We start from the raw sequence: 66,898 nt of genomic DNA on the forward strand, positions 1-66,898 counted from the left end.
GATTTTTTCTAAAGTGAGTGAAAAATACCATCTTTCTTTAAAAGGTTGAATGCTCCATTTTTGTAGTCCATACATGCCTAAAAGACTACAGTATCCCCAAAGATGTTAAACATCAGGATTATTTACTGAGGGACTAATGAAGACTGACATTGATGACTGTCTTTTAAAGAAAGATGATGTTTTTCACCCACTTTTTTAAAAAAAAAATCTTTTTTTTTCTACCAAAACATGTTCACTGAGTCTCTTTTTTTAGCATCCAAAGACAGAGGTGACTCTAAGATACAGGTTCTTTCAATGTCTATGGGTTGAAATCAGTGAAACAACATCCCAATCTGAGGACACATTTCTAACATTAAAGACAGAAAAAAATCCATAAACTGGAGACCTTTGCAGTGGAATTCAGACGTTTCAGCTCAGATTTCTGCTGGAGTGACTCTCCTTCTGTCTGACCCATTTAGTCTGAGCTCTTTTTCAGCCTCGCTCAGACTCCCTGACCTCAGCCTTCTGGTTTGGCATCTGAACACATTGGAGACTCGAGCAGGGAGGGGGTGGGGGTTATTCTGCGGCAGGACGGGTGGGGCGACACCCGGCTCGGTAAATTTAGCCTCAGCCGGGATAAAAATAACTGTCGGCGTCCACTGGAGATATTTATAGTTCAGACAGTTGGAGCTGCAGAGAAGGAAAAACCTCCCTGAACTCAGGCGGCCTCACTCTCCACCCAGCTGCTTCTCTCACATGGAAACATGAGCACTTTTAGTTATATTAGCTTCATTTTTCACATTCATTTTAAATGCTTTGGGTTGTAGGCAATTTGACCAAATTCTGTAAGTATTTAGGGATATAAATTTGCATCAATATTGAGTGTTTTTGCCAACTTAAATTAAGTCTCATGTCTCCCAGAGTACAGCTGCAGTACAGCCCCATTTGTCTGTAAGTCATATTTAATATAAAGACTAAGATCTAATTCCACTGAGAAAAGATAATTGTCTATTGAGAGTTGTTCCTTGTATAATTTCTGACGGATAACTTTACAACGGTCGATTTGTAGTAGGATCACAATCATGTGATTGTCAGCAGACAGCTGGCATAGTGTTCACTTGTTGTCATAGTTACCGCTATCTCGCAATGATACAGAAAATTTTAACAAATCTATGGATCCAGACTATAAGCCGCATCACTGCCAAAATCTAATTAGTTGGTCCTTGTGTCATTTCTGAAGTTTCCTGAAAATTTCATCCAAATCTGTTTTTGAGTCTTGTTGCGAACGGACAAACAGACAGACAGACAGACAGACAGACAGACAGACAAACGTATGCTGAGCCTCACATAACTCCACCACGTTCCTTGTCGGAGTGAAAACACATTGTTACAGTGTCAAAAAGAATAAATATCAAATAAATCGCATTCCAAATTCCATACTTTGTCTTTTTACTTTCTGCACGTACTACAGTTGCCTTCACAGTCTGTTTCATTCAGCATTCATACAACAGGGTCATAATACTACATCATAAGATTGCGCCTTCCTCATATTTCTGTCACAGACACAAACTGAGCTGTCATCCATCAGTTCATGTTTGGCAGCTCAAGTTTGTTTATAATAAGACACGGTGACTTATGTGACATAGCTGCACAAAGTAATGTGTGTCATAACAACCAGAAGAGTGTATTGGCTGCAAACTTCAAAATGAGACAGAATGTAGCAGGACATCCTGGTGCTTTTGGCTTCCGTATTGGGACACACTAAAACTTTTTCTAGTATAATACACTGCAAAAAAAATCTGTAAAAAATAGGTCAAAATCTGGCTGCAAGGATGCTAGAAAAAATAAGTCAAAAAATACTGAATACTCTAAAGTTCAAAAACTGTAACTGTAACTGTACAATAAAAATAATGACATTTTAAAGTCAAATGTGTAAAAAAAAAATTTGTAAAAAAACAGTGGCTTGCAATAATGCCAGTGAAGAAAATATTTACCACTTTTAGTCCTTAACATGCACATTATCTCCTGAAAATGAAAATAATACAGATTTTTGTTTATGTTGTTTACAGTTTAGGCTTGTTTTTTAGTAGTTAAAATGTACATTTGTTCACATGATTTTGCTAGTTATATGTAATTTAACAAAACAGAGAAAATCTGTAAACAGTAAACTGTACAAAAGGTAAAAACTGGTAAATTCATGTCCTGTTCATTTTTTTTTACAGTGTGTACAGTAGTGCTGATACTGGAATGCACTCAGTGCCTCTGCTGTCCCACTACCATGGTAACAACTAACACAGCAGGATCTTTATAACCTGAGCGTGAAGACACACCTGCATTTCGGGAACAGATATAACTTTGTGATTGTTGACTTTCTCTCTGCAGACTGTGTGTCTGTCAGACAGAAACCAGGAAGAAACAGTAAAGCAGAGCAGAGGGAGATTTCTGATTGGCTGCTGGATCTGTTTCTGATGGCAAGGCTGTAAACCTCTGGTCTGATCTGTGTGCAGCTGGTCGTAAGTCCAAACTAAGTAAATATTACAGCTGGTGGTTGGGGAGAGGTGATCCTGGAAAACCTGCCTGTTTTCAAGTTTGCTTCAGAATCAGTGCTAGTTATGTGTACATCTATAATGCACTGCAAACAGGAGTGGCTAATATAGAATTTTACTGCTTTTAATGGGACCACTCACCTTATATAAACACAGTTTTATTTACTGAAAACATAGGTTTGGGGAAACTCCTTGCTGAGTGGAGATGTTCAGAAACAGTTTTTAGTGCTGAATGAACACAGGGCCTTTGTTTACATGAAGGGATTTTGTGTAATGGTGGCAAAAATGACAGGACTTTCTACATGTGTACACATAAATGTACAGTCCCTCTTCCCCTATAACAACAAACAGAGGAGTCAAAATCAATCGTTACAAAGGACTCCCTTCTATCTTGATGTGCCATTAGGCCGTTTTCCATCGCAAGAATGTGAGAACAATTTTCAGGCAGCGTGAACCACAATGCCTGTTCAGACCACAGGAACTTAACTGGTGGAATCTTTCAAGGTTGTTTTCAAGGGAAAACTTTCTTGACAAACTGATTTGTGGCACCCCATGCCTGCTCTAAGTTCCTGCAGCCAAACGTTGCTTCATGATGCACTGCAACAGAAATTTTTCACAAACAATAGTCCCGTTTTTCTGACATCAATTTGTCTGACAGTGCATTTTAAGTGCCTCAGAAGTAGGAAATCAGACCTCAGAGTGACCTAATTTTCTGCACATTTGAAGTACAAAGTGAGAAGCAATCAATGGCTGCCTTCAGATTTGCTTAGTTTCTTTTCTATAATCAACAAACACTCATCAACTGACATTCAGATCACGTTACTGAAGAAACAGAAGAGCGAAAAAGGCACAAAATGTCTGATGTTTTAGACATTTAGGCATTAACCTCATTCAGAGTAAAGAGGCTGTATTTCTGTACATTGTATTGTGCAGACTGCTGTTTTGAGAAATTACATGATATGCAAAAGTCAAGGTTGAGAAACCTTAACCAAATTATCAAGTAGGAAATCCAACCTCTGCTCTTTTATTTGTCCAAATTGAAGATAAGAATGTGAGTTACCAAATGCAGATAAACAGATACCAGGGCCCGGGTTTCCTGGCAAATCCAGGAGAAAAACTTGGATTCTGCAGCCATGCTAGCTCTTACAAGTACAGTGTAGGTTATTATAGATCATCCAGAAGGGAACAGAATGTTTGAACCAAATCCATCCATTCAGGAGTTGTTGAAAGATTTATGTCTGATCATTGTCACTAAATGTCATGTGTTTTTACACACTGATATCAGATCTCACTATGGAGATAAGGTTCACTCGAACTAAGAGCTAGAAGTCAAAGCTGTAAAGTCTAAAATGGAAACTTATCAGTGTGATAATAAACACACACAGGAAACATTTTACTGTAAGGGGAAAGAGAAAGTGAACTTCTGGTTTGACTGCCAGTAAATCCCCCCACAGACACACACGCCCCGCGAACACACGTGTGTACATCTATTCTTCTATACTATTCTTCTATCCTTGTGAGGACTCATTTGCATAATGGGTGCCAGGATTCCTGCAGCACCGTCCTGCAAAGACACACACACACACTGTGCACGAGTGCACACCTCTATCCTTGTTAGGAACTTCATTTGCATTCCCAGGATTTTACCCTGAAGTCTTGAACATTTCGTAGAAGGTCTGTACCCAAGTGACAAAATGTGTAAAACTCACACTGGTCCTCAAAGACATAGCTGTGTAAATGTGCACAAACACACGCACACAGACAGGATACTTCCTGTGTGTGTGTATGCATGTGTGCAGTTAATGGTTAGTGTTCATGTTGCTGCCGGCCAGGAGGTGCTGAGAACACAGAGATCACAGAATGATGAACCCATAAATGTTCGGCAGGTCACAAACATCACGTGATCATTACCTTTATTTAAAACTACGCAAGACGGCACGTGTGTGTCCCAGTCTGTCTGTTTGTGTCCCGACTGCTGCATCAGACCAGGTCAGAGTCAGGACCTGCTCCGGTACTGAGGTCAGAAGTCGAAGTTCAGTCAGCACTGATCAGCATCTGCAGCTTCCTGCTGCGTCAGACAGCACGTCTCTGTGATGACATCACATGGCAGCAGCCAATGGGACTGCGGGAGGTGAAGGTCAGTGTAGAGTGAAAAACATGTACCTGTTTTCTGAGTGCATGTTTTTAAATGTCCTGCAGCTCATTTTGAATCAATGAATGAAAGAAAGAACAAGGTTTAATAAAGGAAGAAGACACGTGCAAGTTGGAGATACAAAATGATCAAAATGAGATAAGAGCAACACAACATAGGACCAAAAAAGACAATAAAGAGATAAAAAACAACCACAGACAAAGAGACAAAATTACAACAAAAACACACACAAAACAACCATTAAGGAACAAAAAGCAACCACAAAGTGACACAAAATACAAATGAAGGTTATTAAAAAGAATAAAGCTAACCAATGCATAGAGAAAGCATGTGGAGTTACATTCCTGACATTCCTGAAAGAGAGAAACACTCCGTCAGAGCTGTTACTGGCTTGTGACTTTGTGTCTCATCTTCAACTCCTCGGTATGATGACAACACATCAGAAAGGCTGAAATACTTCACAAGAATGATTAAATACTAAGCATCTCTTCATGCCTTCTGTTAGAAGCTGCTCTTGAATGCACCACAGCTGACAGGTTTTCTCTACAGAGGACAAAATAAAAATCTGTGTTCACAATCCAAAACACAACAAACATGCCATCCATTTACAAACAACTGCTGATAAGATATGTGACAGTGTAGCTTTGTGCCGTCATCCTGAGGTCTGTTTCATGTGGAAGAAGAAAAACAAAAGGAGTGAAATCATTGATTCATAATCACAGGCAGAGCTCCAGCGTGCTTCATCAGTCAAACAGCTGTTCATAGAGCTGACTGAAGCTAGAAACAGACACACAACCACAGCAGGACTGGACCTACTGCTGGGGATGTGGGGAATGTGCAGAGATACAAATTCATATGGAGAATGCTCTATAGGCTGATCGCAATGTTTTTGAGCTAGTATTACATCAGTAGAATGAACCACAATTTTATCATGTAGGTTTAATTTCCCAATAATGAGAATAGTCAGTAATCAGAGACATATGGCAGGGTTTTGGAGGGGACATGCTTTTCCATAGAGTCAATTTAAAGACAAAAAAAATACAAAAAGGGGAGATTTCTTTAGCTGAAGCAAAGCAATTCACGTACATCCCAGCAACTAATGCATTGACAGGTCACTGTACAGGACTATAGGATATAGGATCAGGGACCTAAGGGGTCACTGGGTTGTCTTCTATGGCTTTGCATGAAGTGAGAGGTACCACTTCTTGTTAGAAAGTCAGTCACGGGTTTGTAAATTGATTCAGAAAGTTCACAAAGAGGCACAAAAGGATCATGAGACACAAAGTGACCACAAGGACGCACAAAATTACCACAAACTGACTACAAAGTCCTACAAAATGACCACAAATGTATTACAAAGAGACACAAAACAACCACAAAAACCCACAAAATCACCACAAGGAGACACAAAATGACCACTAAGAGGCACAGAGCAACCACAAAATTAACACAAAAGGAATTGTATATCTTGTGTCTCCATCAGTGTCCCTGCTGTAGCAGGATTAGGGCCTTTTACATGTGTGTGTTTAGGGGCCTGTTGTCATAATCTGTCCACAGTTGTGTGGGACTTTGACTCATGATTTCCGTGTTTTTTAACTAGACTGAAGTGACAGATTTCCATCCATTTGTCTATTTGCTATCCCAAATTCATCCTGCAGAGGGTTGTCGGGAGCTGGAGACTACCGCAGCTGACTTTGGGTGAAAGACAGGCTATAACTTGGACAGGTTGTAGCTCCATCACAATTGAAAAACACTGAGAGTCAGACTGTAGCCTAATCATGCATGTTCACAACCACAACTACAGCCAAGTAAAATCTCCAGGTAATCTGACATTCCACAAAAAAAAAAAAAAAAAAAAAAAAAAACTTCACGGTAAGCAGACAGGTGCCAGGTTTAAGGGGCCTCATCATGCTTGTGTTGACTTCAGTGACCTGACCTCAGGGTCAGAAATCTGAAAATTGTATCTTTTTTCTCTTTTTCTGCAACTTTGCTCTGCTGTCAGTGTTTTGATGCTGCAGCGGTCTCTGCCTCTCAAAGACTCGTCATTCTGCTGTGCCTCTTCTCCTCCTCTGTGTCCACCTCCTCTATGTTCTCCTCCTCTGTATCCACCTCCTCTATGTTCTCCTCCTCTGTATCCACCTCCTCTATGTTCTCCTCCTCTGTGTCCACCTCCTCTATGTTCTCCTCCTCTGTGTCCACCTCCTCTATGTTCTCCTCCTCTATGTTCTCCTCCTTTGTGTTCTCCTCCTCTATGGATCCTCCTCTGTGTTCACCTCCTCGGTGGTTCTTCATCTGTGGTGCCTCCTCTCTGTGACTCATATCTCTGAAAAAGCCTTACATGGTCAGTGATGCAGCAGCAGGATCTCCCTACGTAACACGTCGACGTGCCGCTCAGCTCGTCTCATTATCAAATAAAGACAACGACTCCAGGCTCTCAGCGGCTGCCTCGGCCTGCTCCGCAGTCCAATCGGCGGGCTCCATCTGTTTCCACGACGACGTGACGCAGGGAGAGCAGGGAGCCTCCTCGCTGTTTGTGGATGCTGCCACTGAACAGAAATAGCTGTTGGAGTGACACACTGAGCTGCATTTAAGGCCTCTAAAAATATTCTTGAGATTCAGTGATCTGATGTAAACACTCAGGGGGTCATCGCCTTCAACGAGGAGAGAGCTTGTATCGTGTCATCAAACGCTACACAGAGAGGACGTGGACAAAGATGAGTGTACAGGGAATCAGAGTGTTTGTCAGCTTCCACCACAATGACTCATGTAACTCATACGAGTGTTTTCAGATCTGCCATTTCTGTGGTGAGGCTTTGGTCAGGAGGCAATAGAATCATTTGGAGTGACAGACACTCGACTCTAGACTCCATTTAGAGTAATGGGTTCAGGTCTATGCTGATAGTACAAGACCAGAGTCAAGATACAATCTAGGGTTGTTTCTGCTTTTAGTCTTGTCATTAATTCCCATCTATACATCCAAACCAACTGATAAAGGCTCAGTAACCTCCCAAGTCAAGACAAACAAGTTTCAAATCAAGTCCTGAGTCAAGACCGACAAGTCTCAAATCAAGTTCCCAAGTCAAGGCCAAACCAAGTCCTGAATCTAAACCCACAAGTCTCAAATCAAGTACCAAGCCAAGACCACCACTTCCAGAGTCATGCAATCTCCTATACAAGACCTATAATAATACAAGTGGCCTTGCCTTTTTGTCATGTAAAAGCCATAATTATCTATTCTTAAATATATCAAATGTAAATATGCCAAGTAAGGTCATCAGATAATTGCAGTAATAGTGCAGCAGTAGGTCTCAAAATGCTGATACTGCAATAAACTGAAGCAAAGTTCTGAACTGGAAGTCCTTCATTCCGACCCTCCAGAAAGGAACGCGTGGTTTCTGTGAGGTCTTTACACTCCCTGTTTCGCCTTTCTGCACACATACACAAATCATTGTGGGTGTGTAAAGTGATTAACTCAGCCTGGTACATTCCTTCCTTCACATCAGAGACACCATGTCTCTTCAGATTAAAGTCACATGACCTCTGCTCTGCTGTCACTGATGTGTCTGTGTCGCTAATGTCAGATACAGTTTGTGCATGTAGTTCAGGTGTAGCCAGGGTGTGAACCGCTAGCCCGTAACAGGACATCCACATCCTCACACTCATTACTGATGTTTATTTGTGTAACCGTGACAACCGTCTTTTACAAACTTTAGCCGGATGGCACGCACCTCCAATGCAAACAAGGTCGACGACTCACAGATAAATGTATTACTTTTCAGTGCATGCATCTGCTGTGTTAACGAATGCTTTTGTGCGTACAAATTCTTCCAAACAAAACAAATCCAAAGTTCCTGCTAAAAATGTTTACAAATGCAACATTTTACCAGGTCACATCTGCAGAAGGGTGGAACTTATCCTTCATGAGTTGAGGTTGGTTGCATACTGTTTTTCCATCATTTATGATCTTCTAATTGTAGTCTCTTCTAATTTATTAATTATATGTTTTGTTTAGTGTCTGTTTTACTGTTAATTACTGTAATTATCACTAAGTTGTTTTCTCGTTATTTTATAGGTATGTAGGTAAAACTCTTGTAACCACTACCTTTAGGATTCCTTTGTTAGCAAAAACGTAAAACATATTTCGGTCACAAATTAGCCACAAGTAAACATCATTTCTAAGAGACACACTTGCTGCAAAAAAATCTGTAAAGAAAGAGAGCAAAAGCTTAGCAATAAAGAGCAAAGGGTTCATATCAAACTTATGAAAGTAAAATTAACACTAAACCTGTGAAGTGAGGAAACCACCACAAATAACTCCAAACCAGAAATCTGACAAACTCAAAGTGTGAAAGACGTCTCATCACAAAGTCTCCATGATAGTGAGAGAGGTGAAAAATACGTCTCTGTGTGGGAAAAATGTCAGTATAAATGTGTGTGATTTCACTTTTGGCTTCACTATTTCCATTTGACAGCTCTAGTTATTTCTAAATGATATTAAACAATTATTTAGCATTTCATTTGTCAAATCAAAATTTGTTCTAAAATTTTATGTGATGTTGAAACAAAAATTTGGGTGTATTTGATAACTATAAGCTAACTGAAAATGAAACTAACTGTAAACTAACCTACAAGACCTTACTAAGTGTAAACTAGCAGGACTGAGAAGCTAACTTTAAGGTTGCAAGACAGAAAAGCTAACTATATGCTAACAGAACCTTGAAACTAACTATAAGCAAATATGTCCAAATTAAATGCAATATAACAAGACAGAGAAGCTACCAATAAGTCAAAAGGACTGAGAAGCTAACTCTGAGCTAACAGAGACCAAGAAAGTAAGGCTGTGTTTGGAATTGCCTATTATATGTACATGCTGATTAGCTACTTGGAAGCTAAATACAAGTCAACAGGATCTAGAAGCTAACAGGAAGATTACTTGAGGCTAGCAGGATCTCAAAGCTCCCTATGTGCTTACTGAATTTCAAAGCTAACTATAAGCTGACAGGATCTAGAATCTATCTGTAAGCTAACATGAAGCTAACTATGAGCTGACAGGATCTAGAATCTATCTGTAAGCTAACATGAAGCTAACTATGAACTGACAGGATATAGAATCTATCTGTAAGCTAACATGACGCTAACTATGAGCTGACAGGATCTGGAATCTATCTGTAAGCTAACATGAAGCTAACTATGAACTGACAGGATCTGGAAGCTAACTGTAGGCTTTGAATGCAAGATCTTTATTTGTATATTTTTGCATTGCTGCATCAATACTTTATTTGATGATTTGAATATTTCTAAATTTCTCTGGTCAGTGTTGTTATGATCTTTGCCTCCAGCAGGAACATGATCATTTCAGCTGATTGGCTGTATCATGTCTGTAACAGCTGCTGTTTGCTGTACTGTCAGAGGCCCATCCGACCCGCAAGGGCCCCATCAAGCAAAAGGGCCAGCTGCCAATACAAACAGTAGTGTGGCGTCAGAGGAGCGGCTGAGTCCTCGTCACCTCCCGAGGTGGAGGGTTACAACAGGATGTGACATCAGGATGTGACATCACTGGCAGAGCTGGCTGCAGACTGAGCTTCAGTTCACAGCCCAGCAGGTTTCACACAAACACACAGCTGGAAGAACTCAATGTTCTCTGGGTTTACAGGAATATTTTACTCCCACAACTCTCACAGAAGAACTTCAAGAGGTCAGAATAACCTTCAAAGGTCGGGAACTCGAGAAAAGCTCAGAAGGAACCAGTAATGTGCTGTTCTGTGCCTTCTTAATTCTTTATAACGGTGCCTGAAATCCTGCCATAAAAATACTGAACATGTTGTTCCATGTTAGCCAGCTAGTTAGAACTAGCCCAAACTTAAAAACTAAATATATAACAGGACCTAACTCTAAACTAATGGGACCGAATAGCTAAATGCAGGCTGACAGAGATGCACACTGTAACCCAACAGGACCAAGCAATGGTAGTTTTGACACCAGATTTTGATTCAGTTTTAGTCACCAGACTTTTCTTTATTATTACTTTTACTCACAAAACCTAAAAACATTTTAGTCTAAACTTTCCTCTGTGACATTTAGGTAAAAGTTTTGCATTTTTAATTTTTAGGTCATCCAGAACTTTGAAGCACCTGTTGCCTCCATCTTTGTTTAGTGGTACCATGATTACAAGTGTTTTTCTGGTCTGTGGTTCAGTGTCCATGTCCCCCTTCTCTGCAGTGATACGACAGACGATCTCTCCTCAATTAATCCAGTTACAATCATTTCCAAGGACTGAACTGATCTCTTTGTCCATCCTGCTCATCCACCATTAGCATTAGCTGCTATTACCAAGAAAGGGATTAAATCACTTGTTGAGCAAAGTCCTGTTTTCTGTTGATTTTCTGTCTGGGTTAACATGGAAAACACGAGCACAGTGATATTACTTTGGATGGAGCACCATCATTAATCCTAAAGTAACTCATTCCATAATTTGTCTCAATTTCTTTGTGGCTGCTTCTCAATGTAACCTGCAAATAAGTTTAGTTCGTAAATCTCTTTACTTTAAAGAACTGCCTAATAACATTACTGCCTGTCATCTTAGATTACTGAATGTAAAAAGCTTCTTAATTACCAGCCTATCAGTAAGTCAAAATGATAAATCTGCTGAACAGGAGAAATTTTGGTCCATGGAGGAAACTTTGATTAGGAGTTAAAGTGATTCAACAGTACACTTTGCATTAAAACAACGATTAGTTGTTTTGTTGTTGTTGTGAATGTTATTGTTTTGCTTTCATTTTTTGACAATCAACACAATCTAAAATATAACTATAAAGTAATGAGGCCAATGACAGTTATACAATTTTATTTAGCAGACACTCTTATCCAAAGCGATGTACACCTGAGAGTAGATACATCACAAGCAATTAGTTAACTGTAAAGGCTGGAATATACTTTCCGCACGAACGAGCCGCGCGGAAATCAGCCGCACGGAAATCCGTGCGAGAGAACGTGTGTGCATTTATACTCCGTGCGCGTCTGCTTCCAAACTGCAGGGGGCAGTGTAGCTCAAACACACATCTACCTGGTCTATTCTGGTACTAAACTAGGGAAGAAGAAGTTTGCCATTGTTTACACCACTTACAACACGGCATTTTACCGAATAAAAGCATTTCAGCAGTTAGTTTTATTTCACACCATGAATAGCTCATAACCCGGTTACCACGGTGATCTCTGTGTGATGAATCGTATAAGTTCACGTATTTCTAGACTTCAGCTACGAATAGGTCCTGGCCCTCCGCCATGTTTTTCCGTGCGGCTCCGTCCGCGTTGGTTAGAAAAATGTGGAGGTGCGCAGAGCGGAAATTTTCCGCACGGAAAGGCCGCTGGAGGGGGCGTGGGTGCGAAAATGACGTAATTTTTCCGCACGGAGCCGCACGGACCTCGTGGACGCGGTAAGCATAAAACAAGCTTAAGCCAATTAAACTGGGAAACCAGCAACTAGTTGACAATACCTTAAAGATTACAATAAGCAAAGAGGTCAAAGAAATTAACTCCAGACCAACAGCACCTAAATACTAGCTATAAGCTACAGGACGAAGGCTAACTTTAACAATACTTAGTATATAAAACTATAGAGTAACAAGATCGGGAAGAAAACTATATGCTAGCAGGTCTGAGAAGCTAACTCAAAGCTAACATTACCTAAAAGCTAACTACAAGCCAACAGGCTCTCCAAGCTAACTACAAGATAACAGGACTGAGAAAATAACTAAGCTAACTCAACCCACTAAGCTAACTCAACCCAGACAAAAAAAAAATGCTAAGGAGACCAATAAAGTACCTACAAGCTACCAAGTCAGAGAAGCAAACTATAAACTTAAGAGAACTAAGAAGGTAACTATTAGCTTGTGGGTTTGAAAAGGGAACTTCTCACCGACAGAAACTAAAGGCTAACTATAAGCCGGTAGGACCTAAAGGTTGATGGGTTTGAGAAGCAAAACCTAAATAAGCATGTCCTAAAACCTAACTGGAAGCTAACGCAAGAAACTACCTTTAAGCTAACAAAGTCAATGAAGTAACAATAAGCTAAATGGCTAGTTGTCATCACATTGAACTAAAGCAATATGATTGTAGAGCACAAGAACTGTAAAGATCCAGTTTTCATTACGGCTGGGCTAAAAAGCATGAACTTGCTCTTAGATTTGCTTGGAGTAAATCAAAACTGATGAAAAAAAGTACTGAATAGCAAGAAAGCTATTTAACTGGATCCATTACCTCCTTCAGTACTGGTAAAGGTAGATGTAGTAGTTTTGTTATGTTCCCCTGTGATCTAAAGTTGTGTTGTTATGTAATAAAATAAATTGTTTTGAAAATATAGATTGCATAATGATGTTTTTTCTCAGATTCTATGGGTATGAAGGTAGAATCTGTAACCTACAGTGTTATAACAAAGCACAGGAAGTAGCAAAGATTCAAAATCAAGTTCAGTTTCAGTTAAGCTGCAAATCCTTCCCGAGCAAGGCAGCTACACTGCTGCAGGTTGAACTCCCACACACAATCAGACACTGTCCAGGCATCGCCATGGTAACCGAGATGGTGTGAAGATGTCCACCAACGCACTCCTCCGAGCTTTCATCCATTTTTATCCTGCAGAGTTGCAGTCAAGACTAAAACTGAAATAACAATTCATTACATGTCCAAAAGTATGTGGACAGCCGGATATTCTCTCGATATGATGATCATTAATATGCTGGTATCTCGACATTGTTTGAGCAGAATTTTGCATTTTAACCTGATTTAAATGCATAATGACCACATAGTTTGTTTTAAACTGTAAAACTGTTCCAAAAGAATTGAAGAAATACAGCAGATTTTTATACATGTAAGTATGAAAATGTTGATTTTAAAGAATTGCACTGAAGACAAGGAGAAACATTCCCACCCAGCTGGAAGGTTTTCATAATAAAAAAATCTCTTCAACATACTTGTCAAATTATATAATTGGAAATAATGTAGTTGTAAACAGACATAAGGACATTTAAAATATTAATGCTTCATGCCTCCTATAAGGACGTGCTTGATATTATCATGGCTTTGCTTTACTGTAGTTTCTTTCATTTTCTGTTCATTGGAGAGGTTACAGCTGTTAAATTACACTTTACTAATTACACTGATTTGTTTACAGTGAAATTACAGAAACCAGTCACTAGAGCAATAGACAACTCATTGATTAGATAATTGCAATAATTAACTTGCAAACATTTTAATAATTGAACAACTTCCTGCAATAGTTTGTTTAGTTGGTTTCTTGAATGTGAAGAATTTTACTATAAATGAGAGTCAGTAAAACATTTTTGGTGTTTTGCACTGTTGGTTGGTCAAAATCAAGATTTTGAAAATGTTACATGGGTTCATTTTTTTCATTTTATAGACTAAGAATCATGAAAATAATACCAATAATAAGACATGTAAGTACCAGAGGTGCATATATTCTGACCTTTAGTGCCAAAACAAAACACTGCATTCTATATTTCTCATAATGCACCTGGATGACTCTTTCATTAGAGGCTTCCTGTGTAGTAAATAGCCTCAACTTTCAAACTGTACGTTGGACATTTGTGATGCGTTAACTGGGTGATCAGAACTTTTAACTTCCCAGGCAGAACATGTCAACTGAAACGCAGCCTGTAGTGTACAGTAGTGAAAGCTGTAGTAATGTATTATTTGCTAGCACTTGTGTCTTATTTGTGATTCAATAAATCAGTCATTCTCACAACTGTGTGTGGACGAGTTGCTATGGTGTTTGCATAAAATAAAAACGTATTGCATTTTTATCAAACGGTAATGTTAATTGTGGCTAACATGAAAAAGGCTCTGTCTTGGTTTTCCAGATCCACCGAAACATGGTCATCTTGGTGTGACGTCATTTCCAGCTACCACTTCTGAGGTAAACTCAATGAAATGGATAGCCATTTTAACATTAAACAGAATTTAAAACATGTCTAGTCACAGTGTAGCTATGACTGGTCAGAATGGTGGTGTTGATATCTGTAATGTTCATTCTGGATGGTCAAACTCAGGTACTAATTGTTGCATAGTGTTATTCATGACTAAGAACACTAAACTGAATATGTATAAAATCACTGGCAAAGTCCTGCAGGAACTCTTTGAAAACCACTTAATTTGATGTCCACACTTCAGCACAACCAGAATAACCTCCTGATGTGCCTCAGGGCAAAAATTAGCTGTCATTACCCCACTGCACATGTGAGTTTTGTTTTTCTCCAGGCACCTTAAATGCCCCTCGTGCTCTACAGCCAATATAATCAGTGGATTAACCACTTTGTTAACCAATTTGTGGCAACATTGGCAACATTTTTCATGTCAAGTCTTAATGCCTCCCCCACACCCATCCCAGATGAAATACTCAGAAATCAATCAGTTCTTGTCAATAATTTATTCATCAAACAGAATTCATCAACATTGGATTCACTTTTCACTCATATATTAATCTGCTCAGTTAAATAAACACGAGTCACTTCAGTGTGCAACATGAAATCATAAGTTCATGCGTGAGTGAGCAGGTCAGCAGAACATCTGCAACACCTGCAGCTCAGGTAGTCCAGAGCTTCACGTACAGCTCTACAAGTTCATTCATTCATCAGTTCAGTCACGTGACATCCAGCTGCTGTCACCCAGGTCGTGACATTTCAGTAAAAAAAATCTCTGCAGCTCCACGACCTCCTGCCCAGTCCGGTCCAACTTTCAGTGCCGGTACCGACATCATAAGTGCATCCCGAGGCCAAACCATCCAGGCAGCAGGAAGGCTCCCGGTTCGGTTCGGTCCGGTCACGTTCCGTCACTCAAACGCCGTTAGATTCCTCGTCTGTTCGAGGGTTGGCTGTTTGGACTGTTTCCACTCCACTTCTCACCGCTCCGCAGCGGTCTGATTCGGTTCGGTTCGGTTCTGCTCGACTCAGCGGTCCTGCAGCTCCAGGCAAGGAACCCACTGGTTCCTGCAGCGGCTCTCTTCACAGAAGCTGCCCACGTCCTGCAGGGCCTGACACTGGAGCGGCTGCACAGGAGGGTTCTGCAAAGACACAACAGAGACGCGCGGTTAGACACCCGGAAACATCCATTTATTTATTTATTGTGTAACATCAAGTTTGGATTTACATCTAATGATCAAGTTGCACGTTCACTTCCTCTCAAATATACATTGAGAAGCAGTTCAATCCCGTATAAATCAATGCAACAGAAGGGGGGGTTTGGACTTACAGTGACCAGGATGCAGTGCAGGTCCCGGGGCTCGTTGCCGTTGTTGTCCTTGGTGTCCTCCTCCAGTAGCTGAGCCAGCCGCCTCATGCCGGACACCCGCAGGATGTTGATGTCGTTGTCGCAGCAGAAAGCCTGCAGCAGCGTGAAGTGGATCTGCAGCGCGATGTCATCCTCGTCCTCCTCATCGGTGGCGAGGACGCACAGAACCACGCTGTCCGGATCTCTGCAGGCGGAACAGGAGGAGGACAGAGATGGTTAGTGTCACCGCATTACTCCCACATTTAAAGATAAAACTGGTGGTGTGTTCGATCTCTTCTGTGCGGAATAAAAACTCCTACTTACACATTCATGAGTTTGGCGGACTCGTAGACTCCCACAGTGAGGCAGTCCTGCCGCTGAGCCGCGACCAGCAACTCCTCCAGAGCCTGACTCACCGTCTCCATCCTGCAAAGACACGAGGCGGTTAGAAACGTGACCGAAACTGGCATACTGAGCGCACAAAGACACACATAACTGCGGCTTAAAGCGCTAAAATCTACACATGACAACTAAACATGAGAATGGAATCTGAAAATTATGATTCGGGACTATAAACTGCACTAAAACCTAGTCTAACATGTGATCGTGCAACCTCGTGTCAGTGCGCAATTACGCACCAGCTAAGCGCAGCACAAACTTACTTTTTCTCGGTGCTGTTGGATCCAACAACCTCCTCAAGAGTCATGTTGAACTCAGTAAAATAATCCACAAGATCCAGGATAAGAACAAATATCCGCAGCGCAGAGAGGCGGCTGTTCTATTAAAATCCCGTAATAAAGTCCCAACAAGAGGTAATCCAGATCTGCACAAAGATCCTTCCAGAGTCCGGTAACAGCGAAACTCAAAGATAAGTCCGTGATCTCAGTCCGTGAGTAAGAAGTGAGCTGTCTGCCTCCGAGAGTCGAAGCTCTCCGGTTATATCCCCGCTGTCTGCAGTGGGCGTTAACACACCGGTGTCTCGCTCACTGATTGGTCCTCAGCTCCCCCGGACTCTGCGCCCATTGGCTAAGCGCGCAGCATACTCCGGTGAACCCACGTGGGAAGTTTCGGAGAATCCCCCGCTCTGTCCCTCCTTCTTCCTCTTCCTCCTCCCCTCTCCCAGTCTGTTTACCGGGAGGTTTTTCTTTCGGAGTGGAGGAATTTCCAGATCTTCTCCCTCCATATTCCCAGGAACTGCTCCTGCAGAATCCACCCGAATCACAGCCGAACGAGACAGTTTCACCCTGACACCGTCTCCACACCGTATCTGTGCACAAACACAAGAATACAGCCGCACATTGATAAATTGGCTATTTTTTAAACGGAGTCTGGTTGTTGCAGAGACAGAAATGAAGCTGGAGCAGGTGACCGGCCCCGTGTCTGAGCACGCGCCTACAGATTGCATTGTGTAACGGCTGCAGGTTGTGCAAGGGGAGACTTAAAATAAAAAAAAAAAAGACGCTGATGAACAGCAGAGCCTCAGTTCAGTGTCTCTGTTAATTCATAGGTGGAGGTTTGTGTTTTTCTTGCAGACAGTTTGAGGACCGCTGCAGGACACTTTCTGTTCTGGAAGCTTCAAATCCTGCACTGCCGCTTCTGGACGCCTCCATCTGCGCTAAAAATACCCTGACTGAAAAACTGAGAGCTGTTTACCTGCTGCAGCCTGGAACAGAAATGCATGAGAAAAACTACCAAAATAACAATTATAATCATAATATACATTTATGGATGCAACGTTGCTGCTCCGGTCACATGCACGCTTCATATGTCTGCTTGTACCCACACAGTCTCTCTGCTAGAACCGCACATGTCTGATCATGTTCTGGAGGCCTGTTCTGGCTGCGTGCAGGGTGAAACCAGGTCTGGGACGCTCCCCAGCGGCCTCATGGTGACCCTGCAGCAGTGAAACACAGCAGCAACTCTGGGACTCTCTGTAAAACCGGTTCCCTAAACTGGGCCACATGCAAAACGAGGGGGAGTCCTGCTGCTTGGGAATATTTCAGGGGTTTTAGTAAGCAAAACGGGAGATTTGGGGGATTGTAAAGGCTACAAAGCCATTAAGGGGGTTTCCAGGGAGTTTCAGGGTCTCTGATGGACCTTTGTTGCAGAAATGAGACTGAAAATAATCCACAAATAAACTGCAGGTTCAGTCTGTGCAGACTTTACTTTGAATTGCACTGATTTATTTCTGAGAAGAAACATTAAGCACATCCACGCTGCCTTAAATCTATCTTAAATCAACCCACCTAAACACTGGACTTAATAAATAAAACCCCCTTATTGTGTGGAGGAAGCGACACTGTCCTTAACACAACATGACAAAGAGCTCAAGCAGAAGTTTAAAGTTCCTGAAATGCATGCAAATAAAGCATAAGGGGCTTTTAATGTGCAACATTTCATTCAGTTTAGGTGTAAAATTAAAGATTTATGGCAAATTAATGTACAAAAAAAACATACATTTATGGAGTTTTTCAGCAGCAGAATATTTTTAAAATTACTTTCAGTATTTGAAATAAGAAAATATAAAGTTAAAATGACAGTTTTTAAGGTAAAAGAAAATGAGGACTCATTCTTAAAGTGAAACTGCTGATAGCTGGTGTTATCAGTAAAGTGTTGGTAAGTAATCAGGATTCACTGATTCACTTAAATTTAGAGCAGATATAGGAATACTAAGAACATCACAGTTTAACAAGCAGGTTTCATAATCAAATCATACAAATTTGCACATAAAGGGTTTTTTAATTTAAAAAAAAAAAACAAACATTTTTTTGGAGCTGCAGCTGCAAATACAATATTCTTAAAATGTTCCTTAGTATCTTAAATAGTTTTTAGGCTCAAACAGCAATAACACACTTTTTAAAAATATTTTGAATTTATTTATTTAACTTTTTTCCAGTTGGCATTAACTGGCTTCAAGAATACTTTACAAGAAAATAATAGTTTCTGCAGGATTAAAGATTTTGTGGTGTCGCTGCGCCACCTGCTGGTTTCATCTGAAGATTAATCTGTAATATTCCCTATTTACTTTGTGATTGTTTTCTAGTGTCTTTTCATATATTCCCTATGTTGGAGTTTGATTTTTGAAATACTTAAAAAAAATCTAATATGTTTGGCTATTTTTCAGTTTCTTGCTCCATTCTATTTAATGTATTTTTGTGTTTTTTATTTTAGTCATGTTATTGTTGTTTTCTTTCGTTAGTTTTTAAATTGCAGTGTTTTATTACATTTTATTTGCCTTCCCTTAACGGGAAAAAATATGACTGATTAATAATTATAGGATTAAAATCAGCCTGACGAGGTTTGCTTGCAGTCAATCACAGAAAAAAACAACTGGACACTAGAACTTTGATGATGAAATCAATCAATCAATCAATCAATCAATCAATCAATCAATCAATCAACCAATCAATCAATCAATCAATCAATCAATCAATCAATCAATCAATCAATCAATCAATCAATCAATCAATCAATCAATCAATCAATCAATCTGTGATTACAGATCAAAACCTTCATCAGGGCTGTTATGTTAGACTAAAATGTATACTATTTAAAGTCATACAGAATAAGTGTTTTTAGATGACATAGTTCAGGTTTCAGTACTTAAAATGTAAAATTAAAAATGCAGCACCACAAAAATGAACATTAAGTATAGAATTATATTCTTAAAAGGAACAATCCATGTGGGAAATGACGTTTGGTGAGTCAAAAATGTTATACTTCAAGGTGTTTTAAGATTGAAATGTAGATTTAATTGACTTTAAATGTGTGCCACTGAAGTTTTAAATTCAAGAATTAGATTAATCTAGTGTTAAGGTGAATTTAAAATTAGGGCCGTGTTTGTCCAATGCACTCTTTTTTTTTTTTTAAACTTATTTTAAATTTAAAAAAATAAAATGTTCTTTTTTGAATTTTTAGACAAAAAACTAATACTAAAAGATTTTAAAACCAGTAAATATCTTTGCAGCATTTTAGAAATATTTCTGCTGGATCTTAAAATCTTAAAATTAAAAAGTATTTTGTATTATACTTTATGAACTGACATTTAGCTGAAGTGTAAAAATGAAACCAATCACATAAATGATTGAGGGAGCTATACAGTATTAGACGTCAATACAATTCAAAGTGGCTTTAAAAGTTTTATTTTAAATGTATGAAGGTATCTAAAGTTTTTATTTGTTTTATGACATTTTTTAAGTTTTAAGTAAAAGTTTATGGCAAATTTTAGATTTTTTTTTTTTTTTTAAAAAGATGATATTTTAAAGTATAGATTATTCAGCTGAGGTTCAGAATCCACAAACTGACTAATGTCACCTTTAATTTGGAGTGTGAACTCTCCTGCTGTTCTTCAGTCTGCAGGTTTTCCTGCAGCTCTCAGCCTCCATTCAGCTCATTTACGTGTGATTTCCATCCGACACGTCCTTTAGATCACTAATTTATCCTCCTCAGTCTGGGGATCATTTAGAGAATGCACTAAATGGTCTCTCTGAATACACAGTTCTCCGCAGAGCTCATGTGTGTCTGTTGATCCTCCTCTTCATGTGCTGAACGTCACATTTGTTGTTTGAACTTCAGCAGTTTGAAACAACAAACAGTAAAAGATCATTAAAGCAAACTTTCACTTACAGAAAATTCAGACAAACTTACAGACTTCTGCTGCTTGTTTCTTGCTTTTCACCTCCAGTGGGTCACCGGGAGGGGAAAAATAGTTGCTGGGCTGCTTAAAGTGTAACTTTAGAGCTAAAAGACATACATAGTTTCACTTCATACTTAGAAGATGTCCTAAAACATTTTAGCTTAATGACGTTCAAAACTTTAACTTTATACTGAAAAGACACCTTGAAATGTAACATTATACTGAAATCATTCAAACATCCTAAAATTAAACTTAATATCCATAAGATGTCAAAATCGCTCAAAAAAACCTAAAGTTTAACGTTACACCTAAAGGCCAATCTGAAATTTGAGTTGTACTGAAAAGACGGCAAAAACTTTATTTCATATTTCAATTTAAAGACGTCCTATTCTTCATTTAATATCTAAATGATGTCAAACTTTTTACCTAAACACATCAAAGAATTTAATCACATACATAAATGAAGACTAAAAATCTAACTCTGTACCTAAAAGACATCCAAAAATGTAACTTTATTCCTACCAGATGTTCTAGAATCTATCTGAAAGGTGTAAAAAAAAACTTTTATTTGATATTTTAAAGACATCCATTGATCCTCATACTTCAAAGACGTGCTAAAATTGTACTTTGTACTCGTAACATGCCCTACAAATTACCTTCATAAAGACGATCTAAACTTTAACTTTATACATAATGTTCTTTAAAAAAAAAAAAAAAAACTCACGCTCAAAAGATGCTCTAAAATGTAACTTCAAGACGTTCTTAATTTTAACTTGTAGTAATCGTTAACTTTTTGGGCCTTGTTTTGAAAAATCACACCGGAAGCTCCGTTCAGATCAGTGTAACTTGACACAGGTGCTGTCGCGGTTCAATCTTCAAGCTTCGACAAATGTTTGCTCGTGTGACCGATGACAGCCATGACTGAGCGGGCAGAAAACGGTTTTCCCGACAGAGCCTCGGAGTCGGTCAGTGTTAACCGATAATTATCGGTACTCATGAAGAAAACGGACGCGGCGGTACCGACTAATACCTGAAAGTCGGCCGCTATCGTTCGCTGAATCACGCTAGTTAGTGGGTTGGTTAATTGTTCACCGACATAACGGTCAACAAACGCCGTTGGAGCGTCCGAATCAGCTAGCTTAGTGGGATTGGGCTAACTGCTAATTTGACGTTTAGCTTCGTTGCTAACGCCACTAACGGTCTGTAAATCCGCTCTTCGCAGGAGGATTTTGTCACGGCGGCTGTGAAAGACGAGGCCGCTTTGGTCGAAGTGTTTGACACCGTGCTGGAAATACCACAGGTTATTTTCTGTTTTTACATATTTACCGTGTACTGAAATACCACCAGAAGAAATACGAAGTTAGCCCGCCTTTCACGGAACCTTGGACGTTTTTTCGTTCATTAAGTGAATTGTCAACCAACTTGCATTCAAAAGTATTTTCAATTTGTGTATTAGAAAAATACCAAATGCTGCAACTGCAGGACAGTTTCGTTCATTTTGATATGTTCTAGTTTTGCAGCAAATATTACATCTTTTTAAACTGTCCCCAATAATTTTCCTGTTACATTTCTGACCTTTGGCAACAGCAAGACTTAGATTGTCTCCGTTTTCAGACAGCAGTTCCTCAAACTCCTACACAAGTTCTGACAGTTTTACATCAGCTCACTTAAGTTGAAAAACAGAAGACCGTAAACGCAGGAACATTTGTTAAAAGTTAGTATATTATAGTTTGGCTGAAAATGAATAATCTCTGAAAAATGTTTCTAGAAATACACTACCAGTCAAAAGTTTGGTAACACCGTCTCATTCAGTGGTTTTTATTTAATCATTTTATACGTTGTAGATTAACACTAAAGACATCAAAACGATAAAAGAATATATATTGAATTATGTTGTCAACAAAAAAGTGTTGATCTTCAGTATTAACCTACAATGTAGAAAATAATACAAATGAATAAAAAGCATTGAATGAGAAGGTGTGTCCAAACTTGACTGATAGTGTGTTTTCTGGTATATTACTAGAAAACCTTCTGCAAAGCAACAGTTAAGCGAGAACAGGTCTTCAATCTCTATTTAAAGCTATAATAAATTTAAATCTTTTTAACTATAGTCACTCATACATGTGAAGTGACCAAAGACTCTTTACACCTCTTTGATTTGGTAGGTAGACAAGAAATTACAGTATAAGGTAAGAAATATTTGCTCTGACAGCTGCGTTTTATTGTAAAGCCACTTTATGCATTACAAATGAAAGAGGAGAGACCTGTACATGGTGGATTTAATAAAGCTGATTTGAAGATCTTTTGGAGCAATTCTTCATAATGCTGTAAAAATGTGGACTTGGCAGGGTTTTGAATAGACTCTGGCAGGACTTCCTTTCACCATCAAGTAACCAAATGATTCTGTTTATCTGAATAAGGATGTTTGTATGCAGGATGTCAAGCTCAAAGAAGGTGAAGCCACAGAGGAGAGAGATGTCAGAGAGAAGTTGCAGAATGGAAATGGACAGTCGGCCTGTCCACCTGCAGTTGACTCCTCCAGTACTGAGCCAGAGGTAAGGACAGCACAGACAGGGCAGGTGTGCATGAGCAGTGTAACTCTCTTCATGACCTCAGACGCAGGTAGTTCTTTTGAAACGGGCCTTTATTCTTCACAACTTTTGGAGTGACTCCATTTTACACGCACGCCAGGCTAACACCAAGCTCACGCGGGGAGAACGGGCAGTGTGCATGAACAGTAGGAGTATATCAAGAACAGAATTTACGATAGCGATAACTGTTCAGACGTGAAAGAAAACATACACAAATACACGATACCTCGATGCCCTGCCTGTCATGAAAGGGTTTCCTACTGAAAATCCTTTGAAGTCCATGAAAAGTCTCTCAAACATGTCCAAGTTGGCTCAGGAAGCAAACCTTTTCTCCCGTCTATGCTGTCTCAAATCCGTAGCGGAACCAAAACATGCAACCTTTGTTCCTACACGCAAACTTCACCCTTTTACTGTTTTTAACTTATTGTACAATTCCATAAATTATTTTTTAAAAACTTATTTAAGTTGTTAAATTATAACCAATGAAATACAATTTACTGCACTAAATTATAACCATATGAAGTTATTTATTAGCTGAACTCAGACCTTAAATAAGAACATTTACCAGCAGTGCTGGTAAGAAAACTTCATGCAGATCTGTTCTGGTGTCATGCAGATTGAGTTTGGCTTTGCTGCCCCCTGCAGGCAGACAGCAGGGATTACAGCAGCAGGGAAGCTAAAAGAAAACGGGTATTTAACTGTGACCATCAACAGTTTATTTGGCATTTTCTGCTCCTGTCACAATTTTACTCACTATGGGTTAATTTTTTGCTGCAGAGTAAAAATAATTAAAGCCCTGCTCCTCTATACATGCAGCAAGAGAACAGAATGTGCCCTATGCAGTCTGACACAGTAATAACACTTTAAATCACAAAGTAGATGAAAAGGTAGAATATCTCTGATTATTTATTAAACAAAATTAAAAATACCCTGAAATCAGCATGCCTATCATTTTTCCAAGTACTCACAGGTGTTGCCGATACTGGACAACAAATGGTGACTCCATATGGTAGAGATATTTAACTGTTTACATTTTACAACTTCAATAAATGCAATGTTTTCCACAATGCTCTGCACATCAACTCTAAGAGATATTTCACAATGCTAAATGTATCGTCCAGCAACTGGCCAACAACCTTTTCCTCAGCACTCTGGTTATGAGCCATGCTGCATTTAGTGATCCAATGTGTTTTCTCTTGTCGTCACCTCTCTTTGTGTAAACATAGCCTGCAGTTAAACTGAAAAGTCTTGATTTTTTTTTATTATTATTTTTTTTTTGTCACGTGGCTGTTGGTCCCAGCTGAATCAGTCATGGCCTCTGAGTGGTCCTGAGGTGCCCAGAGTTTTTAATTTGTATTTTTTACAGGCTCTAGTGCAAATGCTTAATTTGAGAAGAATTTTTAAGAGACACATTGAAGTGATTTTGCTGAAATATCATGTCACATAGATTTTGATTATTTTCCTGGTGTAACGTCACAGCACACATGATTAATTTAAGGACTTTGGAAATGTGAAAATCAAACTATTTGATCATTGTTGTTTTCTGAGTTTCTGACTGATAAATAGTGTAGTTTTGATGTTTTTTGGTTTTTGTAAAAATATCAGGCAGTGAGTTTTAGAGTTCAGAGTGTAAAACGTCAGACCACAACCTATAAAACAGCAAGCTTGTAATGTATTTATTTTGTTACTGTAGGCTGGTTACTTTACTCTTTACATCACTGTCACCAAAGCTAAACAATAAATAACATCTGCAGATGTGATCCTTTGCCTTTCTTTCTGCTTTCTGTCCCATTTAGCTGTTAGTAGAATTCCTGCCACCTGACCAGTGATCTCAGCAGTAAATGAATCATCAGGTCTTATCAGGCTAATTCTCTTTCTCTCAGTGGGCGGTGGGAGCTGAGTGTCGGGTGGTGTGGTCAGAGGACGGGCAGGTGTATCCGGCAGTGGTGGTGTCTGTAGATGGTGAACGCCGCAGAGTTCGTTTCATTGGCTACGGCAATGAGGAGGTCATGGAACTGAGCGCACTCAAGAGTTGTGATGCTGAACCGCAAACACCGAGCTCACAGGTTCATCATTCATCACCAATAGAAAATTATATTGAATTCAGAGTAGTTGGTTTTTTTTTGGGTATAAACAATTTTTAACAAAGTTCCTGTAAGTTCATGGAGCGCTTTTATGCTGCTTGACTTTGTCGAAATAGTAATTTCATTAATAAGTAACTGAAAGCATATTTTCTAGCCACTTTTTTTTATAATTGAGAGTTTCTTTAAGCAATAATGTCAAAATGTGATTTTGAATATTTGCTGGATTTTTTTTTTATGGCACTTTGTTGAATTTCTTAGGGCCAGAATAATTGTAATGGCACATTTTTTCAGTATTGTCAAACATTTTTGAGGCACCACAATTGATCGATTACATAAAAATAAAAAAAATCAACATTGTGGAAGCAAGTAGCATTTACAGGGTTTCTGCAGGGCATTAAAAAGCATTAATAGTCATTAAACTGATTTTGTAAAAATTAAGGCCTTAAATGCCATTAAAAATCATTAAATTGGATTCTCAGTGGCATTAAAAATTCTTTCTGCAGTTTTCAAGAAAAAATACTTGATTGTAATATGTAATTATAGACTGCGATTCGTCAGATATGTGCATGCCGAAGCATTGCGATAATTGTTCCGGCCAGTCGGGTACAATTGCCAAAAACTGCATGTTTGGAAAGTGGCCGGCAGGCTGGACTGGGTGGAGGATAGCGGTGAAATGGGGAAATGCATATTCCAGCAAAAATGACTAGAAAACGTGGAATTCAGAGAATGACTATAGCCCGTGGGTGGTCAGGGGTGGTTTCCGGATTCAGAAATAGTGAAATGTAGGGACAGTTTTCATATAAAAATCATCTTTTACAAGAAAAAACAAACCTGTGTAATTTGTTGTGTTCACGGTCATGGCATTAAAATTTTTGCAGTCTAGCATTAAAAGGCATTAAATTTAACTGGCTGATTTCTGCAGAGACCCTGATTTATTTTCTTGAGCAATTGATCTGGTAAGAAAACTGAAAAATATGACAAGTTGCAAGTTCTTAACTTTGAGAACAGCATCAAGTTGTTGAACAATAAGCAGCTCTGTTTCTTTACACCTTAAAAAGTGATGCTAATGTATATTAATAAATAATTGTTAAAGTGCAATTTGTATTTCAGGACTGGAAGACTGGCTCTCGGTGCCGGGCAGTGTTTTCAGAGGATGGTCTGATTTATCCTGCCGTGGTTCTGTGGGTCAAAGGTCAGCGCTGCCGCATTCGCTTCGACGAGTACAACAATGAGGAGGACCAGGATGTCAGTGGCCTGCTGAGCCCTGATGAGCTCCACGGACCCAGCAGAGCCAAGGTAAACACCCGGACCAGGACCAAGAGCTGAGTGTCACCTCTAAAGATCTGTAGGGACTGATTGGAAAATGTCTGTAACATTGATGACTTCTTGTCCAGTCAACGTCTGATATGCTATGTTTCATGTCCAGATATGCAGGAAAGTTGAAAGTTAATATTTGTCACTCTGGTTTAATCAGTGATTGTCAAATCCCTGATTCCTAAGTCTCAGCTGTCTTGGGTACAGAACATAGCTGTGGTCAACATGTTGGAAAGATTGGATGTAGCCCAGGTTTCAAGATGTGCAAGTAAGATGTTAAGGTAGCATTTACAAACGTATCAAAGGAAAACAGACATATTTGTCGGTCCTGTAGGGTGGCAGGAAGTCCATTGCAACCAGCACTAATTTTGACTTTAGGAGAAGGAGGAGGGAGGAGAACCAGGGAGAGCGGGGAGGAGAGAGAAGGCCAGCATGGAGAGATGATCAGCAGAACTCTTCCTGGGTGAGTCTCCATAAGTACTGTTGAAGAAACAGAACTCCTGTGTGTGAACTTTGTGCCAGTTGCATAATAGTGTGAAATAAAGGCTAACCTCTTTGGTGGTAACACTATTAATGCAGTTCAGCAGTAGAAACTCACTAAAGCCAACCTGTCCACACAGTTACTTATAAAGATTTTGTTCTTCCTCTGTGAGATTTTATGTATGATTGAGGAATTTTGTTGCCACAGATGTTATTTTTTTTTGACAGATTCATCTTATATTTGTATTATTGTGGCGTTTGTGTGTTTGCAGGTTAAAGAGAGACCTGGGAATCAGAGCAAAGTGGAGAAGGAAGCAGACGAGAAGAGGAGAGGAAATCAGCAGAGAGACGGAGCAGAGAAACCCACCAATCACAGCTTCCCTTTCTTCCCTCCTTTCCCTCCTCCTCCTCAGTCAGGCTCAGGGGTAAATCTGACACATTGACGCACTTTTATGTCTGCCACAGTGTGGCCACTGTGTGTGAAGTACATTTTAATAAATATTGTTGGTTTTGCTATAACATAAAAAAAGAGTGATTCTTCAGAAATACATTTATTATCATCTTCTTTAATGTGGACCAGGTTTGTGTTTAATTGAACATTTCTGATGTCATTTCATCTGCTGGTGTCTCAAAGTGTTTGTCTTTCCTTCTCCAGGACCCCTTGTCCTTCCTCCCTCTTTTTCCTCCCCCTCTTCCTGCCTGGATGTTTGGTGGGAAAGAATCTGGCACCCCTTCGGCCATTGACACCACCTCCAGTATAATGATGCTGTGGTACATGTGTGGCTTCCACACCGGCAGCTACCTGGTTAGTAACATGTCTTAGTCTCAGTCAGTCTCAAAGGCCCTTTATAATTCACCACTCACCAAGGTGACTTTGTCAGGTGTCACCCAAACATATTCAGTTCATTATCATGTGACAAAAGTCCTAATATTTAGGAAGCTTTTGCTGTCTGAGTCTGCAGTATGGATCCCCCCTGGACCGTATGCAGCTGGTGTTGTAGTATAATCGTGACACTTTTTACCAAAATGAACATAACTGAAGTTGGTATTTAAAGGTGCTATAGACAGGGTAAATAAGATAATACAGTAGCAAAAATCTATTAACTATTATTTAAAGATATAGTGTAAATATATGTAGAGTAATGGTGTCCTTTTCTTTATTTACGAAATGTATACACATTTATGCTGGCCGTCGCTGGGGTAACTGTTCTGATTATTGCATAAAGTCTGTTTATCTCAAGCACACTGAAACACCAAGCTGTCGGAGCCGAGGTTGAACCAGAGAGAAAAAGATGTTTACAAACTTAACTGATTTATTGTGGACAGTCAGGCTTCACTGCTGTAGTCTCTTTGTTGGGCTCTGCCCCCATCAATTACTCTGAAATGAAAGATCCGAAGCATAAACACAACTGCTTCTTCTGTGTTTACCATGCAGACCTGTCACCGTTGTTTGAGCTGACTGGGATCATTTTTCAAATTTGTTTCCATTTACCTGTAGAAAATAGCTAGATTAAACCAAAACATATATTTCAATCGCTGTTCCACACCGCCATTTGCACGACCTTCCTTTTTTTGGCCTTGGTTTAATGGCACCAGCTGTTCATCTTAAAGAGCTCAACTTTTGATACTCTGCCAACTGCACTTCGATGATCATCTGTTGATATTAATGTCATGGAAGTAGTTGCTTTGACATATTTTGGTTGGAAGCCAAATGAAAAAGGAGGGCTCAATAACACCGAGAAGGTGATCAGCTGTACCACCAATCTAAAAAGAAGCTGAAAATGTGTCGAGTCCACCAGGAGTTTGATTATTTCAGTATATTTACTCGTTGTTTTTTTGAAGAAAACTTTGTAAGAATGTGAAGCTTGTGTGTTTGCACTGATGTGTGTGTGTAAATTTGTTTCAGGCTCAGCAACAGTTCAGGTCGGCATCCAAAGACTGAGGTAACAACACAAAGCGAACACTTATGCCCAGAATCACACACAAAATACACAAACACACACAGGTACAAACTTTATTTAAACAGAAATGGTGTCACAAATATGTACGTCAGTGGATTAAAATACGTGCATACCTTTGTTGGTCTTTGGCCTGTGAAAACATTTCTGCCATCGTCTGTAATGCGTTGATGTTATCAGATAGAGTTGTCTAATTCGAGGACTTTAAGTCATGAAGCTGAGGTCTGTCCACAATAAAATCTGCTTTCAGCTGAGCCTAGATAAAATGAAGAATCCTCACTGTAACGGTTTTATCAGGACTTGGTGTCCTCATACTCTACAATCTGTCCACAGTTTAGGGTTCAATTGAAGTGAGCAGTTGGGTTTAGTTTGTGTCCACACGAGCGAGTTTTCATTTTAAAATGAAATGGTATTTACTAAATGGAACTATCTAACTTAAGCAGTTTTTCTGTACTAATACATCTAAAACGCACATCACTTGACTATTCACTCAAAGTTTCTTGAATAGCTCATGGAGGCACTCAGCAGCAACATAAAGTAGAAAATGCTACTGCACAAAAGCCGTTAGCGTAGACAATAAGGTCAGCCACTCGTGTAATTCATTATCAAAGTTGAAATAACCACTGGTAGTCAGTGATGCCTTTATTTTCTACTGGAAAGGTTCATGAGAAGAGGTGGTGATAGTAGTGTAGCGAGTTAGGGTGCAACACAGGAAACGAATGTGTTTGTTTGCATCGTTGTGTTCACAAGTTTCTGTTTGTGTTGTATCTACTCTCAGATGTATGACGCTTTGGATAAAAGCGTCTAAGTGAAATTGTAGAGTTGAAGGTAGGGCTGGAATATTCGGTCGTTATGGTGATATCTGAATATAAATTTTGAGATCTGAATATTCGCGAATATGACGATGTGTATGAGTATGACAATTCCAACATTCGGATAGTCATCATTAATTGGGGTCAAATATCCAGAGCCCAGAAATTGCTATTTGGGCCAGCCCCAACTGAAGGATCATGAAACCCTAGTGTTGTGTGGATGCTCGGTATAAACATAGCAGAAGTTGTACATTTGAAAATGAAAACCAGTTACTGTAAATGTAGCCCAGGGCTCAACAATCTGAGGAAATGATCTAATTTTGATTATTATGACAAATTAGCCCTGCTGTAGCCTTAGTGTACTCTTGTACTGAGAAAAACCTACAATCTGCAAATGTGGAGTTTACAAACTGTTTATCAGATAGCAAGGCTTTGCAAAAAGACACCATCCAGTAGCATTGTGGGTATTTTTTGGATGAGATGGACTGAGCGTAAATATCACTGTCCCACAAACTAAACTCTACCAGAGTACCTGAACATCAGTGTATTTAACAGGGTTTAGTACACAAAAGAAAATCTTGGTGGGCAGACATTGTACCAAATGATCGCAGGGAAAAAATATTAGCAGTTTATTTGTAGATGGAAAAAAATATTGAAATGAGAACAACAGACAAGACCAGACCAGTGTGGACCAACAATATTCATATGATTTCTGGAGATAGAACGATATCAGCTGGAGATCGCAGTACGACAGCTATTAATGAAGGTAACTCAGACAAGTTAGCTAACTGTTAGTGATAATCTGCCCTGTTGGTTTTAAAGCTGTCATATGCAAACAGCTGTTTACTCTTGCTTTTTGGCTGTGTTTTTAAAATAAAGCAGCCACACTGATGATTTGTTGGACATTAAACATTGAATTACTTAGACCGAGCAATCTCATTTACTTTTGTGCCAGTTCACCTGTGAGCCTGGGGGTGTTCACAGGTATTCTGTTCCACCTACTGCCAAAAGTAATGAATTGATCCTCGAAGGTTGCTGCTGTAGCGATTGGTCAAACAGTGAGTGGTCAGTGAACAATTGAGCGTCTCCTCCACACAGACAGCTGATTGGAAACCATTCGTAATAACACCAGCAGTTTTTCCAATTGTTTTGTATGATGAAGTATTACTGCAGGCTCACTCGAAGCAAAGTACAAGTTTGACTGATACTCAGTTACATGAACGAATGTCTAAAGTACATAAACAATAACTTCTTTAAGTGTTTCCAGAATGTAAAAAATTAGGATCCCATCTGTTTTCTGTATTTATTTAGTTCTGTTCTTTGTGCTTTCTGCTTCAGAGCCAGAGAGAGTTATGGAACAAGATGCAGACTGAGAGTCATTTTCATCCACAGTGTACATTTATTTTGTAAATTTTTACAATTGTCTTATTTGTTCGCAGTTGACGGTTCTCGTGGAAAAGCTCTGGTACTTGGAAACAGTTCAGGAAGTGTTTTTGTGTTTTTTAGTTTGTGTTCAGAGAGTTTGCAATGGAAATGTTTGGTTCTGTTGGGAGTTTCAGTGTTATTGGTGATTCACTGAACACTGTTGTTAGACAATGAAATGAGGAGTATTTTTGTTATTAAACACAAAGATGGGTAACTTCTCCTTGAGTTTCAACTCCCTCTTTGTAAATAAGCTGATACGACGTATGAACCTACATGTAGTTCCATGTTTTTTTTCAGCAGGTTATCAGATTCGCTCCGTGATGCTGAACTTTATTGTGACCCCTCAGCTGCTTGTGTTTGACACGTTGACTCTGTTCGTCAGATATTAAAGCTTCTGATGTGCTTTGACGTAAATGGTGACTCCGAGACCCTGAAGAGTCGCACATCTTCCTGTCAGGCTGAGGATGCTTTCTTAAAGGAACATTCCCCTGAAAACACTGCAGTTATGTTAAAGGAGCCTCTGCTTTCAACACACAAGAAGTCCAGAAAATGTTTTATTGGTCAGATACCAGAATGAATTTGAGATGCTGATATTGATCATGTGTAGGAGGACATGTAGAACCTAATTTCTGTGTTCATGTAAACCTCATATCTCCAGTATGTTGCAAACCAGGACCAGACTCAGTAAAAGGACGCATAGGTCCAGCCTCAGTGTGGACAGTGTATGAGGTTGTACCTATGTGTGGCCACAGTGCTAGTATTACTAATATTAAAGGTGAAATATATTGAGTTATTCTGTGATAAATTAAACAAGTTATAATAAGATAAATACAGAGATACTCTTAAGAGTTCGAAATTTAGATCTTAAAGTAAATTTGCTTAAATTGTTTAATTTTGTGGGACTAACAAGCATTCACCCTCTGATCCAAAACCAACCAGTGAGTTTAAAATACATGTTATCTTTTTAAAAATGACATGATTTATCAGCCAGAAACCATATACTTGGATTTCCAACAGTCCTTTAACATGTTTCGTCTGGAAAATTAACAAAATCTAAGCATAAAAAACAAAAAAAAAATCTAAAAATTCTCCAAATAAAAACCCTTTGCACCAGATCCTTTAGAAAACAAACAATTCAGTGCTTCTTTTTCAACTAAGAAGCCATGACTGACCCAGCTGTGACAACAGTCCCGAGACAATATTGTACGTTTTCAGATGAACTGCAGGCCGTGTTTCCACAAAGCAGAGAGGGGACAATAAGAAACTGACAGAAAAATATAATGAGCCGAATCAATGAAATAAACACAGCTTAGTAAGAAGCGGCATATAGGGGAGCAAGTTTTCAGAAAGTTGTTGGAAGATGGATTCATCGCAGTGAAAGTATCTAGAGTTGATGTACAGACTTGTGAAAATACTGAACTTGTAGAGGTTGTAAAAATGTACATGGTAAAATATCTATAGTATGTTGAATTACTATTTTTTTTCCTAGTTGGTCACACCTGTAGGCAGTTGGAAAAATATATATGTTGATTGCAGTTTTTTTTTCTTTTTTTGGTAAAATAATCAAAGCAATTATCATTTTATTTATGGCATTCTAACTGCATCATACTGCACCAATGACATGGTTGTGCTGTTTCCGTAGAAGTGCAGGACTTTATGTTGCAGTGAAAAATGAGAACATGAGTAGAAATGTGACAGAAAAAATAGAAACTACTCGGAGTTTATAGAGTAATAACTGATTTGAAAAAGTTTATTGCGGACATCAGCAGACATCTCACGGTGTCTTTTGGCAGCAGGAAATTTTGAATTGATTTGAAATCCGAGTCACCATGAGATTAAACTCGCATTTACAAAAAAGAAAGTTATGCCGTCACGTCCTGTTTGCCGGAGCAGAGGTTCTTCTCACCAATGACCTCAGAGGTGAGCCGGCTGATTGTCTCATTATTGGTGAATAAATATTGTCTGAGTGACGTCAGAGCTGCTCACATAAAGACCTGAACGTCTCACACTGAGCCTCAGCATCCAGAGGGCAGGCTGAGGTCCACTACCCAGCATTCTTCAGCCTTTTCAGCGTCCGCCGTCACCAGGTCCAAGTTGTTCAGCGCCATGGTCAGCAGCAGGATGCTGCTCCTCGTCGCCTCCTGCTGGCTGCTGGTTGTTGTGGGGAGCTGTGAGACGGCCAAAGAGGAGCGATCAATCGAGTACGACGGCATCGAGACACAAGAGGAGAAAGAACTGGTGAGTCTTGTTTCATTACTTTATGGCAGAAGATACAGATTTAGATGATACTATGAAAGCAAATGCAGCGGTAAGCTCACAGGTTATTTACTTATGTTTGTAATCTATCAGTTATGTTTACTCATTTTCAAATAGGCACAGTGTATTTATACATTAAGGTTAGGGCTCTTTGCTGCTTTGAGTAGTGTGACACGTGAAATAGAAATGGAGACTTTGGGCCTTTATGAGAAATGGAGTTTCAGTCTGAAGTAATTTGTCAAAATACTGCATGTAGACTGATAAGATCAGCGGATTTCCATCAGTTAACTCTTTGAACTACTGTAAAAAGGAGTGTTGTGTTCACTGTCATACTGTAAATACGCAGCTACTCTTGTACATCACTTTGAGAAAATCCTGGACATATTCTACCTTTCTATAACAATAGACAAGTTTACTTAGCAACTTTTCACTAGTCTGTTTTGTAATGTCGTGAGAGTCTTAGTGGTTTCTTCACAACAATAGTAATAATAAAAAGAGGTACAAACATTTTGGCTGCAACTGCAAAGTGACATCTATCTGTTTATTAATGGCTTCACTGACATGAATGTCAGGTGAACATTACTAAGGTGTTAACAATAAATAGACCCCATTAAACCTGATGATGACAAATGCTTATGCAGGATGTTTACATTGGTGGGAATTTCTCTGATGAATCTTGAGTCAGACGTCGACATCTGTTTTCTGCTCAGATTGAAGCTCTGCAGGAAGTTCTGGAGAAGCTGAAGAACAAACAGCTGCCGTCATCAGAGAAGAAACTCGGCTGGCTTCCTGCTGTAAGTGCATCCATGCGTTGTGTCCTTTTGTCCTCCTGAGGCGTCCGTCTGCTCAGGTTAGGTTTTATTCTGCAGATTTCTGCTTTGACCACAGTGACTGAGACTCTCGGGGGTTTTTCCACGTCTTTATGTTCAGACAACAAATATGTAAGGAGAGACGCACACACACAGTCAGATTGAATACACACACTCGTTACACAGCTGTGCATGCATGAACACACTGGCAATGAGAGAAAAACACAGAGCAAGTCACACTAACAGGAGAAAATCATGGAGACAGTAGGCCTCTGAACACAGAAAGTGACACAAACCTTTATAGTCTGTTTTAATAAATGTTTATGTCGCTTTCAGTCTCTTGTCATTTTATCTCTTTTGTGGTCATTTTGTGTCTGATGGTTTTGTATCCATCTGTGGTTGTTTTCTTTCTGGTCGTCTCATTGTGTTGGTTTGTGTTTTTATAGTTTTTGAATTGCAAACATCTGTCAAAGGATTTTTGAATCACGACCTTCAGTGTCTGAATGAAGAAGTGTCAGTTTCAGTAACTTTAGCAGTTGTTTCAGAAACGCGTTCCATCAACATGATATCTAGTGTTAGAGAGCAGTGCTGGATGTGTACCGAAACTCACCTTTGTGTGTGTTGTGTGTCAGTGTGATGCAGGCGAGCAGTGCGCGGTGCGTAAAGCTTCGAGGATCGGGAAGCTGTGTGGATGTCCCAGAGGAACCGTCTGTAACTTCAACGTCCTCAAGTGTCTCTAAAACTCAAGCACAAACATCCTTCTGTTGGGAAAGCACCAAGTAAAGGCAGGTTTTTAAAAACTCCACTCGCCTGTGTTTTTATGTTTTAGTCTGTCTTAAGTTCCAAGCATCTCGCTGCCAGTTACACCAACACTGCCTCAAATACTTTTACATTACAATAGAAATTAATGGAAAACTTAAAGATTGTTCACCAACTAAAACCCAGTCTTGTTCCAAAAATGTGATTCTAATGTGTAACTCACTTTTGAACTTTTAAAAAACTGAGAGCAGGCTCACAGTTGAATAAAACAAGTAGCAATTTATAAAGTAAAAGATTTATCCTGATTAACTTTCGTTGCAGTTGTACTAAAATTAAAGCAGCCACTAATCTTTCTGTCCCAATAGGCATCAATGGTTGCTGTAAGTAAATTACTGATAAAACCAGTAAAGTCAAACAGCTGTTCTTTAGTATGAAGATAAAACACGTTAATACGTTTGGTCATCTCTGAATTATAACCTGTATCTGACTTCTGTTTAAATACTTGAAATAGTGTGAACAGCACTGTTTGTGCAGTGGGGGATAAATTTGGGATGTGTTAAATGTGGTCTCCTACGTTTTTTTCTCCATCCAATGACTGTTATCCTGCACCTGTAATATTTCAAGGTATTCGATACAGACCAGTGTGTGGACACGTTTTTGTCATTTCCAAGACTTGTTGAGTCATTTTGGACAATATGTGGATCATTGTGGGCACGTTCTTGTTTTGTTTTTGTTTTGTTTTTTTTTGATAAATTGAGTCATTTTGGACAATATTTTGTCAGACATTACAGAATTTGTTTCCCTTCATTTTGGACATTTAACTTACTAACCAAGCAGCTAATTTCTGTGTTACCTTTCAGTCAGACTAAAAACAGTTTGTGTAAAAGTCTTTCTTTTTTAATCTGCAGGAGGCTTGCGGTTTTCAGTTAGGAGAATACTTTTGTTTCCCTAAATCCCCCCTTAAGGGAGGTGGAGAGCACCAAGTTAGCACGACCAATAGAGACACAGTATTTGGAGGCTGAAATAGACAGGAACAATCCTTAAAGTTTCATAACATGAAATAAAAAGTGCTGAGGTGATTAGTTCAACTAAGGACAAAGGAAACGTTGCAGTTTTAGAAACTCCTCAGGTTTATTGTTCAATCAAAAACATTCACCCTGAACCCCCCACTCTCAAACCAGCATCTGATAAAATTCAATAAAAGCTTCTAAGAGTCAAGTTGTTTGTCTGCTGCAGTGACAGAAGCTGCAGGCTGTGAGTTCGTCTTTAAAAAGCACAAAAACAAGCAAATGCGATTTAAAAAAAACAAAACAACATCAATGGAATTGAAGTCCATTCACACACTGATTACAGCCCAGTAGAAACCTGACCAGGAGCAGTTCGGGATTTTAAGCTTATTTTAGTTGAAGGAAACTGTGTTTAAGGATTTTCCTTTTTGGCCTAGAAAGTGAAAAAGCAGCAGCAAAGCTTCGTGTCTGTCAAGCGTGAGGAGTCCGGCAGTCAGTAAACGTCTCAGCTGTGCAGTTTAAGCAAAGTTCGTGTCCAATCATTCATCATACGACAGCGTGACGCGTCTCCATGGCGACCTGCTTGTTTATGCGGGAAGTCTGTACAGCAGTCGTTATGTCGGTCCAGGCTCCGCCTCCTACTGGACCGCAGTGCTCGCTGTTGGTGCGACAGTCCACCACACCGAGCTCCTGAAACACAACACACACATCCACAGCTGTCAGGTTAACATTTTCAATGCAGGGCTAGTACTGTGTGATATTAGTACTTAAAGTGAAGTAAAGGATCCGAATACTTCCTCTATGACTGTCCTTCCTGTTTATCAAAGTATGCGCTTGACAGCTGCATGAATTAGCGTAGCTTACACAGCAACGATGTGACTGCACATCCCCTTCAAGGAGCATGGTGATCTACACCAGTGGATTTGTTGTGAACGGAGTCTCTCTGGTGTGTTGCTATCATGACTGTAAAGTTACTTTACTCAGTAAAAAATCTGCTATGAGTCTTGTTAAGTAAAACAGTTACTGAGAGTCTGTGTTATGTTTGGTGTCTCTAATTAAGTCCCTCATGTAATAATAATACAGTATCCTCCTGCATTTTCCACAGCAGTTATATGAATCAATGTTAGCAGCAGAAACAGAGCTGGATAAAGTAATAGTAACTGTAGCAATGCTGGTCTCTTTCTGGTTTTTACTGCAGCTACTTTACTGTAACAATAGTGGAGTCAGACCCAGTCTAGGGAGGAGTTTTGTAGAAGCATTTGCTAAATTAATGTGACTGTTACAAGACACACAGTATGTGTTGTTTACCTGCTAATAAAGTAACAACGACTGAGCAGGGTGACTGAGAGTAAAGCTATAGTCATAACCTATCGACACAAATCCATCAAGAAACCTTAATGATTCTTTACAAAGTGGTTCTAAGTTGGAAGCGTTTCCTGATCCAGGAGGTCAGAGCTGAATATCAGGAACGTCAAACTAGTCTGCTGCTTATTAAGACAGAAAACCTCCTTCAGACAAAAGGCATCTGTGGTCGCAGCTGAGCTTGATTTATAATTTTGCACTGAATCTGTGCTGTGTGTGATACGCCATCAGAACCTTAAGTTACACTGTGTTTAGTTGATGTGTCCTACACCTCTGCATGGCCTGCTCCTTCTCAGCAATGTAACTACATGTAGCAGCGATGCAGACTGTAGCTATGATTGGTCCACATGGCTGTAGCCTAATATTTAATGACCAAGCCTCTGTGAAACAAACTGTAATATGTAATGGATTGTACCTGTATCTGGTTTGCTAATAATTCAAGCAGCTATTGTGTCGGCACATCCACACGTTGTTTCCTGGTTTTCAAAGCTCCGCTAATCCGTGCATGAACTCACATGGTTCTTCACTTTTATCTGCAGTAATTTCAGGAAAACTAACAGTTGTTCAGCATTTATTATCTCTAACTCATCATCTGGTCTACACAACAACTACACAAAGAAACTGGAGGTGTAACTGCAGGAAGGACAGACACCAGCACAAAAATATAAATTCTCTGAACAGCGTAGATTCAGTGCAGGAATATTGATCAAGCTATGTGGTATAACAGTTGTTTAGAAGCGTCTTGGCTGGTTAATCTAATAACTTTCTGTGGTAAATTAGCCTTCATTCACGAACTTTTCAGAACAGATCCTTCCACCATAATCTGTCTCCTGTATTATTTCCATTCAGGAAGACATGATCCCACAGGCAGACACATTCGGCTTTATTTTCATAATCAATGATAGATTCTGATTTTAAGCTGTTTGGGTGCTTTTATCCGACCAAATGTATCAGGTGACATGACAAGGATGATGGAGAGACACTGAAAATAAGTTGTGATCACATTCTAGTAATTTTAGCAAACTTTTTATAGAAACATTTTCAGATTAAATGACCAAAAAGCTACTTGACTGAATAACTCAGTGAGCTGTTGCTCTGCAGCAGGTCGGCTCTCAGACTATGATGGCAAAAACTGCAACCACAGATGTCTTTTATGGTAATGAAGTTTTTTGAAGCAGATTCATGGTTTCTGTATGACCTATGTGGACTTTGAAAACAGTAAATTCAAACGTGGTTCTATTCATACTACAATAAGCACGAGTCAGTCTGCTGCTGACAGTCACATTAATGTTCACATGGAACATAAAAACACACACTGTCCTGCTGTGGATGTTTCTGAAAGCTGTAACTGTGCTCTTTTTACACCATGTAGCAGCTGGTTACAGGTTAGACTACAGCACCATGACAGCGATTATTTCTGAGGTGTTCAGCTCAGTGGGCAGATGGAGAAATTCAGAGGATTTCTGGAGAATTTATAACTTCCCCACTGTGGTTGGGCTCCATCAATAGAAAAGATGTACAAATCCTGCAGGGACTTCTTCAATTACAACAGTTTCAATGATGAATTATAAAAGTTTGGAGAATATATTTTAGAGCCTCATTTGTTTTCCTGGTGACTGTACAATCCACTTGGTCACAAATGTCATGTGAACCTTTGTGGAGGTGAGTTAGCGTCAACACAGATGAGACTAAATAAGCAGCACGTTATTTTGCTGGCACTGACATGTTCAACTCCGTCTATCTCTGATCTTAGCAGCATAACACAGAGAGTTGGCGTCCTAAATGTTGCTTTACTGCTACCTACTTGAAGTCTGGTCTGCCTGCATTTGTGAATTGTGTGACAAACAGAAACTCTACAAACATCAAGGAGAGAGTCACAAATGTTTTTAGGTTGAAAAATGCTGAATTTACAAACAAATATCGATATAGAAGTCACAAATTAGCTTGAAGGATACAAATACAGATTTACAGGTAGAAATCGCTGTGTGTATTTGTAGATTGTGTCTTGTAAGTGATGAAAGCTTTTGAGACTGTTTTCCTCTCACCATTCTCACACAATCACAACCATCTGAAACGTCCTAAATCAAAACTCTCCAATCACAGACTTTGATTTTTAGTCTTTGAACTATTTTGTCCTGAAAACATTACATTTATTTACTTATTTTATGTCACAATTTCCTGTTCTTTGACGAAAAATTTGGGTATTTCTGCAAATAGAAAGTGAAACTTTCAATGTTTCCGGCTGTCAAATTTCCATTTTATCGCTGCAGTGAGCAGCTCCAACCAGCGGGTGGAGCTCTGCTTATTCTCTGCCTGTTTTCATTACACAGGGACCATGAACCAGCTTCTCATGTTGGTTTTACATTTGAGGTCTCCTATAATTGTAACTTATCAGAAATCAATGACTGACACAACAGCTTAGTTGTGTCTTTAAGCACAGAGGCCACAACTTCTGGGGGATTTCAGGTGCATTAGCCTGCAGTACTTTCAATCAAGACATTACAGTTACAGTATACATTTATTATAGTGGGTGTCATCGTGTATTGATGATAAGACAGTCTGATTATACCGGTATCAAGTACCCTGCTGTGGAAAGTGATTTGTTTTGGTAAAATAGCAACACGTCACTGCAGGAGTCGACACGGAAGCAGAAAAATCAGACGTTTTAACATGTCACAGTTCTCGACTATGTTTGAGCTGCATTTAAGAGCTGAGCAGGAGATTTGTTACTTTATTTACATGTTAAAGAGAGATACTGCTGTCTTTGTTACTGTGAATGTTTTGGGGTGCAGTTTTTGTCATCTATTTTTACCTACTGCATTAAAAAGATTAAACAAAAACACTAAACTGATTAGTTTTTTTTCAACTAAAGATTTCAGAAGATGTTAAATTTTAGATTAATAAAGCTTCAGTGGTGAATCCATCCATACTGTACTATTAACTCACATCCCTCACATTCATTTAATTTTGTTGGTCATTATTTTACTCACCTACTGCAGGTTCAAAGCATTACCAAAATATGAAAGATATCGATACACCAACAGGAACAATGTGACCAATAATTTACTGCATTAATATTTAAATCTCATTGCTGTCAGCACTTGGCAGCACTAAATAACAGTAACTCCTCATGGTTTCAATAAGTGAACATGACCTGGATCTGGAAAATCAGCAGGATATGGAGAAATGAATAGACGGATTAGCCAACTGAAATAGAAGTTTTTCAAAGATCCACATGTGAATTTTAAAGATCATCAGAGGTCTGAACTGACATTTTTTTGCTATGATCACATACAAATTTATTTTAGGAGTAACATTAGCAGGGTGGATAATATATTAAAGACATTTTAATTAATTTATGACTGAAATTATGGCTTTCCCTGTTGATACCAGTGAGCTGATTTAGCAACATGTGTGATTGATTATGAGCGTTGGGACAGACATGCAGGCATCGCTGCTACTTACAGGTTATCAGATGCAGAGAGCTGCAGATGAGCAGCGTCAGCGCAGGAATACCAGCGAGGGGGGAGGCGGCCGAGGCGGGTGGAGTGGAGGCCTGCTGCTGCGTCTGCTTAGGAACTTCGGATTCAGCAGTTTTACACTTCTGACTGTAAACACAGAAACACAATCAGAGCTGCAGCTTCGATCAGAAAATCAATAACTCGGCCAAACGCTGACTGAAGCTCAGTGTGGACTCACAGCTGCTTCTGCAGATACTGCTGGTTGGACTCGCAGGCTTTGGTCTGAGTCTGAGCTGCCACCATCTGGCTGTGAGCTGCTGCCTTCAGGCTGAAGCAGGACTCGGTCTGATGGACGGCCTGAGTCACGTTGTGCTCCAGAGCCTCGATGTGCTCTGAGGATGAGACGGAAACATCAGTCAACACGAGAAACAACACAAACAGGTCAACTGACCAGAGCTAGAAAGATTAATCAATCAGTCACCAACTATCACCCATCCATCCATCCATTATCTATACACCGCTTCATCCTCACTAGGGTCGCGGGGGGGCTGGAGTCTATCCCAGCTGACTCGGGCAAAGGCAGGGGACACCCTAGACAGGTCACCAGTCTGTCGCAGGGCCACATACAAAGACAAACAAGCACTCACACATTCACACCTACGAGCAATTTAGAATAATCAATTAACCTCAGCATATTTTTGGACTGTGGGAGGAAGCCGGAGTACCCGGAGAGAACCCACGCATGCACAGGGAGAACATGCAAACTCCATGCAGAAAGATCGCGGGAAAGCCGGGACGCGAACCAGGGACCTTCTTGCTGCAAGGTGAAAGTGCTAACCACTACGCCACTGTGCAGCCCCACCAACTATCACATTATTTTCAAATTGTTCTGATAGTCAATTAATTGGTTTGAGTAGTTTTATATATTTTAAACAAGAAAAGCACTCAGAGAGCGCAGTACTCCGCCAAGGCTGTTCATTTCCCCCATATGGCATTGTCAGAAATGCAGCATATTTTTGTAGAAATGCAGCATGTTATTATTACTGAAGATCAGAAATCACGGCAACAGAATGTGGCCATTTAATATAGATGTACCCACAAAGAAAATTATTTTATATGAGCAACCAATCAGTTAATCCAGTAAATCATCCACGGTAATTAGTTAAAATAATTAGTGCCAGTTGGTAAAATTTTGCCCCAAAGATTTGCAGATTTCAGTCTCTAAAGAAGATCTGCTACTTTCTTTGCCATTTTTCACTGAACATGCCATACTAACTGTGCTGCCAGTTATTAGAAACACAAATCAAACAATGAATCTAAAAAAAAAAAAAAATCAGCAGATTGGTGATGAAAATAACTGTTAGCTGCAGTTCCAGAGAGGTCTGTGTCTCTGCGGTCTGAACCAAAGATTAGTTATGAGGTAAAGAAGCTTAACATTCTTCAGTTCAACTTCTGTCTGATTAAATTTTTTGTTTTTGACCTTCAGTATTTGGATCAAAGGAAAAAAAATCTGGTGTCAAATACAGAAGATAAGATTTAAACATAGATATTCTTTCAGAAAAATGCAGGATCTTGTGTGTCTGCTGGGCAGAACCTAAAGTGTTTTGTTCTTGTTTAATCTGCAGGTCTAACAAGATCTTAAATCAAAGAGGCTCTGGGGTGAACACAGTCATATTTGGTGTGAGGAGCAGCCCAGTGGTGAAACACTGCAGAGGTTCACATGTTCAGACAGCGCCCTCTGCTGACCAGCAGCAACACAAGACTATAGACATACTAATTACTGGTAAATGCCGCAGAGACCCTGAGAGAATGCACTGAGAAGGAATTATGTGTAAAGTTTACTTCAAGGCCTCTAAATGTTTGTATTGTCATATTCTAGTATAAAGCCTTGTTTTATTGTGCTTCTACTTCACTGTTAAAGTTACTGCGTTGCACTATTAATACAAACTCAACACTCCCTGTAACGATTCAAATTAAAAGCCTGTTTTGTTTCAGTAGAGAGAAACCGTTCATTACTTAAAACGACTTTTATTGTGAAATTAACATCATACTAACTGGCATCGGTGCTACAGACTGATTCACATATGCAACCATTTTAGAAGAGAATTTCACGTGTTTCCATTTATGTGGATGTATGAAGATCATCAGGCTGTTTTTGAGCCCCTCTGGCCGGCTCAGGTACCAACTGAGTTACTAGTTCTTACTAAATCTTACTAAATCTTTTCTTTTTCTTCTTTACTGTCTCAGTCAGTCTCGTCCTGCCTGACAACCAAAACAATCCATTCATCTGTTATCATGTTCCAGAGATGAAACAGTCATAGCTGATTATTTGAAAAAACTAAATGAGAAAAGAGAGGAGGCGGCTGGAGGAGAGCAAGTCCTGACTCACAAAAACTTAATGGGAAGATTCCAAGTGACGGCAAGGAGAAACCGACTGAACCAGTAAAGTACAAGGCTACTGCAGTATTAGCACTGCAAAATCAAACAAGAAAAGCACTCAGAGACCGCAGTACTCTGCCAAGGCTGCTCAGTCGTGTCATTTCCGACGGATGAAATCTTTTGTAACAAATGACCTTGCGCTGAGCACAGGCGTGTGTTATGCATGTGTACGTTATGTACGGACACCGAATTGCATGACCTAAATATGTAGCGGGTGGCAGGAATTGATGGGACTCAGAAACACTCCCACAGTTTAACCAACTGTCCCTTGTACAATTTCCAACAGATTAGTCCTGATAAGTCCGCAGGTCAATTTGTAGAAGGATCGCAATCATTGTGATTGTCAGCAGGCAGCTGATGTAGCGTTCACTTGTCATAGTTACAGTGATACCGTGCCGCTATCTCGCAATGATACAGAAATCTTTAACAGATCCGTGGATCGAGACTATAAGCTGCATCACTGCCAAAATCTAATCAGTTGGTCCTTGTGTCGTTTCTGATCTTCCCTGAAAATTTCATCCAAATCCGTTATTCCGTTTTTGAGTAAGGTTTCTAACAGACAAACAGACGGACAAACGTACGCCGATCATCATATAGCTCCATGACGGTCCTTGACGGTGTAACAAACAATAATCACAGTTTTAGTTTCTCATAATTAAATGAATGACTGTGATATGAACGTTTATGTATAGACAACAGCCCATGTAGATAAAATCACCTGGTCTCAGGTAAAGCTGACAGAGAACTCCTGATTTCATTCTTTTCAAACTAGCTAGCTTTTACTAAAGCCTGCATGTGAGGCGTTTAGGAAACATCTGAAAATTGCAGTGTTTATCGACATGCAGATATTTAGGAGGTGAAAAGTTTAGCCTGTGACCAGTTTCTAGGAGTGGTGTCAGATGACTTCCAGGAAAAGATTGGTGACAAAATAAATGTATTTTCACTTCAAAAAATTTTGCAAATATCAAGTCTTGAGTCACTGCCAATCTTTACATCAATGCAAAACTAATGTAATCACATCAACTATTCATCAACTGTTCAACAGCAAGCCAGGCTGATTTATACCATGTTGAACTAAATCACGTGCTGTTGCGACCAGTTGAGAAAGTGGGCAGCACCAGTACTACCAGTGGCAAGGTTGGTCTGGATCCCTGAGAATGCAAGTTAAGTGACCAGCACCAAGAGTTTATCCATCCTTTTTTTTGCCGGACTGTATTTTTGTCAACCACGCCCAGTCCATTATCAAAGACTCTCCTTCCAACTGGATTCTGGTTTATAATTTAGAAAATGCAGCATGCCTCACTCTGTAGCAGGTCTCAGTTTAACCCTCGTGTCGTCCTGCAGGTCAAACTGACCCGTTTTAAAGTTTGAATATGTGGAAAAATATATATTTTCACAGTGAAACTTCTGATGTCCACATTTTCGGGAATTTTTTTTTTTTTTTTTTACATTTTTTGGTGGAAAAAAAAAGAAAAGCTTTAAAAAAAGTTTCTTAAGAACATTCACAGAAAAATCAACCAAAATGCAGCGAATTTCACTGGATTTTGGTTGATTTTTTTGTGAATGTTCTTAAAGAAAATATTAGAAGTTTTACTGATATATATTTGAGGGATTTTAAAAAAAAATTTAATAAAACTTTTAAGGGAAACTTTAAAGGAATTATTGGAATTTTCTTCCTAAAGGTTTTGCAAATTTTCAGAAATTTGGGGAATTTTTTTGCTGCATTTTTAGATTTTTTTCAGACACGGAAACAATAATTTTTGGTGCCTGTAAATGAAGACAACAGGAGGGTTAAACCAGTTAGTCTTTAAGTGTTTCTTGCTGCATTTTTTACTGGGAGTCGTCCAACACAGCAACAGTATCTGGCTGATCCTGAGCCTGTTTTCCTGTACTGCTGCTGTTCTGTTCATTTATAGTGTTTGGCACAGGCCTGCTGCTGCATTAACTTATAAGGTAACATGCAGTCTTATCACAGAGCAAAGTCACACACTGCCATGTTTTCTGTACTTTGGTTTGTTTGTGTGCAGATTCTGGATCAGATTCAGATTCGCTGAGATCACTGGACCAGTTACTGAGTCCTACAACCTGATCTGATTCAAACGCTGCGACATTGTTTCACTCGTTTCCACCGACAGTCACCAGCAGCTTGGTACTGATTTGTGTTATATTTTCCATTTTTTATCCTAAAAGCATCTCGAATGCTGAAGGTTCAGTTTTTAGGAAGCAGTAAAAACATTTCAGTATGTTTAAAATGAAAATCAACTTCTTTCAGTAGCTGGAGTGGAGGTGCAATGCTTTATCAATTAACTGATTTGTTGTCATCTATAAAATAACTGCCAGCTGTGATCATTTGAGAAAAAAATGTCAAGATTCTCTGATTGTCGGCCCTTTGTTGTGTTTTTTTTTTTCTTATTTATATTTAAGTTGCGGTCAAAACAAGACATTTGAGGGCTTTGAGAAACACTGATCTGACATTTTTCACCATTTTCTGACAATTTAAAGACCAAACTAATTGAAGAATCCAAAAACTATTCAACAGAAAAATCAACAAAAAATGATTAGATGCAGAATTAGTTTCTCTGGATTATGGTGCTGCGCTATTTTTTCATCTATAATCAGGTATTATGTTAGTTTTTTCAATTACTTTTGGTCCCTTAAAAATGTGGAGGGCACATTTAAAATCCACCATTCACCCGATTTGAATGTAAATACCCTCAAACTAAAGCTGAAAGTCTCACTTGATTGTTTCATTTTAAATCCACTGTGGCGGTGTACAGAGCCATAATGTGGAAAATTGTGTCAATGTCCAAATATTTACGGACCTGATTGTATAAAACACTAATTTGAAGGAAATTCTCAATAGAAGCTGACTGGCTGGATGTTTTCTGCCGTGTCGCTGTCGGATGTTTCTATACAGCTGATGTGTTCACATGAAATAGTGACTGATGTTTATCAGAGCAGGCGGCTCCCCGCTAACACAATGCTCTTTTCATATCTCATTCGTACAGGAATTTATCGTTTCCTCCGACTGCTCCAGCAGGAAGTCACCTTCATTAAAGTCTGTCCCCATTTCCCATAAGGCCACTGTATTTGCCCCGCTGCTGCTGGAAACTTTTAGTCAGGGAAAATAACTATTTTCTCATCTAACTGTGCACTGTAAAAAAAAAAAAAAAAAAATCTCATATTTCGCTTTAAGAATATTCTTAAAAATTAGCTTGACATCCTTTTTTACTGACCTGACTCTTCTACTAACCTAAATGTCTATTAAATCTGTGTCTGACACTTGTTTTTCATGAGCTGCTTTATCCAAAATCTGAATTAATTATCAGAGTAGTTGGTGATTGAGTCAGCTGAGTTCAGGACTGGTGGTAAAATTAAGTCCTTTTAAAGATGCCATCTTTGGCTTTAAGACACTGCGATTGGTATTTTCATTATGCAGAGAAATTTTAAAGAAGAAATTCTAATTTTTTATTTCAAATCAGCAGATTAACTGCAAATGAAAATAACTGGTATAAAGAGGGCCAAAAAATACGTAGGTTCTTACAAATACAGAGAGTCCAACTGGAGATGGACAGTGCTGCATTTAATTCTTGCTTTCAATGTTGATTAATAAATCCATTGTTTTCTGGATTAGTTGATTACTTTTTTGATGTATAAAAAGTCACAAATAGTGAAAAAAAATGTTGATGAGTGTTTCCCAAAGACTAATACGGCGTAACTTTAAGTTGTCCACAACTTAAACATACAACTTAAAGAATTAGTTTACGGTCACAGAGGAGGAAAGAAACAAGGAAAATAATAAAATTTTATGAGCAGGGAATCCTGACGTTTTTTTCTTTAAAAATTACCCAAATCAATGAGTTGATTAACACAATAGCTGGTAATTAATTTAACAGCTGACAACTAAATAACAGATTGTTGTACTAATAGAACTTACTGGTATAAATGTTCCTGTTTTAATCTGGTTTGACTGTTTTTGTGAGTGTTTGCATAAAACACTAAATCACAGGCAATTTTAGGAAAAGCCAAACACTGGAGGACTATTTTTATTTTATTAAAATGTGGAAGAACTGTAACTGTCCGATAACTGGACTCACAAGGTCTCTGTCCTCTGCTATTCTGCACTCTACTGAAGGAAACTACACAGCAGCTGCTACACATCTGCCTTGACAAACAGCAAATTTTGGGCGACTGGATGAATATATCGGCAACTAAGTAAAATGTTGTTTGTTTTGATTGCTGATACTAACAGAAGTGATTATGTTGCTGTATATGGGCCCAAATTACATTCTAACAGTTATCTAAAAGTTGTGTTTACTCCTCATCACTGCAGCTGGTTTGGACAATAAAGACTAGTTAGCAGCTGGAAGCCAGGTGCGACTAAAGAAACTTAAAACCAGAGGTCTTCATACCACAGCTACGAGCTGCAGATCTGGAAAGGTAGCACAGTTCCTTACATGTTTTTAATACCTAAAGAGTTGGGTCAGTTGGAACGGACAGACTGATTTATCAGAATTATCTGGAGTGTGTTAGTTTTGGATATGGAGGTGTTTCTGATTCCAACCATTCATGAACTCCAAACTCAGTCTGTTCTGCATGAAAAGCTATTTGTGCATGTTTCAATTAAGAGTGTGATGGCGAGCAGGCTTTGTAGTCTGCTGTCAGTTTTTTGTCAAAGTTTGTGAGATAGAGAGAGAATCAGAATGAGATTAACCCATTTTAAACAGAAGGAAATGGAAAATCAGGATCATGTGGCACTCAGTGTTTATAACAGCTGGTTGCCACAAACAAATCTATGTATGGGAAACACTGGTCTGATGTCATGGGACTCCTTTTTTGAATAGTTCTGGCAGTTGACAGTTGTTACTAACAGTGGCCACTTTAAAGATTTTAACATTGTCAACTTTGCAGTTAAAGGTAAAAACATATAAAAGGGAGACAGAGCACGGAAACATTGCAGAGAGAGAGAAACAAACTGTTCCCCCCTAAATAAAAACAGCAACAGAATGAGGGCTGTCTACACATTTGACAATTAAATTAATCAAATATCACTGAATTCCTGAAATAAATCATTTAATAAATTTGAGTAACTCAGTAAAAAAGGACTGTATCTTGATCAACTGTCACAACGCCCCTGCTTTTAGTTTACCCCATCACTTATAGTACATGTCTACAAGATCTGTCATTGCCTGTAAGCATCCATGCCATGCATCCTGGTAGCGTCATGATACGTTTTGATATCCTGAATCTTTGCATCAAGGCTACTTTATACTTTACTTTAAGTAAGTCAGGGGCACCTAGCCATCACTTGACATCTTTGGAAACTCCAGAAAAAACTTCACAACTAACCATATCTGTGCCAAGTGTTTTTACAGTAGTTTTCAGTTTTACAAGACAAAAAAGTCCAAATTTGATCGACTAACTGGTTAACTAGATAAATGTGCACCTAATTAACCACTCTGGCCTCTGTGGCAGCACACAACTCCTTTATGGGAAAGTCAGTCTCTTTTCTGTTATCATGCTATTCCATAATACACAAAGAACTGAAAATGTAGACACAAGTATTTTCATTCTGTAGCCCTGAATACAGGTTATTGGTCTCGTGCTAATTACTTATCAGGATTAATATGATGACTGCGCCAAGAAAAGATACAGTACGTGAACCTGCCAGATTAAGGGTTGTACAAATGTTCCCTGAGTTGGTGGTGCTGTTGGAGATGTTGAGCAGAGCTGTGAAGTTCCTCCCTCTGAGCTGTTAGCGTAGCGCTGTGAGCTTCAATTCAGTACAAGGAAACCCACATTCCACAGGGCTGACTGTAACGGAGCTGCAATAAGACCAGCGACGAGGCAACAACCATGGCAATGAGGTTTAAACGTACTAACAAGACCGGTGTAGGTATCAGGTGTGTTCGGGGTTCGGTGTTTAAAGTGTAAATGAAATCACACACGATGGCTGGCTGTAAGTCTGAAAGTGCACAGATTGTTTGTGTTTGTGCTGCAGATAACATTTAAATGATTCTGACTATGTGGTTGTTTGTGCATAGAAGGAAACCTAATGGACTGTATACTTTTCTCATACATTGCTAAAGCATCACTTCTCACTGATATTCAAGCTTCTGTCTCTTTAAGGCCTCCTACTGAAAGTCCCGTCTGCTCTGATTGGTCATCTGACCTGGCGAAGGTGGCTCTAGTTAGTAGATAAGGGCGGACTGTGAGGCAGCTGCTTATCCTTTTTTAAAGGGTCAAACTTTCTGCTAGGAAGATGTTATGCAAATCAGTTAAACGGTGACAGACCATGACAGACAGACAAGAAACAGAAGAAAAGCCTGGACTTTAAACGAACAAAAAGCAGCTATATGACACACTGTAGATGAGGAAGAGCCAAAGCAGCAGGATATGGTCTCTTTAAGACAACATCCCAACGTAACCAACAGTGAAGCCTGATAGAGGATACATCACGTGTAAATGCATGTTCCTGAACACATCTGCTGCTAACAACAAAGCACCGACACAGCAGCACTCGAGCTGGATGATAAAACAATGGCAGAATGTTCCCGTGATAGACAGTTTTTCAATAGAAAGTCGAATGTTTGATAGTTTCACCTTAATGCATCAGATTCAAACCACCATGAACTCAATGCAAAGTTCTGTTGCAAAAACAAACTCAAAGCTCCTCTCCCAAGATCATAGACAAGATCAACCCTCCTCCCTTACTTTTCCTTTTGTTTCTACTTAATATCCTTCCATCTTCTTTTCTTAACCTTTTACTTGATTTATTTATTCTATACCATGTTTAATTCCTTGTTTCTTTTGTTGCCTTCTTCAAAAATTATTCACTTTCTTTCTTATATATTTTTTAGCATTTGTTTTTTTTTCTTTTAAGTCTTTTCCTCACTGATGTCATTCATGTAAAATGTAATTATTGTGAACAGGATTATTTTCTTCTAAGGTTCCGCTCTCTCTTTTTTTTTACTTCTTTCTTCATTACTGATTTTTTCTGCAAACACGTGAAATCATAAAACTCTGCAGTTCTAGAGGTTTCTAAATACAGTTCATTTTTGTTCTTGTGTAACACATTGTTTTACATTTGTGTTTCTGACTCATTGCTGCTCGTCTTTCTCAGAGCAAAACTCACTCTTTTTTTTCTTACCGACCAATCGTGTGTATTTATTTACTGGCGCACGGGTCGTCATGGTAACAGGTGGGGGAAAATGCAGCTAAGAATACCGCTGGTGGCTCACTGAGAAAGTCTCCTTTCATGGCAGTGATGGAGTTTTTCCTACCTTCCTGCAGGCTGATTTGAGCTGTGAGGTTTGCCTCCTTCTGACGCAGCTGCTCGATGTCCTCCTGCAGGACGGTGATGTTCCCGTTCAGGACGACCTGTAGCACAAAACAAACACACACCCCCAGAAAAAACACGTGTTACTGAGAGCCTGAAGGAAAACGCACTGCGTGGTTAAAGGAAAAGATCTCCTGAGTGCTTGAAAGTTGTACTTTTACACTCTGTTCTTCTCCCTTCTCCACATTTATTGGTGTTCAACAACAGATCTGGACTGAAACTACACTGAAATGACCAAATCCTACAACTGCTGTGAGATCTCTAACTGGTAGCACTGCAACAGTACACAAAATTCATAGATTGTTATGTTTTCAATGCAGCAGCGAAAACGAAAAGAGCCGCAGTAAATAACATTTCTGCTTTTTATTTCTGAAGAATGAAGACATTCATTCAGATGCTGCATCAGTAAGAAAAAACTGTGCTGTTTACTCTCAAGTGCAAAATAAATAAAAGTGTGCAACATGTGTTTATGATGACCTGAAATGAAGCATGAAAGCCAGCAGTGCAGTTTCAGCTTTAGATTCAGCATGATTATTCATTGAGACAAAATACTGAATTGCGTTTTCACATGGATTTCCCCTCCACACGGTGCTACATTACTGCTAATGTACAAATGTTTATTAAAATAAGAAAATAATCTTCACCTGCATTCAGAGCAGCTAAATACAAATATAATTGTGCCCAAAACTCCTAACTTGGTGAATATCTGCTTATCAACCCATAGACAGGTTTTGGGGTCCAGAGAATAAAATGCAACAACAGTCCAAACTGATGTAATTATTTTACAGTCTTATTCAAATGGTATTTATTTCTCTTTGAGAGGTGAGCTCATTCTAGTGTTACCTGTCCTGAACAGTGATTTTATGTGACTCATTTTTCAGTCCACACCACAGTAATAATTAAAAACAACCTCCTAATTTTCACTGTGTTTATCCTGTCATTTAAATCCTATCCCTGTCATTTTAAGCCAATCTCGGAGCTTTTTCCATCTCCAGCATTCTATGAGCTCAGTGTGAAATTCTGCTTCGGTGTGAAAATGGAAGAAGTGATGAAAACATTTTAACACCAGCGTACAGGCCTATTTGGAAACCAATAAGACGGGACACATCAAAGATGTCAGGAGAGCTGCCGTTCTGCTGTTCTCTCTGAGCCTCGGATTTTGTCAAATTGGTGCTATTGTATCATTTTATTCTGGCATTAAAAGCAGCAGAATTCTCTGTTAGCAGCTCCTGTTTGCAGTGCTTCCTGATTACTATGATACTAAAGAAAACTTAAGCATTGATTTATTTTCTTTCTGTTCTGGTCTGACCAAGACCAAGCTGAGGTTTGTCTTCCCTCATTGGTTTAAAGTTTCAGGTGTGTTTCACCTGTAGCCACGCCCAGGTGTGATGTCACAGCGTACTGCAGCACACATGTACATCACTACGGCAATGGGAGCAGAACCAGAAATGGTCTGAGGGTCTTAAATCGAGCTTTAAGTTGTTTCTGCTAGTATTTTTAGAACTGCAATAATCAGTCAATTAGTGGCCGAATAATCTTCTAGAAAAATTATGGTTTTGATAGCTACTTATTCCAGTCATTTTAAAAATTACATGAAATGTGACAATTACATTAAAACTGTAATGTCTTTGATGTGCTTATAGGGCTGCAACTAACAATTTTTGTCACTGTCAATTAATTTGTCAATTGCTTTCTTGATTGAGTAATTGTTTGGTTGATAAAATGTCACAAAATGGTGAAAAATGTATATAAATGTTTCCCAAAGGCCGGGATGATGTCTTCTGATGTCTTGTTTTGTCTGCAAACCAAGGATTTTACTGTCATACTGTCAAACTGATTGATTACCACAAATTACGCACTGCAATGACGTTGTGAATGCCATGTTTTCCACAAGATTTACTGCACAGATTGATAATATAATCTGCAGACTAATCGCTAATCAAAACAACAGTTAACTGAAGGTTTAGTTTTTGCAGATTTTGCTGGAATACATTGTAGTCCAAATCCACATAAATATTGTTCTGTTGGACTGAACATACCTCGCTGTGAATGCAGGAATGTGCCAGTATAAAAATGCTATTTGCAGTGTTTTCAATGCTTCAGGGTCTTTTTGGTTAGGATGACCTTCTATGTTTTGTATTTTAAATCAGAGCTCGTAATAAATAGGCGTTTCCACGTATCCTTACTGGTTTATCAGTTATTTTTGTCAAGAGTGAAAACATAATCTGAACTTGCTGTTCTTTCTTTGAGACAAACTCAGAACTTGTGGACTATTGACTGACTCACAGTGACGGTCAGCTGAACCAGACTGTGTTCTCAGAGCTGAGGTGGTGACTGAAAGCAGGGCAGCCCCGTCTGTCCACTCGACGCTGGGAACAGCTTTTCGAAACATTCCTTTCATTGAACGCAGCGGTTATAGTTAGATCAGCACTTAAAGGAGCTGTTCAAGCAAACATCTCCATCCTGAGAGGTTTTTGATAACAGAACAACATGAAGTGGACAGTGCTAATCATATTACTGATGCTGTACAGTGAAGATGTGGTCATTATGCTAACAGATAATTTAGGTACTAAGTCAGTGTCAAACTCCTGAGAACTTGTGGGTACTTGAGTTTCTCTGGTCCTGCAGTTAATTAAATAAGCGTAGATGCAGCAGGTTCTGGAGAATAACCACAAAATGTGCAAAAGCAGCAACAAAAACACTGCAGGAATCGCATAGGGAGATATTTCATCAGGAATGAGTTAAAGACAACCAGCAGCCAGAATACAAACAGTGTCACAGAGCATTTAAAGGAGGCTCAAAGAAACCCAAGCAGCTCAAGGACAGACATCCAGATCTGAACATATAATTCAAGTTGAGAGAGTTTCAGCTGTTACTTTATATCAACAGCATGTCATCACAAGGAGTAACGCTCCACTCACAAAGCTCACAAAGGTTAGCTTATTAGGCTAATGTAGACACAGCTCATAATGTTGTATGTCTCCTTCTACTTCTATTCCTGGAACCTTGCTTGCTTTCTCTACAATCTTCTAAAAGAAAACCTGGAAAATCCTGCTATCAGGGAAATCCAAAACCTGCTGAAGGACTAAAAACTATCTGAACACCTGGAGCTGCTCAACAGGATGCGATGCAGAGGAAGAGTTACTTCACGCTCAGGATTTACATACAGCAGCCGTTGAGAAAGATCAAACTACAGCTGTAGTTATTCCTGATCACTGATACACTTGGTGGTTTCTGCTCTTCACGCAAAACCCTAAACCTGACTGAACAGCTTAATACTGACACTAATGGTTTCTGAGACTGTAGCATGGCTGAAGAACTGGAAATAGAGCAGCAAGTTGTGGGAAAGATACTTTCAGAGCATTGGAATATGTCACTGGAGTTGATGTGCAGAGTAGTGTAAAAAGTTTGAGTTTGGAGAGGTCGTAAAAATTTAAATAGCATTGGTAACACTTGTGAGCACATTGAAAACACATTGAATTTTTAAAAAATTTTTGTCAAGTAAATAATTGCACAAATTTAACTTTTTCTTTTTGTGATTCATGGCATTATAACTGTACTATACTGCAAAGAGGACATTTCTGAATTCTCTCTACTTCGAGACATTGTGCTGTTTCCATAGAGGTGTAGGACTTTATATTTCAGTGAAAAATTAGCTCACAGTGAGAAAAAATGTGACAGGAGCAAAAACTACCCAGAAACTGCTTGCAGCTGTGAGGGGTTAAATTATAACATTAAATCACAACTGACATCATATGGAAAACATACAGTCTAAGGAAAAAAGTTACCCAGTCAGAACATAAAAGCAACAAAAGCAAACGGATCCACTGAGGAAAAGACTTTCCCAGCTAATTAACATTAAAGACTAAAACTTAGAAATATCACCTGTAGTTCAGATGTTTTACAGCTGAGAACACAAACAGCAGGACAGGAAGACAGATAAGATAAAGGTGAAATATATTCCCAATGCTGCAGGTGGAAACTGCTCTCAGTTACAGCTTTTATTTTGTAGGAGTGGCCACATGTCTGTGCATAGAAAAATGATCGTAAACAGTAAGGCTGAACTTTGTGATGACCTGAAGGGGTTAAATGATATGAAGAAATGGTTACAGCAGCCTGAAGTTCACCACAGGAAGCGGGTAGAGGAAGAAACTAACTTTGTATCTTTGGTGCTTTCCGAAACATCTCCTGCGTGATGTGAACGAATATCCTGTTGTTCTGAGTGGATGTAGAAACTGTGGATGTTCACTTTCTGTTATTCTAGGAAACACTTTAATGTGAGAGTTGTAGTGGTGTATTTTTATAGATTTACCAACAGCCTTTCAATCTCTCATACAAGAGCTACACTTCTGTTTCCTGTCATTTCTCACTATAGCTGAACATAGTTACCGTAGCAGACTGTTGCGGGAGTTTTGACACTTAAAAACAATCTGATATTGGTATATCCTTCAATGTTCATTTTCTGTGATCATCTCTAGAATCTATGAGCTCATCTGAGAATTGGAAATAAACAGCAGTAACGCTTCACCAGACTATACTTGGTTTACACTTTAGTCTTTTAATCATACTTCTGACAGTTCCACATTTTGAACACAACCACAAAAGTTTGCAATTGATACCTAAATACTATCAAAATAAATTAAATAAAAAGAAACAATGGATTAAAGGATGATGAATGCATTTACACAGTTTAACTGAAATGCCTATTCAGGTCACAGAACCTGTTATGTCACAATGTGCAGAGCCACAGTTAATCATCTAGTTTCACTCTTAACGCTCTAGTATCATTTTCAGCCACATGAAACACCTATTTTCAGAGGAAACCTGTAAAAAGCTTCTGTATATGACCAATCAGTAACTAACAGCAGACAAAAACAGTCAGAGACAAGCTAGAGAGTACAGTGCTGCATTTAGCAGCTTAAGAGCTGATATTTCCACGAATAGCTGGTGGAGACCAAAAACAGAGCTACAAGATTATGAATGTAGGTGGACACAAAGACAATTCTAAACAATCATCATGTTGATTTGTGCAGACTTGTTGCTTACAGCTGAGTCTATTGAAAACAGGAGAGAAAACATAATTTACAGCAAACTGAAATGACATAATTTAACCATGAGAAACTCCACAGGTATCTATTGACACTTTTAAATGGGATGATGGCGTTATATGCCAACAGGTTCAGCATATTAGCATAAATGGTGAGGGTATGTCACCTGTAGTTGAAATACATCATGCTGTAATGAAAGAAACTTGAAACTAGCAGTTGAGACCAAAAAGCCATCTACTGAGGTAAAAAATCAAGTCAGACGTAGGCTCATTTTCTTGTGCGGATCTTCTTTTATATATAGTCTAGTAAGCTTGACACTATTAGTTGGCGTAATCAATGACGTTGATAGTGAAAATCTGTTGACATCAACATTTTAAACCAACACGACGTCAGTAGTTTTTGTCTATTAATCGATAGATTAATAGATAGACAATAGTCATCAGCTGTAGCTCTAAAATATATGTCTAAGACCAAAGTTTATCTTGTGTTTCAGATTCTGCAGAGACCTCAGGGCCAAACAACTGCTGACATCAGATTGTTCTAGTCCTGCTGACTGAAAGGTCACTTGTAGTGTTCATATCTAAATATGGAACTGGGACACCACTTGATTGGTGACTCAAACACAGTCTGAGAATGAGCATTCGTTTCTCACCGATGGCAGAGTCCAGTGTTCACAGTGAATTCTGGGTATTGTGGTGGAAGCTAACCAGCAGCTTGTTAAATCTCTGCTAGTAGGAAAACGGGATACTTCTAAGAAATGCTTTTTGTCTTTGCACATTTACTGTTACTATAAATAAAAACTAAATCCATAGTGATGAGGCCAAGGATTTCCTGCAGCACATGAATGCTGAGATTTTTACTGGATGAGTCGTCATGAGGGGAGGAAAAAGTAAGGAAGCAGAGCGGGAGGGAGGGCTGGGGCAGAGGTGAAGGCGAGGAAAAGGAGGAGTGACTCAGGATGAACCACAGGAGGAGGGAGAGAGAGTGAAGGCAAACACTCACTTTTTCCAACCAACTACTCTCAGAATGTAAAGTTGGAAATGTTGGGAGGACTTAAAGTGCTCAACATCTCCTTACAGTTGAAACACTCGGCCTGCTGGGAGGGAGCATCTACTCAGAGTCTTTGTACAGGCGGGAAAATAGCGTCTCCCGAAATGGAAACAGTCGGTGGGAGAGGAGGGAGGAGGTCAGTGCAGAGAAGAGTCCTGCTCTGTTCAAATCAGAGCTCATTAACACTCAGAGAAATCCACGCAACACAAACACTGAGGTGCTGAAAACAGAGCTTGCAGCTCAGCAGCTCCACTCTGGATCTTTCTCTCAGTCTGAGGATGAAACTTTTAAAATCCTGGCCTCTGTCCAGTGTCTCTTTCTGCAAGTTATTTATTGACATGACTAAGTTTTTTTCTGAGGACAGATGGAAGCTGTTAGTGTTTTGGTGAGATGGGTGTGGCTGCTTTGGTTAGAATTTGCCTGATAAATAGAAAAAGTTTCTATTTTCAGCATCAGATTAGTATTAAGTTTGTAATTTGAGTCAAACCATCAGTGTTAAAGAGTCATTTATGCTCCGTTTGGACGTGAGTTTGAAATTTAACAGTGCATGCTGGGAAGTCTGCTGATGTGCCTGTAACTGTCAGCGGTTCATTCAGCTCATCATTTTATGTTCAGAGCTGCTCCTAGTTCTAAGTCTTGAATTCTGAAAACAAAAACAAGAAATTTTAAGGCAAAGAAATAAAAATTAGTCTTGATCTTTGATCAGCATTCCTTACCATGTTTGCGACATTTTATAGACTAAACAACTAATCAATTAACTGAGGAAATAATGAACAGATTACTGAGCACTGGAAATAGTTATTTGTAGCATTAGTTTTTCCAACATTTAAAAAGCAGTAAACAGAAAGACAAACGTTTGTGCACTCAGACGTCTAACATCAGCAGCAAAGCTCAGTAAAGAGCCACTTGTAGTAGCATGCATTCAATCCTCAGCAGTTGATGCTATGTCTGACTTTCACACCTACAGCTGTTTGTCATCTTGTAAGTCACATTTTGTTTTTAAAGGCTGTATTCAACCAATGAAAAACTTGGTGGACTGAAATCGGACATATTCTTAAGTCAAATGATGAGTCACAAAGAAAAAAACAATCAGGGTTATCTGAGTGTACGCCACCTGCTAGCCTTATTAACTTAAATGAATTCAAACTTAATATTAAAAGCTACTGTTGGCGGCATATTTAATCATTTGAACCTCATTGTTCTATAGTGAAATGATAAGACCAGCACTGATCAGTACATACCTTCCCATTTTTATATGATTTTTGAAAACAGAACTACATCATCTACTGATCCCAGCACGACAACTACTGAGGAAAATGATGCAGACAAGTTAGCCTACCATTTGTAGATTGTCTGCCATGTCGTTTGTTTGTCGAGATTACACTCAATTTTTAAAGAATGTTTGAACAAAATACAGCCAACGACTAAACATTCAGCAAACATTAAATAACTTAGACCTTGATGTGTCCATCAGATTAGGCCAGTTCAAAGCTATGAAAATGGGGTGTTCACAGGTAGTCTGTTCCTCCTACTGCCAAAAACAATGGATTGATCCTAAAAGGTCGTTGATGGAAAGCTTTTTTCCTCGTGCTGCTGTCACAGCTGCAGCAGAACACTTTGATCTGTGTGATGTTTACTATATTTTTCAGTTTGCAGGGTTGACTTGATGAGGTGTAAATGTGAGACCAGTTTCACAAAGGAATGTTAAACTGGTCAGTAGCGACAGGCCAGTATAAAATGTTTTTTAAGATCACTCTGATGCTCGTCAGCACAATTATCCAAAAACAAAGACTGACTTATTTTGGGCCCATAAAGTTAGCCACCACTAACCACAGGCTAACTCTGAACTCAGATCTGTGTTTCCATGGTAACACTGGGCACACCTGGTCATTGAGTTAAAGTATATTGGACCACCATGCTTTGAGTATGATGTCAAAAACAGCATGCATGCTGTTATCCTTTTGATGTTAAGGATTAGTAACTAATCACTCTCATGCATGAGTCTCACATCAATAACAGCCTCATTTGACACATAATCCATGATAATGAAGATTCAGAAAAATTGCAGTGAATGGTAAAAATTCCCAAATCATGTTTTCAGAGGCTCTCGTGTCTTATTAAGGGGAGCCCAGCTTCCCCTGACTCCATTGTAGTTCAAATATAGTCTTAAAGCACTACTTTGTTTCATGAGTTTATAAACTTATGAGTAATACAGTTGAGATAGAAAAAATATTAATATTTTGTGTTGCCTGTTGATTTAAGTGGTGCTCCTGAGTTTTCAGCAGTGCCACTGGTGGGAAAAGTTAGTTTAGAGCCCTATGTTATCAAATTAAACTGTTTCTTTTTTGTCTTTTTGAACACAGTTACGTAATTATGACTGTAATATGAGTGATTTTACAGACCTCTGTTACACCATGAAATGCACTGAACACTGAAAAATATTCATGTGAATTTCATAATTCCAGACACATTTCTCAACTCCAGTGGCATGACTGCGTGTGTGTGTGTGTGTGTGTGTGTGTGTGTGTGTGTGTGTGGTGTGTGTGTGTGTGTGTGTGTGTGTGTGTGTGTGTGTGTGTGTGTGTGTGTGTGTGTGTGTGTGTGTGTGTGTGTGTGTGTGTGTGTGTGTGTGTGTGTGTGTGTGAGTGAGTGTGAGTGTGTCTATGTGTGCAGTTTTTAGGAAGGAAAAACTTGCAAAATCTATAAACAGGAATGCAAACAGCCTCAGCTGAGATTTTCTTCTCTTGGGAAAAATACACACAAATTAGTCTGACCTTCAGGACTTATTTTTCTGAAAACATCTAAAATCTGCCAGTAAATCTAAATTTAATCTATTTAATCTTTTATCCTGTGTTGTCATGAGATACTGGCTCACTTCTGGAACATTCCTAAAAAAAAGCAAACTTGTCCCCCCACCCCAGTTTGAATGTCTGACAGTGAAGTAAATGCTGAATATTTTTTTACTGTGTGTAATTCAAATAAATCTGTAACTCACGTTTTCCTGCCGACACTCCTCCAGTGTAGCGTTGGTGGTGTTGAGGTGTCCCAGCAGCACCAGGATCTCAGCTTGCTGACGGGCATACTTCTCCCTCTCCTCCTCCACCATCTCCTCCAGAGCCACCTTGTTCTTGTTGAACACCACCTTGGCTCCCTCCAGCTTCTCCGTCGCCTCCTGCAGCTCGGCGCGGCACTGGGCCGAGCCCTTCAGGTCCGGAGACGTCGCCCACACCACAATGACAATTAGCGAGATGATGGACCAAAGTGTCAGCACACCAATCAGCAAGTTCTTTGCTGTTTGGGAGGACTTGGGGGAGGCCGCCATGAAGGGACACCTGAGGAAGAAGGAGGATGGTGTTGATAAAAATGAGGATGAGGAGCTGTGGAGCGAGCAGCTGCTGTTGGTGAGTCTCTCAGGTTGAAGTGAGCTGGAGTTTCCCTTCAGGCTGGGCAGGGAGGCAGCGAGGCAGAGGAGGGGCTCCCTCACAGGGTGACAGGAGGACGGCAAACTCACCCGCTCCTCCCTTATACACCACCCCACCCCAAACCTCACCCTCCTCCTCCCCTACATGTTGGTGTTACGAAGCCCAGAGAGGACATAGTGATCACCAGGAAAGTCACAACATTAGAGAGAAACACACACAGAGCTCACATGGAAAGTTTCGTTTATGTGTAAAGCTTGTGTGTGTGTGTGTGTGTGTGTGTGTGTGTGTGTGTGTGTGTGTGTGTGTGTGTGTGTGTGTGTGTGTGTGTGTGTGTGTGTGTGTGTGTGTGTGTAACACTGAGACTTTCTGTTTCTGTTTCCCGGCCTCACAGCGATGAACCTGGATGAACTCTCACACTGAAAACAAGTTTCAGGCCAAGGAATGAAACAAAAGAGAAACAGAGTAAAGAAGGAGAGAGTCAGACATAAAGTCAAAGTATGCCTCACTCAGCAGCAGCAGCTCTCATTCTTTCCTGACCTCCTGCCAGCTGCTGGCACACAGCTGGCAAGCTCAAGCCCCGCCCCCCACAGAGCACACCCATTGATGCCCCCTCTGATTGGCTCACAGCATGCTCAGGTCCTGGAAACAGCCAAACAACATCTCTATAAACATGTATGGTTCCTGCCAGGAACTAGGGGCCCTGGTCCAGCACCGGCCCGAAACATCCCATCAGGGCGGAGTCTTAAAGGGAAGCGGCCAAACAAACTCAGGTTGTTTTCATAAAGAATTGGGCTGATAATAATTCTCAGACTGTGGTGTTTACACACTACACGGGGGACTAAATGAAGTTCAGTCAAAGCAAACAGACCGAGTGCAATCGATTTCTCAGTGAGCTCCTGCTGGACACAAATGAAACGTAGGAGTTACTCACAGCGGGAAACAGTAAATGTGGGTGGTAATGTTACAGGTCCAGAAAGATCTTAGAGATAAGTATCACAATCAGAAGAAGACATTCTGATGTCTCTTTCTCAAATTTTAGCGTACAACTTCCTGTTCAACCAATTTTAGTCACTGACCGAGAAGCAATCATCTAAAAAACAAATCTGTCGAGTAGTCGAGTATTACTTGAGTAACTGGCTGAGAGGAAATTACTCGTAGACACTTTTAACAATCAAATAGTCATTTTTGGGGCAAGAAAAAAAAACATTACATCACTGTAGACTGTAGATATATTTGGGTGTTGAGGAAACACATCCAGTTAGACAAACTACAAATACTGTATTTTGTATTTGTAGTCAATTTTAAAAATTCTGTGCCTTTGTTGGCAAATTGATGAAAAGGTTTTCTTTATCCGATTCCATTGTTTCAAGCTGCACTGCACTAAGCTCTCAGTGTCACCATGGAGTTGGACAAATTAAAACATCTGATGATATCCATGTAAACAAAATGCAGCTACACCAATGACTCCTTTAATTTGGTGTCAGTTAGTTTAAAGCCAATTCTAAGAAAACATGCAATAAACGTTAAATAAGTCACTACATTAGGTTGGGCCAGTTGAAAGGTGTAAAAATGCAGTGGTGTTCTCCGGTGGTCGGTTCCTCATGCTACCAAAAATCATGGAATAGTCCTGGAAGGCTGTTACTTTCGCCTTATGAAATAACACTGGAGCCTGATTAGCGGCGGTCCGTGTACGGACCTGGTAATTGGATTTTCCGTTCTGAAACGGGTATTGAAAAACAAAAAACGAGTGGTTATTTGATTTTCGTTTTAAAATAAAAAAAAATAAAATTGAAATACAAGGCGTTTTTCCTTTTCATGATAAAAATTGATATATGATTTTTTTTTTTTTTGAAAATACTTTGATTTTCGTTTTATATTTAGAATAACAAGAAAGTAAAATCAGCAAGAGACAGAAACGAAAAAAGGTCCGTTTTTTCATTTTCTGAGACAGGAAGTGGTCATCAGCAAGTGTGGAGCCAAACAGAGTACAGTGCATAGACTGTACATAATTTTTTTTCGTGAGTTTTCATGGTCAAAATGAGAGATCAGGTGGCCGATCTTAAAATAAATCAATATTGATTTTTTTTATAGAGCGTTTGCAAAGCCAGGGGGCGGGACTACTTGATTGACAGTCCGGTCTGGAATGATTGACAGGTCCTATGGAGGAGGCAGCAGAGACTCTGCTCTCCTCGTTTGGATTAATTCTGATATAATAACTGTTGGTTTATTTATCGGTGGAGCAGCAGAACATTTTCCACAGACAGTTTTCCTGCCCGTTGACATGTTTTAACGAGTTTTCTACCTTCGGCTGATTCTACCAGCAGACACTGAAAGGACTCTGATAGTTCGGTAAGTAAATGTTTATTTTCGTATCGGTGCCGCTTTTAATGCACTTTATATGCAGCTTTAGTGTCAGATATAATGTGTGCCATGCACTCCAGATGTTGGTGGAGTTTGTTTCAGTGTGTGTTGACCAGAGAAGAAAGTTAGAATAGTAAATATTAGCTTTAATGTTAGCGATGCTAACCGAGCTAACTATTCAGTTGTAACCTGATTAAAGCTAACGCAGCATTAAGCTAACGATGTTTGTGTTGAGTTTCATGTAAACAGCTGAAGTGTGTTGTGTTCCTGTAATGTGGTTCATTAAGTTCATAAAACTGTAGTTGGTTGACATTAATGTAACATTCAGGAAACTTAAATGTGATTAAAACAGTAACGTTATGTTCTAGTTGTCAGTAATCAGCTTTAATTTGACACTAAAACAGACTCTGATAGTTTTAAATGACATCAGTTTCATTAATTTGTTGAAAATTGTCTCATTTGTTGTTGTGATGTTGCTGCTGATTCATTAAAAGCAGATGATCCGGGTTGAAGATACGTTTAGTTCTAGTATCAGAAGTTCAAGAAGGAAAATGGAAGTTTAGTTCTGCTACATCAAAGATTTCAGGATTAAAATAACTAAATGAGTCTTTATGCCTCAAACTTTATTTTTACAATAAAGAAATAATGAAATAATCACACATAATAAAAATATAAATAGCAGAGAAAACCTGAGAGAATAATTTCCTGAAAAGTCTGTGAAGGAAAAGCAGCTTTTTCTATCCTGAAAGATCAGAATCAGCTCCAACATCTGCATCTGACAGCATCAAGTCAACCAGAAAGAAAAGAAAAAAGAAAATGACTTCTTTCTGATCACATCTGTTCCGCTGCTCACAGTCTGCTGCTGCTCACATTCTTCACATTTATAGTCCACTTTTAAAAGTTCAGCAGACAGGTGCTCTGCTTTGGAGTGTGACGATGTCGTTGGTGATGTGGAGAATGAAGTTTCTGTTTCACCCACAGCGTGCTTTAGGGCAGCCGGGTCGGACTTGGTTTTTGAAATACTGACCGACAGCTCAGATTTAACTGTCTGTAGTTCCGTTTTGATGGGTGTTAAACTTTCACTCAAAGCCGCCAGGAGCTGGGCCGTCTCGTTACAGAGTGAAAGTAGCAGTTCCTCCTTAAGGTCAGAGATTGCAGCATCTGAGGGCCTCTTCAAAAGAAGACGTAGTTGATGAAGGCGTTCTGGAGCAGGACCAGAAAGACCACGACCAAGCAGCCTTGAGATCTTAGACAGCGTCTCCCTCAGGTGGGTGTCAACGGTGTTCAAGGTCAGCTCTGTGATAATCCCGTCAAAAAACAAAACAGAAAAAAAATCTAGATTATAAATCAACACGTAACCAAAGCACTCTGTGTATAACGCCATAGTATAGGATGTAGTTCAGAAAATGTCAAAGTATAGTATACTTTTCAAGAATAACATAGTATGGCCTGTAGTTCATAGTATAGCATGTCGGCCAAAAAAAAACAACTGATTATTATGTGGTTCAAAAAGTGCAAAATGATAGGATGTTGCCTAAAATTGTCATGTATGATATGTGGTTCAAAAAATGTCATAGTGCAGTATATTGTCAAAATGGTATATTTTTCAAGAAAACATCAGAGTCCATGTCGTCTCAAAAATGCCATAAAATAATATTTCATTGCACAAGTAAAAGTATAGTAATTTTTAAAACTGTTCAAATTCTTATATGTTGCTAAAAAACAAAAAAAACAAACTAAAACAAAAATAACTCAGAGTAATATGTCAATTTAAAAAGCCTATAGTATAGAGTGTCGCCCAACAAACGTCATAGTATAGCATGTCACTCTGAAAACGTCATAGTACAGCATGTCGCTCTAAAAAGGTCCCAGTATAGCATGCCACCCAAAAAACGTCAAAGTATAGCATGTCGTCCAAAAAACATCATGGTATAGCATGTCGCTCTAAAAACATAGTATATCCTTTGGTCCAAAAAACGTCATGGTATAGCGTGTCGCTCTAAAAACATTATATTATAGCATGTCGCTCTTGAAACGTCATAGTATAGCATGTCACCCAAAAAACGTCATAGTATAGCCTTTGGTCTAAAAACGTCATACTATAGCATGTCGCTCAAAAAATGTCATAGTATAGCATGTCACTCTAAAAACGTCATAGTATAGCATGTCGCTCAAAAAACGTCATTGTATAGCATGTCGCTCTAAAAATGTCATTGGATAGCCTTTGGTCCAAAAACGTCACAGCATAGCATGTCGCTCTTGAAATGTGATAGTATAGCATGTCGCTCTAAAAACTTAGTAGTATAGCATATTGCTCTAAAAACTTAATAGTATAGCATATTGCTCTAAAAACTTCATAATTTAGCATGTCGCTCAAAAAACGTCATTGTATAGCATGTCGCTCTAAAAATGTCATTGGATAGCCTTTGGTCCAAAAACGTCACAGCATAGCATGTCGCTCTTGAAATGTGATAGTATAGCATGTCGCTCTAAAAATGTCATAGTATAGCATGTCGCTCTAAAAACGTCATAGTTTAGCATGTCGCTCTAAAAACTTCATAATTTAGCATGTCGCCCAAAAAACGTCATGGTATAGCATGTGGCTCAAAAAACGTCATAGTTTAGCATGTCGTCCAAAGAACATCATAGTCTCGCATGTCGCTCTTAAAACATCACAGTATAGCATGTCACTCTAAAAATGTAATAGTACGGCATGTCGCCTAAAAAACGTCATGGTATAGCATGTCGTCCAAAACACGTCACAGTATAGCATGTCGCTCTAAAAACGTCATAGTATAGCATGTCGCTCTGAAAACGTCGTAGTTTAGCATGTCACCCAAAAAACGTCATAGTATAGCATGTCGTCAAAAAAAATGTCATCGTATAGCATGTCGCTCTTGAAGCGTCATAGTATAGCATGTCGCTCTAAAAACGTCAGAGTATAGCATGTCGTCCAAAAAACATCATCGTGTAGCATGTCGCTCTTGAAACGTCACAGTATAGCATGTCGCTCTAAAAACGTCATACTATAGCATGTCGTCCAAAAAACGTCATCATATAGCATGTCGATCTAAAAACCTCATAGTATAGCATGTCGTCCAAAGAACATCATAATATAGCATGTCGCCCAAGAAACGTCATAGTTATAGCATGTCGCTCTAAAAACGTCATGGGATAGCATGTCGCTCTAAAAACATCATAGAAAGCCGGATTTCTTTTTCAAAGAAAACCTTACCATAGTGTTTTTCACGGCCTCCTTTACATTATTTCATCATATGGCACGTTTTTACAACATGTTTGAAAAATCCCATTTTTTTTCGACATAGTATAGTAAGGCGTTTTTTTTACGCCAAAATTCATGATGATTTTTTTTTTCAAAGAAAACCTTTCTGGAGTGTTTTTCATGCCCTCCTTTACATTATTTCATCATATGGCACGTTTTTACAACATGTTTGAAAAATTGCATTTTTTTTCGACATAGTATAGTAAGGCGTTTTTTTTACGCCAAAATTCATGATGATTTTTTTTTTCAAAGAAAACCTTTCTGGAGTGTTTTTCACAGCCTCCTTTACATTATTTCATCATATGGCACGTTTTTACAACATGTTTGAAAAATCGCATTTTTTTTCGACATAGTATAGTAAGGCGTTTTTTTTACGCCAAAATTCATGATGATTTTTTTTTTCAAAGAAAACCTTTCTGGAGTGTTTTTCACAGCCTCCTTTACATTATTTCATCATATGGCACGTTTTTACAACATGTTGAAAAATCACATTTTTTTTTCGACATAGTATACTATGGCGTTTTTTTGCGCCAAAATTCATGATGATTTTTTTTTCAAAGAAAACCTTTCTGGAGTGTTTTTCACGGCCTCCTTTACATTATTTCATCATATGGCATGTTTTTACAACATGTTGAAAAATCACATTTTTTTTTCGACATAGTATAGTAAGGCGTTTTTTTTACACCAAAATTCATGATGATTTTTTTTTTCAAAGAAAACCTTTCTGGAGTGTTTTTCATGCCCTCCTTTACATTATTTCATCATATGGCACGTTTTTACAACATGTTTGAAAAATTGCATTTTTTTTCGACATAGTATAGTAAGGCGTTTTTTTTACGCCAAAATTCATGATGATTTTTTTTTCAAAGAAAACCTTTCTGGAGTGTTTTTCACAGCCTCCTTTACATTATTTCATCATATGGCACGTTTTTACAACATGTTTGAAAAATCGCATTTTTTTTCGACATAGTATAGTAAGGCGTTTTTTTTGCGCCAAAATTCATGATGATTTTTTTTTCAAAGAAAACCTTTCTGGAGTGTTTTTCAC

The 66,898-nt window shown here is 39.1% G+C and overlaps 4 protein-coding genes across 10 annotated transcripts; 2 read left to right on the plus strand and 2 right to left on the minus strand.

The window, feature by feature from the left end:
• Positions 1-15,100: 15,100 nt before the first annotated feature.
• LOC111575982 (growth arrest and DNA damage-inducible protein GADD45 beta) lies at positions 15,101-16,867 on the minus strand. The gene is made up of 4 exons (XM_023281448.3): positions 16,617-16,867; positions 16,279-16,380; positions 15,937-16,159; positions 15,101-15,748 (listed from the first exon to the last, which is right to left on the minus strand). The coding sequence occupies exons 1-4, from the start codon at positions 16,658-16,660 to the stop codon at positions 15,635-15,637; spliced, it is 483 nt and encodes a 160-aa protein (XP_023137216.1). The 5' UTR covers positions 16,661-16,867; the 3' UTR covers positions 15,101-15,634.
• Positions 16,868-21,417: 4,550 nt separating this feature from the next.
• Positions 21,418-42,869, plus strand: LOC111575989 (survival motor neuron protein-like). Of its 7 annotated transcripts, none has more exons than XM_023281458.3 (10): positions 21,418-21,555; positions 21,813-21,890; positions 23,011-23,145; positions 25,065-25,247; positions 26,376-26,561; positions 26,914-27,042; positions 27,332-27,484; positions 27,715-27,864; positions 28,966-29,002; positions 42,534-42,869. In XM_023281458.3, the coding sequence occupies exons 1-9, from the start codon at positions 21,499-21,501 to the stop codon at positions 28,999-29,001; spliced, it is 1,107 nt and encodes a 368-aa protein (XP_023137226.1). In that variant the 5' UTR covers positions 21,418-21,498; the 3' UTR covers position 29,002; positions 42,534-42,869. The 7 variants fall into 7 exon arrangements, with proteins under 7 accessions (XP_023137226.1, XP_023137224.1, XP_023137225.1 ...); XM_023281456.2 differs by lacking the exon at positions 42,534-42,869 and adding an exon at positions 31,168-31,473; XM_023281457.2 differs by lacking the exon at positions 42,534-42,869 and adding an exon at positions 31,269-31,473.
• LOC111575991 (cocaine- and amphetamine-regulated transcript protein-like) lies at positions 32,985-35,124 on the plus strand. The gene is made up of 3 exons (XM_023281464.3): positions 32,985-33,492; positions 34,221-34,304; positions 34,952-35,124. Exons 1-3 carry the CDS (start codon positions 33,361-33,363, stop codon positions 35,057-35,059), a joined length of 324 nt encoding a protein of 107 aa, XP_023137232.1. The 5' UTR covers positions 32,985-33,360; the 3' UTR covers positions 35,060-35,124.
• On the minus strand, positions 36,185-60,342 carry si:ch211-1a19.3 (uncharacterized). The gene is made up of 5 exons (XM_023281463.3): positions 59,780-60,342; positions 50,631-50,727; positions 41,147-41,300; positions 40,913-41,055; positions 36,185-36,775 (listed from the first exon to the last, which is right to left on the minus strand). Coding segments are annotated over exons 1-5 (723 nt in total). The 5' UTR covers positions 60,107-60,342; the 3' UTR covers positions 36,185-36,773.
• Positions 60,343-66,898: the final 6,556 nt, after the last annotated feature.

The sequence above is a fragment of the Amphiprion ocellaris genome, chromosome 2 (assembly GCF_022539595.1).
Source record: "Amphiprion ocellaris isolate individual 3 ecotype Okinawa chromosome 2, ASM2253959v1, whole genome shotgun sequence".
NCBI classification, from domain to species: Eukaryota; Metazoa; Chordata; class Actinopteri; family Pomacentridae; genus Amphiprion; species Amphiprion ocellaris.

What these genes read in the sequence shown, in the direction of transcription:
- LOC111575982 (XM_023281448.3), bottom strand. Translation starts at nt 16,660, where the DNA reads ATGACTCTTGAGGAGGTTGTTGGATCCAACAGCACCGAGAAAAA. An exon ending in TCCAACAGCACCGAGAAAAA is followed by an intron (nt 16,381 to 16,616) that starts GTAAGTTTGTGC and finishes GTGTCTTTGCAG; the next exon opens with GATGGAGACGGTGAGTCAGG. An exon ending in TCCGCCAAACTCATGAATGT is followed by an intron (nt 16,160 to 16,278) that starts GTAAGTAGGAGT and finishes TTCCGCCTGCAG; the next exon opens with AGATCCGGACAGCGTGGTTC.
- si:ch211-1a19.3 (XM_023281463.3), bottom strand. Translation starts at nt 60,106, where the DNA reads ATGGCGGCCTCCCCCAAGTCCTCCCAAACAGCAAAGAACTTGCTGATT. An exon ending in AGGAGTGTCGGCAGGAAAAC is followed by an intron (nt 50,728 to 59,779) that starts GTGAGTTACAGA and finishes TTTGTGCTACAG; the next exon opens with GTCGTCCTGAACGGGAACAT. An exon ending in CAGTATCTGCAGAAGCAGCT is followed by an intron (nt 41,056 to 41,146) that starts GTGAGTCCACAC and finishes CTGTGTTTACAG; the next exon opens with TCAGAAGTGTAAAACTGCTG.
- LOC111575989 (XM_023281458.3), top strand. Translation starts at nt 21,499, where the DNA reads ATGACAGCCATGACTGAGCGGGCAGAAAACGGTTTTCCCGACAGAGCC. An exon ending in ACGGACCCAGCAGAGCCAAG is followed by an intron (nt 26,562 to 26,913) that starts GTAAACACCCGG and finishes TCGGTCCTGTAG; the next exon opens with GGTGGCAGGAAGTCCATTGC. An exon ending in ATCAGCAGAACTCTTCCTGG is followed by an intron (nt 27,043 to 27,331) that starts GTGAGTCTCCAT and finishes GTGTGTTTGCAG; the next exon opens with GTTAAAGAGAGACCTGGGAA.
- LOC111575991 (XM_023281464.3), top strand. Translation starts at nt 33,361, where the DNA reads ATGGTCAGCAGCAGGATGCTGCTCCTCGTCGCCTCCTGCTGGCTGCTG. An exon ending in CACAAGAGGAGAAAGAACTG is followed by an intron (nt 33,493 to 34,220) that starts GTGAGTCTTGTT and finishes TTTTCTGCTCAG; the next exon opens with ATTGAAGCTCTGCAGGAAGT. An exon ending in AACTCGGCTGGCTTCCTGCT is followed by an intron (nt 34,305 to 34,951) that starts GTAAGTGCATCC and finishes GTTGTGTGTCAG; the next exon opens with TGTGATGCAGGCGAGCAGTG.